Source organism: Rattus rattus, chromosome 6 (assembly GCF_011064425.1).
Source record: "Rattus rattus isolate New Zealand chromosome 6, Rrattus_CSIRO_v1, whole genome shotgun sequence".
NCBI lineage: Eukaryota > Metazoa > Chordata > Mammalia > Rodentia > Muridae > Rattus > Rattus rattus.
In genome coordinates this window covers 23,372,055-23,444,143 of record NC_046159.1, presented here as the reverse complement: position 1 = coordinate 23,444,143, position 72,089 = coordinate 23,372,055, and the positions used below count along the sequence as shown (strand labels likewise).

At 44.7% G+C, this 72,089-nt stretch overlaps 1 protein-coding gene across 4 annotated transcripts; it reads right to left on the bottom strand.

Moving 5' to 3' along the window:
- Positions 1-38,193: 38,193 nt before the first annotated feature.
- On the bottom strand, positions 38,194-63,887 carry Pex5 (peroxisomal biogenesis factor 5). 4 transcript variants are annotated; one of them, XM_032905715.1, is made up of 16 exons: positions 63,690-63,887; positions 62,994-63,156; positions 62,494-62,529; positions 62,047-62,179; positions 61,745-61,876; positions 47,924-48,029; positions 47,414-47,504; positions 46,916-47,026; positions 46,595-46,690; positions 46,117-46,236; positions 41,471-41,614; positions 41,248-41,318; positions 40,653-40,865; positions 40,177-40,342; positions 39,686-39,843; positions 38,194-39,549 (listed from the first exon to the last, which is right to left on the bottom strand). In XM_032905715.1, the coding sequence occupies exons 2-16, from the start codon at positions 63,138-63,140 to the stop codon at positions 39,348-39,350; spliced, it is 1,926 nt and encodes a 641-aa protein (XP_032761606.1). In that variant the 5' UTR covers positions 63,141-63,156; positions 63,690-63,887; the 3' UTR covers positions 38,194-39,347. The 4 variants fall into 4 exon arrangements, with proteins under 4 accessions (XP_032761606.1, XP_032761608.1, XP_032761607.1 ...); XM_032905717.1 differs by having other exon boundaries at positions 63,778-63,883; XM_032905716.1 differs by lacking the exon at positions 63,690-63,887 and adding an exon at positions 63,496-63,619.
- Between the last annotated feature and the right edge of the window lie 8,202 nt (positions 63,888-72,089).

The window sequence follows — 72,089 nt, the reverse complement described above, 5'->3', positions numbered from 1 at the left end:
CTCAGGAAACTGCTGACAAAGAAGTATGCTTCTGTTGCCATCTAGCTTATGAGGACACCTAACAAATCCTGACCTCCCATTAACCCACAGCGAGAACTTTAGTTTTCCCTAGGAAATCCTTGAATGGATGCATGTTAAGATATGGGCTCTACACCAGTGGAAGGGGAAGTCCTTGGTCCTGCCAAGACTGAACCCCCAGTGAACGTGATTGTTGGGGGGGAGGGCGGTAATGGGGGGGGGATGGGGAGGGGAAGCCCATATAGAAGGGGAGAGGACTGTTGGTCTGGAAACCTGGAAGGGGAATAACAATCAAAATGTAAATAAGAAATACTTAAGTTAATAAAGGTTAAAATAAAAAATATGGGCTCTAACTATGCTCACAAAGTCCATCTTCTGAAGGCTTATTTCTCTGATGCAGCAGCGTGTAGAGGGGAAGCAAATGAGTTATGACTGCTCCGATTCTACCAGTGAATTAATAAATACATTTACAGATTCTTAGCGATTTTGAAAGAAGGAACGGATTATAAACGTAACCTAAATATGCCTAGAAAGAGGGCTAAGTGCCCTATGCTCACACTTGGGTTCCACTGTCATGATAATAGCCCTTGGAATGTCCACCTTATCTAATTCACAGACATGGCATACAGGAAGAATTGCAAGCCCTGGAGACCCTTCACTTCTGTAGTCTCATCTCTAAGAAGACGACTGGGGTGAGAAATGCAGAAACTATATGGGCTTTTCCACCAGAATCAAAATAGGGCCATCTTGCATCTATACCTTGAGAAACTTGTATCACCGGTTTTCAGTGACTTTATGAGTGAACAAGTATTTGGCTATGTAAACCCTGTGATGTCTTCAAGTACTGACAATCCCAGATTTTGTAACTGAAGGCATTCTTGGTCATTGTTAGAAGTATCAGCTTCAGCATTTGAGGTATTATCTCCTTCAAATAAAGTGTTTGACAGATCCTATCTTTCAAAAAAAGATTTCATTGTCTCCTGCCCTTTAGTATTACTTTTTCCCCTCCAACCTGATACATTTGTTTGAGAAATACTGTCACATTATCTAGATACAAATACTTATCAGCTATGGATTTGGACCACAAGGCTGGCACAGAGGTGTAAGGACAAAAAGCAGAGTTTAAGTCATTCTTAAATAATCACCTCGGGGTTGGGGATTTGACTCAGTGGTAGAGCGCTTGCCTAGGAAGCGCGAGGTCCTGGGTTCAGTCCCCAGCCCCGAAAAAGAGAAAAAAAATAATCACCTCCCCAGAGCCACATCACCCCTCTTCCAGGGCTGAAGGTGTAGCTGCCTTCCCTTAAGTGCCTCCTGTACATGCAGCCACACCTGCCTCAAGAGCCATGTCCCCACATCCCAGTACATATTCAGACTAACTTTGACATCCCCCTGCTCCACATACTACCATGCCTCAGTCACTGAGCACCAAACAAGAAGCATTCCAAGGACAGACATGGGCATAGAAGTTCACATGTGTGAGTACTGGATAAGTCTCAGAGCAGAAACTCAGCCTGGAAATGTTTTCTTCCAGCAGAGAGGACTTGAGGTCCTCTGGGAGTCGTAGAAACGTCTCGAGATCGTCGACAAGAACTCTGAGATGGGACTTGGGATGTCATGTGCAGATACTGTGCACACACTAAGGAGCTCCTTCACATGATGAAGAAGAGAGAAACACACTAAAGAACCTTCTCCTGACTCAAATTCTTCCTCCTCCCGGTCTCATGGCCATCACGGACATCCTTGCTCGTAACCGCACGGAGAGAATATTCACATGTGATCATAATAAAGAGCTGAACGAGAAAAATGACGCCCTAAAAATGCCCTAGCATAGTCTCTCCGGAGCCCACGAGTCTACTCTCTGACCATCAGATCCCCACTCCCTTCACGCCTCTGGATAAGCCTAGAACTCCTCCCCCAGTCACAGTCGTAGCCTCTTTCCTGATCTCACGCTCTACTTTTAGAACTTCAGAAAAATATTATTTTGCCATGACACCATGTTTCTTGACACTACTAATCTAAAGTCACTGAGTTTAAGAATTTGGAGAACAAATGTCCTTGTTCGGGAAATTTAGGGAAGGTGGGGCACATCCGGGCAACCATTCTTCGCACCCACTGTCTACAAGCTCTCCGAATCCCAGGATCCTGCTGTGCTCTACCTTGGAACACTCTCCTCTTTCTGCACTGATGAATCACCAGGATAATGAGAAAAAGGAAAATGCAGTGTCCCATGATGAAGCCGAGGACAGTGGTCACAAAGAAGATTCCCGGATTGGGATTTGAGTGAGTCTCTGAAAAGAACATGTTGTGAGTAAGAGAAGAGCAGGCGGTAGGATACCTTACCTCCTGCTGGTGCTGGTAGACCAGCTCTGATGGTGAAGTCACTGCTTCGAGCACAATGGGAAATTGTGAGAGCCAGGCAGGGGCTAATTAGCCTCTAGGGGACCTCGGTCCATCCCATGCTAGCCCAGAGGTTAATCCAGAGGGTGCTTGTTGTGTTAGTTGTTCCACTTGCTGGGAGAAAACACCATAGCACTTTGGCTTATTGTTCATACTGGCAGGGGAGGCATAGCAGCACATAGCCAGCTCATGAAACAGAGATAACATCTCTACCTGTGTGGAGAAAACGGAGGGGAAACTGGAAGTAGGGTGAGGCTATAAGCGCCCCCCTCAGCCCCGGCTCGGCTCCGGGTTCTTTGTCACTCTCACTTTACCTCCGATGATAAGCTAGAGGTTGCCCGATATCGTGCCTTTAAAAGGCACCTGTGTACTCTCTTCTTTATCTCTTTCGACACCTCTCGTTTTCATTTCCTCGTACGAGCTGAAACATGTGACAATATGTTGATGGTTGAGGGTCTCAGATCCAAAAAGCAACAACCTCACTGAGGCCTTTCTGTCATCCATCTCCTACCTGCACTGGGCAGGAAGAGCGAATGGGATCACCTGGCAAGCACAAACTCATTCTGCCATTTCACCACAAGGACTGCGACTACATCTGGTTTCCCTGTGCTCCTCTTTCTTCATTTGAATTCCCGAGTTTCCCATTCATTCATGGATTTCCTGGATTCTGTAATACTCTGCATTCTGTTAGGTACTATTTTTTTTCATCTTGCATTTAAATTTTATGCAGATTTTTTCCATCTTGTCTGCTAATTCACGTCCATTCATCTGTTGTTCTCTGAACTCTGGCTGTTCGATTACTTTTATAGACTATGAGTAGTTCTTGTTGAGCTGTTTTATAATTTTCCATTAAAACTTAAGTTTAGGGTCTGGAAAGATGCTGTAGGTAGGAGTACTTACTGCTCCTTCAGAGGACCTGGGTTCACGTTCCAGTACCTACACGGGGGCTCACAATCATCTGCAAGTCTAGTTATAAAACACTCATGCATATGATTTTTTTAAATAAAATAAAAAATTTTAAAGCTTAAGTCATAAACTTAAATTACATTGAATAAGGTTTTCTTTTGTGGTTATGCAGTAATTATATCGTAATGCTCAGTGCTTATGATCACAAATCACATTTATCAATTTAAATATCATTCACTACCTTAACAGTCAGCAAAAATTTTTAAAAGATCTTTCAGCAGATTTTGTTCCTGTAGCCAGTCAGTAAGTACACATTCAGACCCTATTTGTAGCATTCCCAACATGTTCTCCACACGCTATGGCGAAGAGACACAACAGTCAAGCAACTCCTGACTACAACAAGAGAATGAATGAGATAGTCCAGGACAGTCAAGGGCTATCTCCTGGTAGATCTTGTGTGTGTGTGTGTGTGTCTGTGTGTGTGTGTGTGTGTGTGTGTGTGTGTGTGCATATGTGTGTGTGTGTGTTTGTGTGTGTGTGTGCATGTGTGTTTGTGTGTGTGTGCATGTGTGTGTGCATGTGTGTCTGTGTGTGCATGTGTGTGAGTGGGGGGGTGCATGTGTGTGTCTGTGTGTGCATGTGTATGTGTGTGTGGGGGTGTGTGCATGTGTGTGCATGTGTGTTTGTGTGCATGTGTGTGTTCGTGTGTGTGCATGTGTGTGTGTGTCTGTGTGTGCGCATGTGTGTGAGTGTGGGGGGTGCATGTGTGTGCATGTGTGCATGTGTGTGTGTGTGTGTGTCTGTGTGTGTGCTGTGTGTGTGCATGTGTGTGTGCATGTGTGTGTTCATGTGTGTGTTCATGTGTGTGTGCATGGGGGGGTGTGTGCATATACACACTTGTGTTTGATGTGGAAGTGTTGATAATGAAACTGATAAAGAATGTGCTCCAGTGAGTATTTGGCACTCAGCTTATCAAATAATTCAGACTTCTCCACCTCACGACCTCACAGAGTCCAGTACAAAGCAGACCCACCCACAGCACCACAGACCCAGCGCTTCTTCACTGTGCTCCTACAGGAATGAGACCCAAAATGTCCTCTGCTGCCCCCTGGCAAGTATTATAGACCCGAACACCAGAAGCTCCTAGAGCTACTCCTCTCCCACCATGCTAGGGGCCAGTTGTTGCTGCCTCCTCAGAAGACCCTCCAGCCCAGGAGAGGGGACGGCAAGTGCTCAGGGCATGGGGGTTTGATCCAAAGGTACCTGGGGCACGGGATGTCATGCCTTCTGGAACCCGGAAGAGGCTGACATGGTGTGTTAGCAGTTGGGCAGTGTCTCATCACTAGACGCAGCCACCCAGGGGAGCCTGAGTACGTTCCAGGAAGGGGAACCCTCTGGCAGAAAAGGTGCTGTGAGTCCTCCCTGTGTGACTGTGTTACAGCATTTGGGATGTAAATAAATAAAATAATTTACTAATAAAAATTTAATTAAAAAGAAATGCATTAGAACCAGATAGTTAACACAATTCAGATGCTGTCTGAACTATAACACCTCCAGCTTCAGAGATGGCCATTGTGTCTGATCTAGTGAACTCACAGTCCTCAGGATTCAGGACACACACGATCTGGGCTATCAAGCTCACCTGGGCTGATGACACTCTTAAGGACATGGGACCATTTTTGCCTCCTCAGGAACAGTTCGATTTCATCCCTGGTCCCTGGCATCTCCATCCTGGAATCTTCTGCAATTTAGAGCCCTTATCTTCCTCATCATCATCCGGGGGATTCAGTTGCACAACAGAAAACAGAAACAGTGCCAAGGCAGGCTAATGGTGCCAGTGACCTGGAAAGTTTTTAGGGAAAACATTGGATCTGTGACATTTATTTTGCATGTGTGTGTGTGTGTGTGTGTGTGTGAGTGTGTGCACGCGCACGCAGTGTGTGCTATGTGTGCATGTGGGTGTGTGTGTGGTGTGTGTGTGTGGATGTATGGGGGGGGGGGGTGTGGGTGTGTTTGGGTTGGTTGTGTGTGTGGTGTGTGTGTGTGTGTGTGTGTGTGTGTGTGGGATGTGTGTGTGTGGATGTGTGTGTGTGTGGTGGGGGGGTAGGGGTGTGTGTGTGGTGTGGTGTGTGTGTGTGTGTGTGGGGGGGGGGGGCATGTGTGGATGTGTATGTGTGGTGGGGGGATGTGGGGGGTTGTGAGTGTGTGGTGTGTGTATGTGTATGTGTGTGTGGTATATGTGTGTGTGGTATATGTGTTTGTGTGTGGATGTGTGTGTGGTGTGGGGGGTAGGGGGTGTGTGTGATTGTGGTGTGTATGTGTGTGTATGTGCATGTGCATGTGTGTGTATGTAGTATGCATGCACATGGGCATGTTTTCATGTGGGTGACAGAGTGGATACATGTGCATATGTACATGTGCATGTGAAGGTCAGAAGTTGACACTGGGCATAATCCTTGGTCATGCACCACTTCATTCATTGAAATAAGATCTTTTGCTGAACCCAGAACTTGCCAAATCTAAGTAGTCTAGCTAGTCAGCTTGCCCTGGGTTTACAGTTTCTGGGTATACAAGTGGCACCCACACTTGCCCAGCTTTGATGTGGGTTCTGAAGACTTGAGCTTACGTTCTCACACTTGGGCAGCAAGCACTTTATCCACTGAGCCACCCTACCCAAGCCCCCTGATAGTTTTAGTGCACACATTGGAATCTTTATTCTCATATTCAGGAAGCTTCTTTAATCTACTCACTATGGACTTCAATGTATAAAAGGCTTGAAGTTTTATTTGAGAATGATGATATGATCTCAGTTTATAATGCTTATAAACTTGGGAAGTGAAGGCAAGAAGGTCAGAAATTCAAGGTCATGCTTGACCACAAAGCAAGTTAGAGTGCCAGAGAAGTGAGAGATATGGTTCTCTGCCTTAGTGGCAGAAGGAGAAAGCCATACCTGGCAATTTGGTTGGTGTGGGTTGCTTCAGAAAGCAGGTAGGAGTTGGGTAGCTGAGCAAGCCGGAGGGGATTGTCCTGCCTAAAACTACAGTCAGCTGGGGTCCTAAGGAAAGATGGGCACGGTTGGATTTCCCCAATTAGTCATCGTCTTAGCCAGCGTTTCTATCCCTGCACAAAACATCATGACCAAGAAGCAAGTTGGGGAGGAAAGGGTTTATTCAGCTTACACTTCCACATTGTTGTCATCGCCAAAGGAAGTCAGGACTGGAATTCAGGTCAGGAAGCAGGAACTGATGCAGAGGCCATGGAGGGATGTTACTTACTGGCTCGCTTCCCCTGGCTTACTCAGCTTGCTCTCTTATAGAACCCAGGACCACCAGCCCAGGGATGGCACCAACCACAGTGGGCCCTCCCACCCTTGATCACTAATTGAGAAAATGCCTTAAACAGCTGGATCTCATGGAGGCATTTCCTGAAGAAGGGCTCCTTTTTCTGTGGTAACTCCAGCTTGTGTCAAGTTGACACGTAAAACCAGCCAGTACAGTCATAATTCTCTGGGCTTTACTTTGGCAGTTTCTCTAAGCACACTGTGAGGAATGAACTACCCTGATGGAGAAGATCTGGTTCTCTTCGTGAGGCATTAAAACTGAAAAGAAATGAAACCTGCCTTTTACCTGGGCTCACACTCTTAAAAGCAGCATCAAAAGAGAATTCATTTGCATTTAGTTTGCAAAGATTCATTTACTCCCAACAGTTTGGGAAAATAAGTGCATGGCCGACAATGGGAGAGCTTTGTTGACTGGTCTACATCTATACCACTCAGTGACTCCCCCTAGCTCCGCCCATCCATCAGACAGACAACTGGAAAGCAGTCCATCATGCTGGAATAGAAACCTAGAAGTCCAATGTACAGATCCAGGTTCATAATTAGAGCTGAGAAAATGAGAGACTGGAAACTTACAATCTCTGTACATTAGCCCATTCTAAAGTGCCAATCAAGAACATATAAGAATAAATTCCTCAAGCTTGTGCAAGAGACTGGCTGCTACGTCATGGGTCAAGGCCAAGAGGGCAGAGCAACCAAAGGGACCTGACTGACATCAAATGGAGACTTAATTTTGGCTTTTTATTGATGACGAGATTATTCATGAGTTCCTGAAAGTTAAAAACCTCATCAAACAGGATCCCATGTTGAACACTCAAAATTTGTGCAGCCTGCTTCTGATCTCCATGGTTTCCAGTGAGTTTTTCTAACTAGCTTAAAAGAATATTCTTCTTCATCGTCCATCTTCAGAAACCAGTTGCCTTTTATTGGCCCACACCCTTTCTCCTCTCCTTCTGCAACTATCATGTGACCCTTCTTTCCCTCACTTTGCTAATAAATGCCCAATCCCTGCAGCCCGAGAAGTGCCCATGGTGGCCACGGTTTCAGAATCTGAGTCACCCCACCAGATGGATCACCTTAACCAGCAGGGGCACTCACACAGTGTGAGGGTTAGGTGATGGAGCAGGCAAGGAATGAACAAAGGTTGTGAAGCCAAGCGCCAAATGCAAGCCTACAGCTTGTCCATTATAGCGAGACTTTCTCAGACCCGCCAGCCATATAAATAATGACACAGAGGTTTTTAATATTTTATAGCTTATGCCTTTTAGCTAGAGCAGTCTCCCAGTCGTCTATCTAGCTTAACCTGACCAATGCTAGCACTACATCCAACCTCGTGGCTAGATCTAACTATCTGCTCCACTCTGTATATCCATGTTCACCTCTGTGCCTTCTGGCAAATCTCCCAGGTCTCATTTCTTCTCCCAGCGTCCCTCTGTCTCTTAGAAGTTCTGCCTTCCACTTCCTGCCCAGCTTTTGGCCAGGCAATTCTAGATTGCCTCTAGGCTAGTAAGAAAGGATGATTACAAAATATGAGGCTGGGGCCCATGGAAATAAGAATACCAAGATCCTGCCAGCATTTAGCTATCTGCCTGAACAGGATTAACAATTGAATATACAGAGACACACCTTTACACAATGTATCCCAACATCCTGTTAATGCTTCTGTTGGAAATACTCGTTAATAAAGATGATGATGAAGAAGAAGAGGAAGAAGAAGAAGAAGAAGAAGAAGAAGAAGAAGAAGAAGAAGAAGAAGAAGAAGAAGAAGAAGAAGAAGAAGAAGAAGAAGAAGAAGAAGAAGAAGAAGAAGAAGAAGAAGAAGAAGAAGAAGAGGCCAGCATCATATCATTGAGGTGAAATTTTCTGGAAACTCTTTTGTGAGAGGACAAAGAGGCTGTGTTCCAGAGATAGCCAAGTTGTACCTTATGCTGTGGCTGGACTCAGTAGTGTGTAAGAGTCACCCAGGTGATTCTGGGTTTGAAGGCATGAAGGGGTCATGAAGAACAGCTGAGGCTGGGCACTGTGAGAGGCCATGGAAGGCCACTGGTGAAAATGCAGCCTCAATTGCAATTGATAGCCCAAGAATGAAGGAGTCATGCAAAGGAGTTGAGGCTTGGCATCATGAAGAAAGCCTATGGGAGCTACTGGTGAAGCCTAGTTGCAGCGGAAGATGGCGATATTTTGGAGATGCCAGTACCATGAGATGACCACCAAGAGCAGAAGAGCAGTGGAGTACAGGCAGCTGGAGCCTAGAGGACAAGCTGTGTGCTACAAAGGGCAGAGCTAGAGAAGTGACTCAAGTCCTTGAAGGAGCTCAGAAGGTTGTGAATGGATCCCAGTCAGAGTTTAATTTTGCTTTTGATTGTGAATGTGCCCTGATATTTTTCACTCTTGAAGGAAGAAAGTATTTTAGTGAAGCCCACAGTTAAGAGACTTTGGATTTTAAAAGAGATTGGATATTTTAAAGGGATTAAAATTTTAATATGTAAGAATCTGTAAAGACTGAGGCTCTTAAAGTTGTTTAGATTTTGGGGATGAGTAAGAAACTAAGAGTTGAGGCTTACTAGTGATGTATTTGTGTGCCAAGTTGACAAGGGGTCAATTGTACTGATTGGTTTTGTATGTCAACTTGACAGACACTGAAGTTATCACAGCTAAAGGAGCCTCCTTTGAGAAAATACCTCTATGAGATCCATTTGTAAGGCATTTTCTCAATTAGTGATCAAGTGGGGAGAGCCCCTTGTGGGTGGTGTCATCCCTGGGCTGGTGGTCTTGAGTTCTATAAAAAAGCAAGCTGAGCAAGCCAGGGGAAGCAAACCAGTAAGTAACATCCCTCCATGGCCTCTGCATCAGCTCCTGCTTCCTGACCTTCTTGAGTTCCAGTCCTGACTTCCTTTGGTGATGAACAACAATGTGGAAGTGTAAGCTGAATAAACCCTTTCATTCCCAAAAAAAGAAAAAGAAAATATATTAAAGACCTTTAGAATATGAACCTGCAGGTATGCAGTTTGGTTAAATATAGTTGACGAGGTTTCCTTACTGTGGCTGGGTTCATTTGGATATGTGTGTGTTATTAGACAGTTGGACAATTGGCTGATGGAAATATACATCCTTCCAGATGCCCGGAGTAACTTGGCTATGATCCCCTTGTCTTTTATAGCATTAGTTTTGTCATATTATAATGGGTGATAAAGTAAAGCAATTTAAACTAAAAAAAAAAAAAAAAGAAGCATGAAAACATCCAATAAGAATAAATTCCCTGAACTTAATAGATAATGTATACTTAAATCACAAAGGAAGCAAATCAGAGGAGGCTGTATTTAAACAGATACCCAAATGCCATAGGCAATGGTGGGTGGGTGTGCTTGGGACCATCCTTGTCTGATGGGTCTTTCTAACGTGGATGTAAAGGACCACAGAGGAGCCCTTGCTGTGACTGCATTTGGGTCCCTCTCATCCTCTGTCTAATCTGTCTCCCTGAGAGAGTACTCCTCAGTCAACTGCCTGTGCTCACGTCTCCACCTGGAGCCTGCTTCCTGGGAAACAGCTGTTTCTGTTAAAGTAATAAAAAAAAAATACCCAGTGGCTCTACTATTTGTGTCTCAAAATATTGGCTCTCAGCCTGCGTTCTGTTTGTGCAGGGTTCTGTGGGTATTGGTTTCTTTCTCATCCCAGTCACCAAACCCCTGACAAAGGAGCAGCTTTCGAGAAGTTTATAGTGGTTCACAGTTTAGAGGAACACAGTCGACCACGGTGAGGAAGATGTCAGAAGGAACGGCTTGGTCTGTAGTGAAAACCAGAACGCTGAGACGGGAAATAATCATACTAAGCCAGCCTTCTGCCTTTTCACTTTGTATTAAGTCTCAGGACTTCATACACTGCCCACATTCAGAATGAACCCATACACCTCAGTTATAGCTTTCTGAAAACACTCTCACCCTAACTATGAATTGCTGCAGATCCAAGTTTCCTGGTGCCAACTCTACAGGGGATAATAAAATAAAATAAAATAATTGAACATAATTCACTTAGATTATGTAGTTATGATGCTTCCAAGATTTATGTATTCGTGAAAATTTATGACTAAATGTGTGCCTTGTTTTTTGTACTTTCTGTCATTGTGTGTTTATTTCTACTCTAGCTATCTGAGGAGGCTGAGTCTACCTTGGTGATGAGAGCATTGACCTGGGAGGATTCAGTGAATTGTCAAGGAGTTCACTCAGCAGTCCTGAACTACCACCATGGTGAGACCAACCCTCAGGGTGAAGACGGTGCCAGAGTGAGGTGACCTGGTTAGTGGCGACATTGGGGCTAAGGACTGAAGCTCTGTACTGAGAATTACTCACTGGCAGCTCAAAAATGAAACTGTATTACATTTAATAGAGTGCTCCAGAAAATCTTTGTCATGTGGAACTACAGATTGTGGCCTCATTTGGAAATAGCATCTTAATAGATGTAAATGGTTAGGTCATAATGGATAAGGTGGAACATCATCCACTGAATCACAGACTTACGAAGGGAGGAGATTTAGACACAGACAGGTAGAGGAACAGTGTGAAGACAATTTCTGCACAAGGAAGACACTGTGTAAAGATGGACGCAGAAACAAGACGACGTTTCTACAAGCCAAAACTACCCTAGAGTTGCTGGGCTGCTCTGGAAGCTGGAAGAGGCAAGCAGTATTCTTCTCTAGATATCAAGACTAGTAACACCTTGATTCTAGACTCTGTGTGTGTGTGTGTGTGTGTGTGTGTGTGTGTGTGTGTGTGTGTGTGATGTGATGCATGGGACATGATTGTAGGTTTATAACTGCTGCTCCTTTGTGTACACATGTGGAAACCAGAGCAAAACGCCAAGGCTCCACCATTTTCTTTCTTATTGCCTCAACACAAGTTCTATCACTTAACTATGTCAGCCAGGTTGCCTGGTCAGCAAGCTTTCAGAATCTGTCTGTCCTTGCCTCCCAGTGTGAGGGCCACAGGAATGAGCAGCCATGTTAGCTCATTATGCGGGTCCTAGGAATTAGAAATCGGGTCTTCCTCAAGTTTGCAAAGCAAACACTTTTACCCACTGAGCCATCTCCTCAGCCCTTTTAGCCTTTTTAACTCTGAGAGAAAACACTTCTCTGGTAGCTTTTCTGTGATTTGTTTTGACAAACCTAATGTATGAGAGAAGTGCAAAAATGTCCCCTCAAAAATACTTACATGAAGTCAACATAGTCTGATAGTGGGTGAGATGGGAGCCTGAACTGCCGGGTGTGGTTAAACACCTAGGATGAACAACTTAAGAAAAGTCTGGGCTCATAGACTCCATGGCCAGCTGATATCACTGTGTTTATGCTGTGACAAGGCATAAAGAAGTATGGCAGCAGGGCGGGGCTCAGGAAAGCTGCTTGTCTCATGGTTACCAAGGAAACACAGAGAGAGAAGGGACCAGGGACCACTTCAGCCTTCCAAGGCCCAGTGACCTATTCCCTCCAAGGAGGCTACCAGCCTCTCACAATCTCCCATTGTGCCTGCAGCTGTGACTTCATCATCCTGAACACCCACAGGTATCATCAGTGGAGACAGGATCCCCCTTGTCATTTCCATATCCAAAATATGTTCCTTTCAGCAGTCCATTCAAACCCTGGGCCTGGGATCTTCTTTGTGGCAAGTGTCCTTGGTTTCAGCCTTGGACCTTGCTTCCTCATTTTTCTCCTTGTCCTGATGGTTCATCAATGCAGAAAGAAACCAAAATGCCAAGGTAGCTCTAGAAAACAGCAGGAGCCTGGAATGTCAAAAGCTGTGGGCCGTGGGTGGGAGGTGCCAATCTTTTGGGATACTGAGTCTACATCCTGTCCGCACTTGTATTTTCTAGATGACGTCACTTGTTCCCCAAGTTGATGTGACTTTGGGTTAGAAATATCAAGGAAACATGGTGTCATTTATGACAGTAGTAAGGTCAGTAGGGGTCACAGAGTCAGGACCTAAAGTAGATGAAGATTGAACCGAAGTTAATACTGAGCCAGGAATCTAGGGATACCCAGGGACCACTAAAATGGAGGGGATTTGGTTATCTGAGAGATTCAGGGGAGGGTCTATGTAAAGATGTGTCAGAATGTTCTTCACTCAGCCTTTCTCACAGTCATAAGGACACGTGAATATCATCCAGGGTAGCCAGGAGAGAAGGATGAGAAAGAACAGGGACCAGATGGAGGCCCTGCCCTCCTCGGCATGCTTGTTGCCTGTAATCCTCACCTAGAGAGTTCTCATGATTCCTGAGTCCCACTTCGGAACCTTGACGGTTTCCACACCCCGAACATGCCAGCTCCTCATGCAACCCAGGAGATGCTGCGTCTTTATAAGAGGGAAAATGTCAAGGTCAAGATTCTGCTCTGACCCTTATCTCTTCTTCACTATTCATGTCTGTCTTTAAGAATGCTCCTTTTCTGGCAGATGGCCAAGCAGTGTGCTGACAGTGTATTGGGAGTCCTCCTGTGAGGTGCAGAAAACAATCTGCTCTTGGGAACACACGTGAGAGAAGGCCGTTGCTTTGTATGGAAGAGAAACCAAGAGAATGGGGCTTTGAGAAACTGTGGTCTTAGACATCCGAGAGAGGTCCGGCCTTGGGGGCCCGTTCTGAAAGAAGTAGAGTGATAGGTTGCGTACTTTATACTCTACCTTCTCACTCTGACACTTGTGTGACACCCTCGGGATCCCTGTCCACACCTGTTCTAACAGTTTCAGATACCTGTTGAGGCTTAGATACTGTGACAGTATTTCTCAAACTGAAAAAATGCTGAAAAACTAAAAAGTAGCAAACAATGTCAAAATAATTCTTTCGCTGAAACATTGGCATCTGCTGAGTGTTTTGTTTGGAATAGATAATTTAATACAATTTTGAATTTGATACATTTAACAATTAACCTAGAATGCTTTCAAGTATAGGCTCTGGGGTTGTATTTGAAGAGACCATAGAGTTTGCACAGCCCCATAAAGGGAAAATTATTATTAGGAAAATTAATACATAATTTTCTCAAGGCTTTGGAATGGGCCCTATCCTGAATCGTAGGAACAAGTCTACTCCATCTCCTTGCTTCTCGCCTTGACTCTTGCTTCCTCTTAGTGGACGGAAAACCAATGGCCTAGCGTACATTTACAGAATGAAGGGGTTTTGTACATTACAGAAATGAAGAACTGAACCTATGGTTCTTGCAGGGCTTCATGCCTGTGGAGTGGATGGTCTGGGTATGCTCAAGGTTGCTGTCAAAGGAATGCGACTTAGTGGCTGAGTAGCACCCTGCTCCTGGATCAGTGCTCTGCAGTCACTGTGTTAAAAATATGAATTGTGTTTGAACAAGAGGCTCTCTTTTTTAATTTTTCCTTGGGTTTCCATATCCCAAAAAAAAACAAAAAAACAGGTAAACGTGAGGTCTGTCTCCAGTAGTGGCTTAGTACTTACTACTCATTCCTGTTACTCAGAAGATAGTGTTTGAGCAATTCAGTGCCAATCCTTCCTTTGAAGACAAAATTGGAGGAGGCTCATCACTTCCTGTTTTAAGCACAATGGCCTTCCCCTGTCACTGTTATTTCTGGGTGATATTGGAGAGGATGTGAAAACATTGGAGTCTGAGGTTCCCAGTTACAAAGGTCACGTGGATTATGAAAAAAAATATTTGGGCCTAATTCAGGATGAAGGAAGAACAAAATGAGAAATGCAGTTTGAAAACATCACTGATAGCAATCTGCTTAGAGCTTAATACTCTAGAGTTATAATGTATTAGGAATGCTCTGAGAAGTGTGGGGTCTCATGAAGCAGGCTTTGGAGTTAAGGAACCATTCTATAGTCCTTAAGATCCAAAGACGGCCTGGATACCTTACAGGTCCCCAAACAAAGGGGAAATGTGGGATCCCTTGTCCGTAGTTTATTACCATTCTGAAGGCAGATCTGGAATATTCCCTGTAACATGGGGTCCCTTTAAGTATAATTTGTGGTTTTTGTTTAATGTGTGTTTAACGGTATGTAGACCCTGGCCTAGTTGCCTAAGTGTGCTTTTTACCTTGCCCTCGATTCTCATGGCTCCCTGAGACTATCTGGCAGCTTGGTCTTATTAAGTAGAATGAGGCTCTAAATTTGCTACTTCTGGTTGTTTTTTGCCCTACTCAGAAGAAGAAGAAGAAGAGCCGGGAAATGTGACAGTCCTGCAGGAAGAGGAGCAGCCCTGTATTCGGATTGCTGAGTTCAGAGACTCTAGGATGTCAGTGAAGGAAGAATCCATAACCCTGTACTGAAACAAGCTATACTATGGTCCAGGCTAGAGGCTTAGAGACCGCCATAGTGGTACCCAGATAGGACCATGACACATTGTGTCCTCCTTTTACATAAGTTCTCCAATAATAAACACTTAGGTCCTACTCAAGAGGTCTCTGTCACTGAAACTCTTTGTGAGCAGCTAGAGAAATGATTTCACTGCACTGATAGTACAGCCACCAGGACTCGCCTTTATCCTCACTTCTCTCGGGTGAAACCCTGGTGAGTGACTTGTGTTCAGAGAGAAATGTTGGATCCAGACGAGTTCAACGTTAAGTCAGACAGGCGTGCCCAAAATGCACTGGGCTCTTATATGTAACATCTTTCATAGGATACTTTCCAATAACTTGTTTTGGTCATGTGTAAATAGATGAAGATGTGATAGAACCTCGTTGATAAAAATCAGATTAATCCAAAAGTTTGAAAAACTTCTGAGGGACATAATATAGATGGAGAAATCAGCTGGAAAGCACCTGCATATATGGTGCGGGGATCTGAACTCGAGACCTCAGGTTTACATTGCCAGGTCCTAGCGACCAATCTCCCGGGCACTCTCCGTACTGTTTGTAACCACTTTGGAGCATGTTTAAAGTAGCAGTTGGTGCGCTCTCTCATGAACCATTCTTTACGCCGCCCTACCCACTTCCGCCCTCCATCTTCACTCCGCTCCACTGTGTCTAACACGTAGACAGTTCACTGCTTCCTCCTTCTCCAAAGTATTAAACATTAAAGCTATCCTATGCAGTCCGAGCTCACTGATGTCGGCGCTAAGAGGGAAGTGATGGGGGGTGGGGGGATGCAGCCTAGGGAAGGATGTAAATAATAGCAAGCCTTATGACCCCACTGTCCCGGCCCCTCCTCCGCCAGACAGTTTCTTTGTGCTCCTTCTCATCTCACCCTGCAGCCACCACTTGGAGCACAGTCTCTAATAGTCTTTCCCCATCTTTTTGCCTTTTACACGGTTTGAAAGAATTTTCCTGTTGGCCTTCTTCAACTGACTTTCCTGTCAGGGATACACAGCCGCGACCAGGAGTAAGCCGGTGAAGCTCTGCCTTCCATAGAGGCAAAGTAGAAATTTGTCCTACTCCCAATCTTCTGCTTTGTCTACGGGTAGAAAGTCAGATAAAAATGTTGTGCCTTCTCTAGTGGCACTGACTAGCCAATAGTTCTCCTTGATTCTCATATCTTAAATACGTATCTCATTCTCAAGCTGACCCCACTATACACGGGGCCTGCGCACTCTGCCTGTTGGAGTCGAGCCTGAACTTCGCTCCAGCACGCACAGTCAAGCTTTCTGCAGAGCAACGGGCAGAGTTTTCACATATAAACAGAAGGCTTTGCAGTTCAGAACAGGAACCTGTCCACAGCTAGATTACTAATAGAATATAATCCAAACTCTAGTAATTAGGCATTGCCTGGCCTGCTACAACGCAGTAGTGTTGGGGCTAACTGCCACAGAGGCACCGTCTTTTCCTGAACGCAAAGGCAACGGCTGCCGTCTCTTTGGGTGTAGCCAGCGTTTCCTTCCTCTCACAAACCACAGCAGTTAAAGTGAAGACTGACTGTACCGAGGAGCAGGAAAGCACGCTGCTTCGTGGCTAGTGTCTGATAAGCACGTTGGAGGGGAAGGCCTTGTGATCTCCACTTGTCGGGGTGGGTGTGCTGTGTAATCTTTGATTTCTCTCAAAAATTTAGTATCTACAGAATTTCCTAAACTATCGGACTCACCAGTGGCCTGTTCAGAGGTGAAGGGGCACTGGAGGCTGGAAACTTCAACTGTGTATTAATAATGACATTTCACATAACAACTCAGAAGTGACTACAACTCGTCATGGTGGCCCAAACCTTTGATCCTAGTACAGGGAGGGAGAGGTAGGCAGATCACTATGAGTTCCAAACCAACCTGATCTACAGAGTAAGTTTCAGGCCAGTCAACACTACATAATGAGACCCTGTCTCAAAAAAAGCAAACAAAAATAGCTTCGTGTATTATATTCTCAAAATATGCCTTTCTAACAGGGGCAGTTTGCTTCCGAGGCCACGGTTCCCCCCTATTCCCACCAAAACAGCAAACTCTCCAGAGCCAAAATCAACCGTGAAGAAATAGGAGCAGCCAGGAAACGGACTGCACCCCCGGGAGTTCATTCCTGAAGGTGACTAGAGCCTCAGTAGACCTCAGTGGATGGCAAGAAGTAGGGCAGGGACTGGCAAAGGGCTTTGGCTTGGCAAGAGGCTATGGAGAGAAAAAGCAGAGGGTTGGACAGGGCCAAGATCTTTACCTCTCCCATTCATCCCACCATCTGGGGCTGCAGTTACAAAATGGATACCAGCCATCTAGGCTGCTTGCTCTATTCCTACGTATGGCAAGGCCAACACTACTGAGTGTCCTGGTGAACATTTTAAAAGTTGGGTGGATGTACGCTCTAGTCAATACGTACTCTCCTGCTGTGCTGTAATCTCACTGCCATGTTTAAATGAGCCAGTCACTTATAGCCGCGCCAGAAATTAGTGTGTAACCTAGCCTTCCCTATATAAACCCCCGAGTTTGGAAGCTCGGGGTCGATTCCTCTGTCTCCTGTGTGAGATACATGTCGACCCGGGATCCCGCTAAGACCCGGGATCTCGTTAATAAAGCTACCTCGTGCTTTTACATCAAAAAAAAAAAAAAAAAAGTTGGGTGGATATCATTGAAGAACAAGTGGTTTGGAATATGTTTGCTGGGAAGGTGAAGGGAAAGAATAAAAATAAATAAATGAATGAATGAATGAATGAATAAGACACATCACAAAAGAGTTGAAGGGCGTCCAGGTGCTTATCGCACCTTGGGAGACCAGCAAACAAAGGGTTCCAGGTAGTGGTGCTTACCTGATTTCCTTTCTATTCAGTCTGGGACTCCAGCATGGGGAGGGGTTCTGCTCACATTCAGGATGGGTTAAACCTCTCTGGAAACACCTTCATGGTCACCCAGAATTGTGACTCCTAGCTGAGTCCAAACCCAGTCAGGCTGAAACAAAGCTCATCTGGATAGAGAGCTATCAAGTTTTGATCAACAACAAACAACTTTCAAAAAAAAAGTTTCCTTTTCCCTACAGCTTTTCCAGTCTCTAGCTCTCTGTGCTATTATTTCTGTCTCTGTGGTAATTGTCTCTCTAATTCCTACTCACCTAAAACCTGAAGTAATACTGTTGCTCTGAGATTTTTCAGGGTTTTTAATGTACACATGAGTAGTCAAACGCCCTCTCAGCCCTGTTTGCATTTCATTCCGCAAGCTGTGGTATGCTGTGATTGCATTTGCACTGATCTCTGCCTTCCCTGATTTAACATCTAATTTGTTAGGCTCTGTTGTTTCTGAGTGTGCTGTTTAATTTCTACAACTCAGACCTCTGTTTCTGATTCCTAACTGTATCTCCCTGTGGTTGAAAACAGTCTCCCCGCCTGTACACAGGTGTGACGACCCTCGCAGATGCCTAAAACCGTGAACCGTACTGAACTCTGCAGAAATGGCATTTCTTTTCAAAGCTGCCAGGTTCTGAAATGTGCCTAGGGTTGATGTACACAGCTAAATTGTGCTTCTCTGTGTGGGGTCAGAAGACTTTGCTTGGCACCAGTGTTGGTTGTGAGGTTTAGGATAACTTGTTGCATCTGGTCTAGAGGTAGAAAAATGGGCCTATGTTTGTATCTGGGAAGCAAGAGCCAGGTTTATCTGCTTCTACTCCCATCTCAGAAGCAATGAACATTTGCCTGTGCCCAGAGTTGAAAGGCCGCTGTTCCACAGCTGATGGCTTGGGAGATGGACAAGCTCCAAATGCATACATTCACAAGGTATTCAAGTAATCCTAACCCACACAGGGGAAACTCACACGAAGCCAGCCCCTATGAGGACATTCTAATGAGATGCTACAGATCCGGGATGGCTTGTCAGTTTGGAAGAGCTGAGGTCCTCACACCTGGGGACTTCACACCCACTCACCATCTCATCTTCATGGGCTTCTTCTGGGTGCTTATTAGAGTCATTGAGGGTAGCACAGGAAACCACATAGAGTCCTCTGTGCCCCCAGAATCAAGCAGGGATCAGAAACTGCTCAGGGAGACACACACAGCCCTGTCTTCTCCTCAGTTTTGTAGTACAGCAAGAAAAGGGTGGGTGGAGGAACAACATTCATGAAATGCCTGTGGACCAATATTCTTAGCAATTTTACTTCATAGGATGGAATACTACCCAGAAATGAAAAGAATAACTGATACATATAAGAATCTGGATGGAGCTCAAGATTATTATGTTTAACAGAAAAAAAGGTCCACTCTGCTGCAGTCCCATTGACATCACAGTCTTGAGACAGCAACACCTGGGGGTGGGGATGGGTTTCAGCTGCAGGCGGCAGAGGCCGTTGGTACAGAGTAGGAGAATGGGTGTGAGTACAGAGTAGCTTTGCTTCTGTGGTGCTTATTTCTAAGTCTAGATTCAGATTGGTGGCTCAAAGAATCTCAATGGGAGATCAAACAGCCCACTGTGATGTGTGTGCATGTGTACACGGGCATACACAGACAAAGGCTGTTTAAACAAAAGTGGACCTGGTGTTAGGTCTGGGACTTAGTAACCAGTGACAGGCCAGTGCTAACTCCCTAACGGGCTATGTCACGGCTGTAGTCAGTGAAGCCCTGCAGGAGAAGCAGCATACACTTCGTTTTCACTATAACCCTATGAGCCTATAATTAAAATTAAAAGTTCTCTTACAAAAGCCACAGGCTGTCAGGTCTGATAACTCAAGGGTTATCCCAATTATAAGATTGACACTCTAAAGACACACATAGATTAGCAGACACCATCGTTCCCCCAGAGAGCTAATCACACAATGGTGTTATGTGAGACCCATCTTTACTAAAGCCGGGGGATGAACACAGAAAGACAATACACAGCCTAGGAACTTAGGCCAGAATATCACTTGAAGTTGGACATTAAAGAGACACAAGTAGGAAAAAATCAAATTGCTCCTATTTACAGGTCATATGTCATACATAAGAAACTCCAGAACAATTCACCAGAAAACCTCTAGAAATGACCAACAAAATTAACACAGAAAAATCAGCAGCCTCTCTAGATACCAACAACGAGCTGAGAAAGATTATGTTGAACAAACTCCATTAATATTCTCAAAAAGAATAGAAACTAACCACGCTCTATGCCCAGCTACATACCTGGGCCTGTGTTCTTAACCAGACCTTCAAACCAGAAGAATCTTTGGGAAACAAAGCAGAAACTAGACCGGGAGAAGGAAGCTGCCTAGTCTCTTAGTGGAGCCTTAGGTCCTTTGGCGCCATCTGCTGTTGATCTAGGGTTGTCGGCACCGAGCAGGGATCCTGCACTGACGTCTTTTCCTTCCTCTTATCACACACCTGTTTTCTACAATCCTGGTGGATAATTCTCAGAGAAAGTGAGATTATTCTCATTCACACTAAAACGTGATTCGAATTCGCTAATTAAGGTGATGAGAAGTGGACAATGATGAAAATGATGATTGATGACGGTGACGTCGATGACAACTTCCCCTGCCCCTTCTTCTCCCCTTTCCTCTCCCACAGCCAGCATTAACTTCTAATATCTCTGAGTGGAATATTATCAGCCCCTACACACTTTAATTTCTTTTCATCCAGTTAAAACGAAATGTCAACTTTAAAATTTTATTTGCAAAATTTTCTGGCTATTCAGGAAGGACTGGGAATTCTTATTCCGGGTTTGGGATTTCAGTCCCCAGATGTCTTGGCACACTTCTACTAGAATATAGGTCAGTGTAGAACAAATGCCGTGAGGCACCAGGAACCCGAGCTGCTTAGTTAGATGTGTTATCCTGAGACTATACAGGGGCTGTGGGATTTTTTTTCTGATTTCATTTTTACTTTTCCTCCTTTTTTTTTTCTTTAAAATACAAAAGGCTCCCTATAATGTCTAGTGTCCAAGATGATTTTTAAACTAAAAATTATAAACATTTCCAGAATATTAGCTGGATTCTGTAAAAAAAAATTCTTTGAAATTCTCAGAAATATGTATCATGGGGCTGGGAGATGATAGGCAGGCCACTCAGAGAGAAAATGCATAGTATCCCTGACTGCTCCTGCGTGCTACAATACCAACCTGCTAGGCGAGACGTGTACACTGGTACAACTGTAGCGTGGGGATTACCCATAATCCTCAAGGTTGCTTTGTGAAGCCTATTCCACAGGAAGGAATTCAAGTTTGGCCCTGCCAACCTGGTGAAGGTCCATGGGTCTGGAGGTCAGAGGACCTATAAAGATCTACTACAGCTGCTTTGTCGAAACATCTGTGCTCATGCTCACTGATCAGTGCTACCCTCTGCCCTTGGCCAGAGAAGCTGCCCTCTGCAGAGAGGTCAGCAGATAGAGCAGATACTCACGGTTGATCAAAGTGCTAAAAAAAACATGAGTGCTACTCAGGTGCTCAGCCCTCTATGGAACCATATGTATCGTCCCCACCCCTTAGGGCTTGGGGTTTGAAAGAGCACATCATGTCTTGGGGACATGCCATAGCTGTTGCACACGTGACCTCACTATGGCTATGGTCACCTGCACAAAAGCAAGTCGACCAGATCACTCTGGATCCTGACAGGCAGCGCTGACCGCACTCAGCAGGTTATTAACAAAGGAGGGGGAGGGCATGAAAGGGGCAGGGCAGCGTGTTAGGGGTAGCTGGGGTAGTAGGAGGGAGAAGCTAGGATTCCGGGGGCAGTAGTAGTAAGAGGGAGGAGTTAGGATTCTGGAGAGCAGTGGGAGGGGCATTGGGGTGTATATGACTAAGAGGTATTGTTTATATGAATGAAGACATCAGAAGAGATATCTATTTTTAAAACTGAATGTGAGATAACATTATTGTTAGTGTATATTTCACTTTCCAACCTATCAATACCCTGTTTTTAGATCTAACAAAGGAAGTCTAAATTGCTTCACAGAATAAAAGAAAAAAACAGAGCATAAAAATACATGACTGGAAACTCAAACAAACCCCAACCAAAAAATAGATTCTGCTAAGTCTGCCAGTCCCATTTTAAATAAATGACCTCTCAGGGGAACATAGTTCCGCCATCACAGCAAATTGGTGACTAACAGCGCCCGGAGCTCTGCTCATGAGGAAAAGCCTACTGTTCTTTAAGAAAGTGAGAAAAGTTGATTTCCAAGCAAGTGTGTTCACTCTGTTAGGTGTTAAAGCTCCTGTCCCTGAGTCTACTTCCCTGGGGAATCAGTGACTGCTCACTGAAAATCCCCCAACTTCCATATGTACCCCACGACATGCATACAGCTGCACTGTCTCCCACATGCACACACACACACACACACACACACACACACACATGCACACTCAAATGCACACTCGCACACGCACACACAATAACAAATAAATTAATTTTAAATTTATTTATAATGTTGATTTATTTTAAATTATTTTTGCCAACATGCATGCATGTATACCACGTGCATTCCTGGTGCCTAAGGAGGTCAGAAGAGGGCATCAGATCCTGTGGAACTGGAATTAGCAGTGGTTGTGTATCACTCCTTTTGGAGTAAGAAGTAAACCAGGGCCTTCTGCAAGAACAGTAAGCACTCTGTTTTGTATCATTTTGGTTTTGTTTTTTGAGACAATGTCTCACTACCCGGGACTCACTATGTAGCTGCACTTGCCTTGAACTCACAGAAATACCTTCTTCCTGCTGGGATTAAAGGCATACAACCCCATGCCCAGCCTGGTAAGCACTCAACCACTGAGCCATCTCTCCAGCCCCTAGAATAAATTTTTAAGTAATAAAAATAAAAATTTTACTTTGACCAATAAAAGACAGTGGAAGTAAGACTGGACGATCCAGAGACTGAGTCTTAGTAAGTTTTGTGGTCCTTGCTCTTTCCCACTTTGCAATATAAGACCATGATGCTGTAGAGAACAAGGCAACCCTGCCAGCAGCCAGTTCTGCTCCTGAAATCATCTTACAATTGCTCCTGACAGTCACACAGTTGGTGCCAGAATCATTTGAGTGGGGTAAATCCAGCATTGTTAGAGTAAGTGCCAATCCAACATTGTTTTAGACCAATAAGTATTACGATATGCTGTGCAACAAGAACAACACTTGTATGTTCTCAAGGAAATTTAAATTTGAGACCAAACACTGAGTGCCCTAGTCCTTCAAGAACAAAGCTCCTAATTTGGAATGTGAAGGTGTTATCTTAAGTGTCACCACTCCAATTTGCACAAATAGACCAGCTATATAACATCCTAAGAACTCACAACGGTAAATCATAAAATGATTCTTCCCTGCTAAGAAGAGAAAATTTCAAGTGAGACACTGAGTTACTTTGAAGCAAAAATTCTTTTGTTTACACAACAGCTGGGAAGCCCAAGGAACCCAGCACACTCCAGACCCATCACTCCCCAACCCCACCCCACCCCAAATTCCACTCCCCTTCTAGCCAGGGCAGATCACCACCAGTTTGTCTGCTCCTCTGAAGACCCCACAGCCTGAAGGCCTCACAGGAGGTCTGCTACAGCCAGGGACACAGGCCTCCCAGGAGGCCTGCAGCAACCCAGGACACAGGAGGTAGGCTTCAGAGAGAAACACCCAGACCAGCTAACACCAGGGATAACCTGATGGTGGGAGGCAAACACAAGATCATAATCAACAGAAGCCAGTATACTTGGGCATCATTAGAACCCAGTTCTTTCACCACAGCAAGCCCTGGATACACCAACTCATCTGAAAATCAGAGAGCTGACCTAAAATCCTATCTCATGAAGATAATGAAAGGAAAAAGTTTAAAATTGCCCCCTAGACAAAAGTTGAAGCCAAAAGCGGGCCCTGGAACTGCCTGTTCCAGGAACTAGTTGATCACAGAAAGAGTAATTGCACCAGCTGGTTCAGCCACTTTGTTCCAGAAACTAGCTAACCATAATAGCAGCTGACGATAATACCAGCTGACCATAGTAGTAGGAGCTGGTTAACCATAAAGTTAGATTAAAATCTTAAAGAACAATCATGAGAAACAGGAGGTTCTTCCTTGTGATTCGGTAACAATCATGAGAAACAGGAGGTTCTTCCTTGTGATTCGGTATGGTTTTTCCTTTAAATACCCCTTCTCCCAACCATTCGAGGTCGAACTCCTCTACCCCTATGTGGGATACAAGTCTCCACCCCAGTGCACTGGTTTCTGTCGTCCCTATCAATAAACCTCTTGTTGATTGCATCAAGATCGGTCTCTCATGAGTTCTTGGGTGGGGGTCGCGTCATCCCGAGATTTGAGTGAGGGTCTCCCTACTCTGGGAGTCTTTCATTTGGGGGCTCGTCTGGGATAGGCGACCACCCTTGTCTCCGGAGATCCACTTGGAGGTGAGATATTGTCTGTGTCTTTGTGTTTCTGTGCCAGCTGAACGCTGGGTCTGTATTTGCTCACAAGTTCAGGTTTTGCAGTCACTCGCAGTCTCAGGTAGCGGTAGAGACTTGCATCTCAGGTAGAATCGAGGAGTGTGAGTATTAGTAGACGTGCCAGGGGTTCACCAACTGCATCACCCTGGGAGACGTCCCGGGAGGTCTGTAGGGACCCCAGGGACGCCTGGGAGATTCCCATCTGGGTGCTGGTGAGGATTCGGTGATTCTCCTGGAGTTGGAGAAAAGACCCGCCCTCCCAGCCATCTGGGTGCTAGTGAAGACACAGTAGTTCTCCTGGACTGGAGAAGCAAAATGTCCTTCCAGCCATCTGTTTTTCCAGAGTGGTCTTGCCTGTCTAGGTGGAGATGGGCGTCTGTTAGTCTTTGTCTGTATGTCTTAAATCTCTGTTCTGTGTTACTTGTGACTTTGACGATGGGAGAGACTGTGAGGACTCCTCTGAGTTTGACTTTAGACCATTGGACTGAAGTTAAGGCTAGAGCACACAACTTGTCAGTTGAGATTTAAAAAGGACTGAGCAGACTTTTTGCTCCTCGGAGTGGCTGGCATTTGATGCCGGCAGGCCTCCAGAGGGCACCTTTGACTTAATCATTATTTTTTATCTGCTCTCCTTTATCTGTCTTTGGTGTCCCATTGGGAAGGAGGAGTGATGTGGAATCTGCTCCCCTTCAGCTATCTTTGGTGAGCTCCCGGAAGCTCCCATCTGAATCAGTTCAGCTTTGTGGTGATCTCACAGCAGCCGCTTGTTTTTCGTTTTTGTGCTCACTTCTGTTTTTATCTGTTAATCTTTTGATTGTCTTTCTGTGTGACTGAATGCTACTTGTCCTCTTTGGCGGACCTCTATGATTAGGGGAGATGGGACTCGGACCCCCTCCCCGAGCCTAGGGTAACCCTAAATGTGGAGGGGACCCCTATAGACTTTCTGGTGGATACCAGAGCAGAGTATTCAGCCCTAAAACAATCACTGGGAAAATTAAAAGACAAAAAGACCATAGTTGTGGGGACAACTGGGCAGAAACAATATTCTTGGACCACATCACAAACGGTTGACCTGGGAAAAGGATGGGTGTCCCATTCCTTTCTGGTTATTCCTGAATGTCCTGTGCCTTTGTTGGGAAGAGACTTGTTGACAAAGTTGAAGGCAAAGATTCACTTTACTCAGAAAGGACCCAAAGTAAAGTGGGGTACTCCCACTTCTATGATACTGACTTTCAAACTAAAGGACAAGAAGGCCCAGACATTAGCAAATGGCTAAAAAAATTTCCAAAAGCCTGAGCGAAGACTGGTGCCATGGGGATGGTGGAGAGGGTCCCTCCCATCGTGGTTGGACTGAAATCCAGTGCCTCCCCTATCCGGGTACGACAGTACCCAATGAGTTGTGAGACCAGAGAATGCCAGTACCATAAGAGCAGCAGCAGCAGTAGAGAACAGGCATCTGGATACTAGAGAGACTCTTATCAGGGCTGCTGCTGTTTTGATTGTGAAGATTCTGTGGTTTTGGTTAGCTGGAGCTGAGTCAGCTGTGATTAACAAGATACCAGAACTACTAAAGAGAACCTTTGCATTACTGGAACAATTGATGCTGGTCAGCTGGAGCTAAGAAATTAGTGGTGATTAAGAAGAGACCAGCATCATTGATGTGAAATTTTCTTGGGAGTGTTTTCTGAGAGCACATAAGAGGCTGTGTTCCAGAGAAAGCCAAGGTTGTGCCTGGTGCTGTGGCTGGACTTAAGTAGTGTATAAGAGTCACCCAGATGGTACTGGTTTTGAAGGCATGAAGGAGTCATGAAGAGCAGCTGAGGTTGGGCACTGTGAGATGCCATGGAAGGCCATTGGAGAAGGTGTACCCTCAGTTGTAATTGATGGCCCAGGACTGAAGGGGTCATGCAAAGGAGTTGAGGCTTGGCACCATGAAGAGAGCCTGTGAGAGGCTATTGGTGAAGCCTAGTTGCAGCGGAAGAGAGCAGCATTTTGGAGATGCCAGTACCATGAGATGACCAGCAAGAACAGCAGCAGCAGTGGAATACAGGCATCTGGAACCTAGAAGATAAGGCGTGTGCTACAAAGGGCAGAGCTGGAGAAGTGACCTAAGTCCTTGGAGGGGCCTAGTAGATTGTAAGTGGATCCCAGACATTGGACAACTAGAGTTTGATTTTGCTTTGGGTTGTACTGTGATGATTGTGGTTTTGGTTAACTGGACCGGTCTTTGGTCAAGGGTATACAAATAGCTGCACTCCCCTTCTAGAACCTCCAAACAAGCTCTCAAGGTCCATTGTAGGAATGTAGGGTAGTAAAGCTTATGGACTACCTGAAGAATTGTGGACCTTGGTGTGGGCCAGGTAACCCACTAGTTCATGGTCATCCCTCTCTGCCCCTATCACTTGCCATCATTTGGATGCCCTGATGCAGCCAGCAATTGTGAGTATTATTCATTGCCCAGGATATCAGGAGGGAAGAGATTCAGTGGCATGAGGTAATAACAAAGCAGATCAAGTGGCTCAAGAAATGGATATACAGGAGCCTATCCTGGTTGCAGGCCTGCAAGAGACAGCCACTGGGAACTGGGATTGGACTAAGGGATGGCCTCACTTAGAATGTACAACAGAAGAAAAGGCCCAAATTGCTTAGAAGAGGAAAGACAATGGCACACTTGAGGGGAAAACTATAATCCCCAGAGAATAAACAAAAGACTCAAATGGACTCATTTAGGGGGATAAGAAGCTTATACAAGTAGTTAAGGTATATGCAATAGATTTTAGGATTTTAGCCAGAGAGACAGTAGAAAAGTATAAGTGAATGCTTAGCAAGCAAACAGGACAAAGAGACCTAGGGAGTTTAGTGGGAAGTCAAAGTTAACTTCACTGAGATAAAACCAAGAGTGCTTGTAGATACCTATTTAGGAATAGATAGAAGCTTTCCTCACCAAATAAGAGATGGCCTCAGTAGTCATCAAGAAGATACTAGAAGAAATCTTCCCTCGGTTTGGAGTGCCCAATGTAATCGGGTCAGACAACGGCCGGGCTTTCGTTGCCAAGGTAAGCCAGGGTGTGGCCAGGTATTTAGAGGTCAATTGGAAATTATATTACAGACCTCAAAGCTCAGGACAGGTAGAGAGAATAAATAGAACTCTAAAAGAGACCCTGACCAAATTGACCATGGAGACTGGCGCAGACTGGGTGGCACTCCTTCCCTCTTGCTCTCATCAGAGCAAGAAATATCCCTTCCAGATTCAGCCTTATATGGGGCCTCAGCTCCTCTGACTGTATTAGATGATGTTACTAAACCAACATGTCATAGTAACAATGATTTGTATGCCAGGCTAAAAGACCTACAGGTGATACAGAAAGAAGTCTGGTCACAGCTGGCAATAGCCTATATCCTGGGGACCCCTGAGACATCTCACCAGTTCCAGGTTAGAGATTCCATCCACATATGACAACATCGGGTCCAGACACTTGAGCCTTGTTGGAGAGGACCATAACTGGTACTGCTGACCACCCTGACAGCCATCAAGTGTCAGCCCTCACCAGCCTCATACTAGCTGTTGGGGCTGGGAGACTGAGAAAAAGCTCCCTGGACCTGCATGTCAGATAAGTGAATACATCAGAGACGTGAGCTGTAAGGCTCACTTGAGGAGTGTGCTTTGAAAGCAAGAATTTCATGTTTGCCCTGAGTTCCATCAAGAAAGGTCCCCCAATCGCAGGTGTGGGGGTAGGCTTGATTTCTATTGCAAATTATGTAAAGCACTGCATATGTTAGTACTCCTAACACTTCTTGGGACTGTGCCTCAGGGATCACAACCTCTATATGTTTAGAAGTTCTAAAAGGCAGTCATGACTTTTGTGTGTAGGTTCAGATGGTGCCCAGATTGGAATCCTGATGCTAAAGACTTAGTAAAACACAAAGGAAATACTCTGAGGGCTGAGTTTAGGTGCTAAATTGGAAACAACTACTGATCCTCTTAAGTTGCATCTACGCCACAAGTGTCTTACCAATAGCAGATAAATATCTAAGCTCAAGGAATCCCTGACCTCCCTCTTGGAGGTGGTCTTACAAAACAGGAGGGGGCTAGATTTATTCTTCCTCAAAGATGAAGGGCTATGCGCTGCCTTAAGGGAGGAATGTTGGGGGGCTGGGGATTTAGCTCAGTGGTAGAGCGCTTACCTAGGAAGCGCAAGGCCCTGGGTTCGGTCCCCAGCTCCGAAAAAAAGAACCAAAAAAAAAAAAAAAAGAGAGGAATGTTGCTTTTAAGAGACAGATAGGAACAACAAAGAAGGATGGTTCAATAGATCTCCCTGGTTGATTACTTTAATCTCCTCATTAATAGGGTCTCTCTTAATTTTACTCTTGCTTCTTGCCATGTATCCTTAATAAGTTAACAACTTTGGTTAGAGAAAGAGTGAGTGCTGTACAGATTTTGATGTTATGCCAACAATATCATGCTTTAGGACAAAAAAAATCAATATTATAAAGATACTGAAGTTTAGTTCTATGATTAGAACTAGCCATTAGAAGAAGTGGGGAATGAAAGGAAAAGGTTTAAAATTGCCCCCTAGACAAAAGTTGAAGCCAAAAGCAGGCCCTGGAACTGCCTGTTCCAGAAACTAGCAGATCACAGAAAGAGTAATTGCACCAGCTGGTTCAGCCACTTTGTTCCAGAAACTAGCTAACCATAATGCAGCTGACCATAACAGCAGCTGACCATAGTAGCAGGAGCTGGTTAACCATAAAGTTAGATTAAAATCTTAAAGAACAATCATGAGAAACAGGAGGTTCTTCCTTGTGATTCGGTATGGTTTTTCCTTTAAATACCCCTTCTCCCAACCATTCGAGGTCAAACTCCTCTACCCCTGTGTGGGATACGAGTCTCAACCCCAGTGCACTGGTTTCTGTCATCCCTATCAATAAACCTCTTGTTGATTGCATCAAGATCGGTCTCTCATGAGTTCTTGGGGGGGGTCACATCATCCTGAGACTTGAGTGAGGGTCTCCCCGCTCTGGGGGTCTTTCAATAATAGAGTCCTTTGAGGAGGATATAAATAACTCAATGAAAGAACTACAGGTAAACAGATAGAAGCACTTAAAGAGGAAACAAATTAAGCCCTTAAAGAAATACAGGAAAACACAAAAACAGGTGAAGGAATTGAATAAAGCAGTCCAAGACCTAGAAGTAGAAGTGGAAACAATAAAGAAATCACAAATGGAGGCAACTGTAGAAATGGAAAACGTAGGAAAGAGGTCAGGAATTACAAGAGACAGAAGAGAGAATCTATCTCTTAGATACCTTAAAAGATATTGACACAATTGTCAAAGAAAATTCAAGACGTAAAAACTCTGAACCCAAAACATCCAGGATATAATGAAATGATCAAATCTAAGAATAATAGGAATGGAGGAAAGTGAAGATTCTCAGCTCAAAGGACCTGAAAACGACTTCAACAAAATCATAGAAGAAAACTTCCCCAACTTGAGAGAGAGAGAGAGAGAGAGAGAGAGAGAGAGAGAGAGAGAGAGCCATAAATGTATATAAGAAACCTATAGAACAACAAATAGATTGAACCAGAGAAGAAAATCCTCCCGTCACGTAATAGCAAAACACCAAATGCGCAAAATAAAGAAAGAATATTAAAAGCAGTAAGGGAAAAAGGTCAAGTAACATATAAAGGCAGACCAATCAGAATCACACCAGACTTCTCAACAGAGATCCTAAAAGCCAGAAGAGCCTGGACAGAGGTCATGCAGACCCTAAGAGAACCAAATGCCAGCCCAGATTACTATATCCAGCAAAACTCTCAATCAACATAGATGGAGAAACCAAAATATTCCAGGACAAAACCAAATTCAAACAATATCTATTGACCAATAAAGCCCTATAGAAGATTCTAGAAGGAAAACTCCAACACAAGAAGGGTACCTACACCAAAGAAAAAAACAAGATATTAATCATCTCACAACAAAATCAAAAGGAGAGAATCACATGCACATAATGCCACCTCCAAAAACAAATATAACAGAAACTGTCTTTAATATCCCTCAGTATCAATGACTCAATTCCCCAATAAAAAGGCATAAGCTAACAGACTGAATATGCAAGGATCCAGCATTATGCTGCATTCAAGAAACACACCTGAATGACAAAGACAGATGCTACCTCAGAGTAAACAGCTGGAAAAAAGTCTTCCAAGCACATGGTCCCAAAAAACAAGCTGGAGTTGCCATCCTAATATCCAATAAAGTATACACTTTCAACCAAAAGTTATCAAAAGAGATGGGGGACACTTCATATTCATCAAAAGAAAAATCTACCAAGAGAAAGTCTCAATTCTGAACATCTATGCTCCAAATGTAAGGGCACCCACATTCATAAAAGAAACTTTACTAAAGCTGAAAACACACACTGAACTTTACACAATAATATTGGAAGACTTCAACACCCCACTGTCATTAATGGACAGGTTCTTGAAACAGAAACTAAACAGAGACACAGTGAAATGAATGGAGGTTATGAACCATGGAGTTAACAGATATCTACAGAACATTTCACCCTAAAATAAAAGAATACACTTCTTCTCAGCACCTTATGGTACCTTCTCCAAAATCAACCATATAATTGGTCACAAAACAGGCCTCAAGATTGAAATAATCCCATGCATCCTATCAGATCACGAGGGCCTTCGATAACAACAAAAACAACACAAAAACCACATACCCATGGAAAGTAAACAATTCTCTACTCAATTATAACTTGGTAAGAAAAGAAATTAAAGACTTCCTGGAAATCAATGAAAATAATGACATGAAATACCCAAACTTAAGGGACACAATGAAAGCAGTGCTAAGAGGAAAAATCATAAGCACTAAGAGCCCCGGTAAAGAAATTGGAGAGATCCTAAACTAGCAACTTAACAGCACACCTGAGAACTCTAGAAAAAGAAGCAAACACACCCAAGAGGAGTAGAAGGCAGGAAATAGTCAAACTCAGGGCTGACATCAACCAAATAGAAACAAAGAGAACAATACAAAGGATCAACAAAATCAAAAGCTGGTTCTTTGAGAGAATCAACAAGATAGATAAACCCCTAGCCAAACTAACTAAAGAGCCCCGAGGCAGTAGCCAAATTAACAAACTCAGAAATGAAAGGGGAGGCATAACAACAGAAATGGGGGAAATTCAAAAACTCATCAGATCCTTCTACAAAAGCCTATACTTGGGCTGAAGAGATGGCTCAGCAGTTAAAAAATACTGACTGCTCTTCCAGAGGTCCTGAGTTCAATTCCCAGCAACCACATGGTGGCTCACAACCATCTGTAATGGGATCCAATACCTTCTGGTGTGTCTGAAGACAGCTACAGTGTATTCACATACATGAAATAAATGTTTTGTTTTGTTTTTTTTTTTTTTTTTTTTTTTTTTTTTTTTTTTTTTTTTTTTTTTTTTTTTTGATTTTTTTCTTTTGTTTTTTATTTGTTTGGGTGTTTTTTTTTGTTTTTTGATTTTTGTTTTTTTTTTTTTTTTTTTTTTTTTTTTTTTGTTTGTTTGTTTTTAAAAGCCTATACTGACAAAACTGGAAAATCTAGATGAAATGGATGGTTTTCTGAACAGATATCATATACCAATGTTAAATCAAAAGCAGGTACACTCTCTAAAGAGGCCCATATCCCCTAAAGAAATAGAATAGGTCATTAAAAGCCTCCCAACTGAAAAAAAAAAAAACCCAGGACCTGATGGCTTTAATACGGAATTCTACCAGACTTTCAAAGAAGAGCTAATACCAACACTCTTCAAACTGTTCCATAAAACAGAAACAGAAGGAACACTACCTAACCCATTCTATGACACCACAATTATGCTTATACCTAAGCCACACAAGGACCCTACAAAGAAAGAGAACTTCAGACCAATTTCCCTGATGAATATTGATGCAAAAATACTCAATAAAATTCTCGCAAACCAAACACAAGAACACATCAAAATAATCATTCACCACGATTAAATAGGCTTCATCCCAGGGAGGCAAGGCTGGTTCAATATACGGAAATCCATTAATGTAATCCACTATATAAACAAACTTAAAAAAAACACATGATCATCTCATTAGATGCTGAGAAAGCATTTGACAAAATACAATACCCCTTCATGGTGAAAGTATTAGAGAGATCAGGAATTCAAGGCTCATACTTAAACATAATAAAAACAATATACAGCAAACCAACAGCCAATATCAAATTAAATTGAGAGATACTTGAAGCAATCCCACTAAAATCAGGGACAAGACAAGGATGCCCACTCTCCCCATATCTGTTCAATATAGTACTTGAAGTTCTAGCTAGAGCAATAAGACAACAAAAGAGGATATAAATTGGCAAAGAAATCAAAATAGCACAACTTGCAGATGGTATGATAGTATACTTAAGTGACCCCAAAAGTTCTACCAGAGAACTTCTACAGCTGATAAACAACTTCAGCAAAGTGGCTGGATATAAAATTAACTCAAACAAATCAATAGCCTTCTTTTATACAAATGATGAGCAGGCTGAGAAAGAAAATAGGGAAATAACATTATTCACAATAGTCACAAATAATATAAAATACCCTGGGGTGACTCTAATCAAGCAAGTGAAAGATCTGTATGGCAAGAGCTTCAAGTCTCTGAAGAAAGAAATTGAAGATCTCAGAAGATGGAGAGTTCTCCCGTGGTCATGGGTTGGTAGAATTAGCATAGTAAGGATGGCCATCCTACCAGAAGCAATCGGCAAGTTCAATGCAGTCCCCATCAAAGGTCTAGCACGGTTCTTCAGAGACATGGAAAGAGCAATTCTCAAATTCATCTAGAAGGGTGGAAGCCCAAAAAATAGCAAAAACAACTCTTAACAATGAAAGACCTTCTGGTGGAATCGCCATCCCTGATCTCAATATACTACAGAGCAATGGTGACGGGAGCTGTATTGGTACAGACAGACAGGTTAATCAGTGGAGTCGAAGACCCAGAAATAAAACCACACACTCACAGACACTTGATCTTTGACAAAGAAGCCAAAATATACAGTGGAGAAAGGAGAGCACCTTCAAGGGGTGGTGCTGGTCCAGTTGGCAGTCTGGATGTAAAGAAATTAAAATAGACCCGTATTTGTCACCTTGGGCAAGGCTCTGATTCAGTTGGATCAGGGACCTCAACATAAAACCAGATGCACTGAGTCTAGTAGAAGAGAAGGTGAGAAGGAGCTTCGAACTCATTGGCATGGGGGAGATCTTCCTAAGCAGAACTCCAATAGCTCAGGCTCTGAGATCAAGAATTGATAAATGGAACCTCATGAAACTGAAAAGCTTCTGTGCAGCTAAAGATGTAGTCAATAGGCAACCTACGGATTGGGGAAAAACCTTCGCTAACCCCACATTTGATAGAGGGCTAGTATCAGGGTATATGAAGAACTCAGGAAACTAGCCACCAAATGGCCAAGCAACCCAATCAAGAAGTGGGGTATAGAGCTGAACAGAGAATTCACAACAGAGATTCGGAGAATCTCGAATGGCTGGGAAGCACTTGAGAAAATGTTCAAAGTCCTTAGTAGTCAGGGATATATAGATCAAGGCGACCCTGAGATTCCAACTTATACCAATCAGGATGGCAGAAATCAAAAACTCAGGTGACAGCAGATGCTGGAGAGGATGTGGAGAAAGAGGAACACTCCTCCGTTGCTGGTGGGATTGCAGGCTGGTGCAACCACTCTGGAAATCAGTCTGGAGGTTCCTCAGAAAATTGGAGGTAGAGCTACCTGAAGACCCAGCTGTGCCACTCTTGGGCATGTACCCAGAAGATGCCCCACCATGTCATGGGGGAACACATTCCACAATATTCATAGCAGCCTTATTTGTTATGACTGGAGGCTGGAGACAACCCAGATGTCCCACAGCAGAAGAATGGATACAGAAAATGTGGTTCATTTGCACAGTGGAATACTAGTCATCTATTAAGATCAAGGACATCATGAGTTATGCAAGCAAATGGATAGAATTAGAAACTATCCTGAGTGAGGTATCTCAGACCCAAAAGAACATGCATGGATGGTATGTACTCACTAATAAGTGGATATTAGCCCAAAACAATGTACAAAATACCCAGAACTCAAGAAGGTGACAGGCCAAAGGGCCCAAGTGAGGATGCATGAATCCCACTTGGGAGGGAGAAAAGAGCAATTGCAGATGGCAGAGGGAGGGAGGCACCTGGGTGAGAGGGAGGATGGGAAGGGAAAGGGGGGAACATGGTCGAGTATTGGGGGGAAGACAAGACTGAGACCCTGAGGGTCAGCAGAGGAAATGGTGACAGGCAGCATCGAGGGTGGGAGGTGGGGAGGAACCTCTAGAATGTGCCAGAGATCTGGAAGGTAGGAGACTCTCAGAACTCAAAGGGAGGGACTTTGCATGGGATGCCCTACAGAGGGAGCTTGTGGAATCTACCTCCAGTGGAGAGACAGGACGTCGAGTAGAGGGATGCAGTTGCCATCAGTCAAGGGCTGTGACCCAGGGCTGTTCCTGTCTGGAAGAACTGTGCGGTCAAAGCTGGGAGGGGGTAGCCTGAGGGAAGGGAGGTCCAGTGACAGGCCCAAGTTGAGATCTGGCTCAGGAGGCTCCAGGGCCTGACACTATTACTGATGCCATGGTGTGTTTGCAGACAGGATGGCTGCCCTCCAAAAGCCCAAGGAGCAGCTAAGTTAGGTGTGTTGATTAGATGGTTTGTTTTGGTTTAATTACTGTAGTTTCTTATGTATTCTTTGTTTTTAGTTCAAATATAGTAACGTCATTTCACCCTTTCCTCTTTTCAGCGTCTTATAACTCCCCTCCTGCCTCTCAAATCCATGGCCTCTTTTATTGGGAGGTGTGGAGGTGGTGGTGATAGTGGTGCTGCTGACGGTGGTGGTGGTGGTGGTGGTGGTGGTGGTGGTGGTGGTGGTGGTGGTGGTGGTGGTGGTGGTGGGTGGTGGTGGTGGTGGTGGTGGTGGTGTAGTCATCGTCCTTGTATACAAACTACTGTTTGTATATGCTTAGGCCAGGGAGTAATATTAGAGGGTGTGGGTATGTAACTGTGGGTGTGGACTTTAAGACTTTCATCCTAGCTGCCTGGAAGCTAGTATTCTGCTAGAAGCCTTCAGATGAAGATGTAGAACTCTCAGCTCCTCCTGCACCATGCCTGCCTGAATTCTGCCATGTTCCCGCCTTGATAATAATGGACTGAACCTCTAAGCCAGCCCCAATTAAATGTCCTTCTAAGAGTTGCCTGGGTCATGGTATCTATTCACAGCAGTAAAACTCTAAGACAGTGAGTGTGTACATAAATATGAAAACACAGCCTGCTGACTCTGTTTAGGATTTCTTGTGTGTACAGGATTCAGGGATGACTGCTTTGGTACTGTATAACCAACTAGGGCCTCGTGCCTGGGAATGACAAATTCTTCTTTCAGCACTCACTAGCTGTCTGTAGTTCTTTATCTAGGAGTGGGAGCCTCTCGAGATTTCCCTTTCCCTGTTAGCATGTGCATTGGTCTTAACCATTGTTTGCTTAGGAAGCCATATTGTTCTGCTATCACAGGAGACACCACCTTACGGCAGACTTCCTGGGCCTCTGTCTTTTACAATCTTTCCACAACTTCATTCATATTCCTTAAGCCTTAGGTGCCAGGGTCGTGTTTTAGATTTATCCATTGAAGCTGGCAGTCGTAATCAGTTATTCTCTGTATTGACCGGTTTTCTACAATAGTCTCCATCTTCCGTAAAGAGAAGTTTCTTGAGGAAGAGGAAGAGCTACACTTATCTGTGAGTGTAAGGATGAGAGTTTGGAGTGTAGATAGGAATTGTGCTGATTTGATAAAGGTGATAAAGGTGGTAGGAGGTTCTCCGCTAAACTCCGTGACCTCGCTAGCCCTGGGTAGTTGGGGAAATTTCCAGTAGTAGGCATGAGTCCATCCTGTTAAGCAGACTTTTAGTCCAATTAGACATCTGTTGGTTATCACCAAGACACAAGTGCCACCAAAGAACCTTTAGCGCTATCTTGCCATATCGATCATTGTTGTGGTTCAAAAGTGTCATGGGTAGATAGAACAGTCCACTGCTTCCTTTCCTTGGTGGCTTATAGCCCTTCTGGTACTACAAAAGCTGCTCCTAAGAGAAGAGGTATAGATCAGATCCAGTTTGAATCATCCAAGTCCTGTGTCTGAAGTTCAACCTCTGGGAGGTAACCAAGAGTAACAACAAGAGCCTATATTGTTTGGGAACTCTTTACTTTCCTGACCAACAACCCAAAATGACGTTTCTCATGCCTCGTGCTGGGCTTCTGTTAGATATTTTATGTATTGAGATACTAATCCCCTGATGCACAGATGACAAAGGTCATCTCCTGTACGTTTTCTCTTCAGATGGTCCCCTCCTTTGTTGGGCAGTTTTATTAATTACATACAACTCCATCCGTCAACATTTAGAATTATTTCCTATTTTCATTTTTATTTTTCTGCAACATTTGAAGAAAGCTCTTGCCTGTGTCTACATTTGGAAGTGTTTTATGTTTTCCTCTTGCAGCTTCAGAATGTCAGGTCTCCCTCTGAACTCCCATTTTTAATTCATTGTTGTGCAGAGTGAAAGATACAGATCTGGTCTTGGTGTTCCGTGTGGAAATTCAGTTTTCCTAAATCACTTGCTGAAGAGGCTTTCTCTCAATGTATGTTTTTTTGACACCTTTGTCAAGAAATTAGGTGGCCATGGCTCTATGATTCCTTTCTGGGTTCTTCGTTCACTTCCAAGGTTTTCATTTTAAAGGTCTTTTGCATCCCTGGTTAACCAAACAAACTTGGCTTTGTTTTCTAAGTACTGAGTGGTGTCTTTACACTTCTTTCACTCTTACTTGCTGAAAGGGTTTATGAGGTGTTTTCAGGTGGGACGGTGAGGGTCTTTTAAGTACAGGGTCATGGCATATACACATAGGGATAACTTGGGCTCCTCCTTCCCTGTTTGTCTTTTGTACTGAATAAGAGGAACACTTTCACGTTTCCATTTCATACACTGGCTATGACACACCCTTTGCTTTAGTAACTCCTATTCCTATCGTCTCCCAGGCTTTGTTCATGAGGGGTGCTGAACGCTGTCAGAGGCCTTTTCTGCCTCTGCTGAGATGGTTCTGTGATCTCTGTCTTCGAGACTATTTATGTGCTGGTCTATAAGATTGATTTGCATTCATTAGAGGATATCTAATTAGAGAATTCATTAGAGGATATCTCCTGCTAAGTCTTCCCTCAGGCAATCTGCCAATTAGCAGGCAGGCAAATGGACACGGAAAGGAGAACCAGGCAGAGACCTGGAAGTAAAAGTGGCTCCTGGGCAGGTCCACTGGCCACAGCCACACAGAATGCACAATGCACATTGCATCGACACCCACACAGGCTATGCTAATGTGGACATGGCAGAAGCATGTGCACCTGTACAACCAGGCAAGGTACAGCCTCGGATTAAATGCCAGTTAGGTCAAGTGCAGGAGCAAATCCATAGCACTGAAGAAAAAGATTCCAGATATATGTCACACGTATTTACCTTTGTAATAGTAACAGGAATGTTTTTAAAAGAGGAAGAGAGAGAGGAAGGGGGGAGAAAAAAGTGGGTGTCAAAACATGAATGGCAGCAGGTTGCTGGCACCCAGTAATGCTGGAGAGAGGGCAGAGTCACCCTAGGCCAGTGAGAAGCTAGACGACAAGAAGGGGAAACCTGATCATCAGTTTGCCACTGATCAGTCTCCCTCAACCCCAACTTCAACAGCGGAGCCATACCCACATCAGTCCAGTTTATTCTTCAAATATTTTACAGTTTTATTTTTAAATCATTTACACATATGCATACAAAGAAAAATAAATTTCAGGATGGAACTTTGGGACCATGGCAGTTTAAAAAAAAATTCTGATCATTAGCTACTGAAGACAAGGTAAGAGGCTTAGCAGTCATTTGTGGGAGTCTGCATGTCTCCCACACAGAAAACAGTGGAGACGTCTCCAGCCACTCCCTCAGTATCACTTCATCTTCACCTTGTGGAGGTAATGAATACAGGGGAAGGGGATTTTCAATGATATCCCCTATAAATGTTTCAAGAAGGCTTATGGTAACACTGAACCCTGGGGAATTTGGCAAGAATGCAACTTCTGAACCAGTTTGCTACAAGAGTTTGTTCAGTTCCCACTTCCAAGGCTCCCAAGAAGAAGAGAGGATTGCAGGACTGACCACACCACGACTGTCCCACCTGACTCTGGGCTCATTCCACAACTGAACGTCCCTCCCTCACAGGCCATGGCGCCTGCGTGACAAGCCCTGGCCCTGATGGCCCTGAGGATACTACAGTAACCACATTAGCATCACTGCTTCAGTGTCCACCCACAGAGGATCCAAGGTCACTCCCAGGAGTGACGGAACTGCGAGCAATTGTCCCAAGTCCGAACGTAAGCCGGATCACCATTTCAGTGAGCAGACCAACTCTAACATCTGTCCCAGCCGGCATCACACATGCTCAGGTGAACCTCTTACACACAACTGCCCAGGGAAGCTGGACTATTGCCAATTCCCAGAAAGAGTAGGGCAAGGAGAGACGTACAAATGTGGCAGACCCTATCAGAAATGGCGGCTGATGACAATTCCCCTATGTCAGTGGGTCCTACCCAAAAAGCAGCACCAAGAAAGGGCATGATGAACAGAAAAGGATCTGTAGCTGGATATACAGCCCTTGAATTACCAAGGACAGAGACAGCTCGTCCCTACAATTAAGTAGGACCTAAGACATAGCTATGCACCCCTACGCTGAGGCAGCTCCTGAGAGGTCGTACCGCTTATGGTCATCAGCCCACCCCCTTGGTAGGCCCATTTGAGGAGAGGGAATCACACCCTGAGCGCGGACCCCTCCAAGCAGACACTCACAGGGCAGCCCATCCCACTGTCACTGGGGCAGGCCAAACATAGTTAGAAGGGCAGGCAGGTCCCGAGCATCGGCTGCCCCATAGGCATCACTCTGGCCTAGCATGGACAACGCCAACCGCAGAGTACTCCAGATGTTCTCAGACATGGCGCCCCCCTCACCCCGAGGGCCCCGGCTCTTCCTCTGCATGTTCAGGGCCTCCAGAAAGTGTTCCACGGCCTCACTGTAGGGAAGAGGAAGGAGAGCTGGTGAGCAGAACAACTGGGGGAGGCTGAAGGGGGAGGGGGGGAGGATCGGAACACTGGAAACCAAGGCCAGGAAGGCAAGGCTCACCTGCTTACGGCAGAACCCATACTCACCGGTGAGCCCCAAGGTTGATGCAGCTGATGCCTAGGTTGTAGCGGGAGCGGATGTACCCGGGCTGTAGTTCAAGGGCTCTGCGGTAAGCAGCCACTGCTTCTTCACTCTGGTTCCCATTGGCCAGGGTGGCCCCAAGCTTGTTCCACAGCAAATAGTCCTAGGGCAGGGACAGGGAGTCTGGGAACATGAGCTAGGCTTGGACCAACTTCCGCTCAACCCTCCACCTACTTCACTACTGTTTGGTTAATGTAGTCACTACCCAACCCCCCCCCTCCCCCACCCCTCCCCCACCCCTCCCCGCAGCTCCCCGCAGCTCCCAGTGTGGTCACTGCGGTAACCCATGCAGACTCCCCTGTGTCCTCATGCCCCTGCTCTGCCCAGCACCCACCCCTGTCTTTTCCCAGTCTTCCCAAGGCTTTCATGGCATGCACGCTGGAGTGCAATCTCCCGCGTGCAAATGACTCTTCAACCTTCTTTCCCCAAGGCTCACATTGGGGCGGACACTGAGGGCAGCCGTGAAACAGTCCACAGCCTTGTCGTACTCCCCACTCAGGTTGAAGAGGACTCCCAGGCCACACTGCACGTCAGGGTCAATGGATGTAGGGTCCAGACGCACAGCTGCCAGGAAGAGTTCTTTTACTTCAAGAAACAGGGAGCTGAGTGAGAAGAGAAAAGAGCGCAGAAGTAGGTAAATGGCTCTATCTGCATTCCCAGCCTCCAAACAAACTCTCAAGTCGACCATGTTCCCAGGAGTCACTGGTGTTTCAGTCATCCCCTTTACCCACATCCGGTTTACAGCCCACTTCGTTTCATCACAGCACTGCGTGCAGAATGCTGACCCCTTTCGCACTGACCCTGAGTAACTCCTACACTCTTGGACCTCAGCATAACCTCCTGTCAAATCAAGGCCGCGTTCTCACTAGGACTCGCATTACTGGCCTCGGCCCAGGAATGCCCCACACTCACTCAGACAACAGAGATCCCAAGACGCGCTTGCTGGGACCCAGTCCTGCCCCACTAGCCCCTTCTTCACCAGGAGCCACCAGGTGAGCGTAGGCCGGTGAGTAGCGCAGCCAGTCCCGCAGCGTCTCGCAGGCTTGCCGCTGCAGGGACTCATTGGTGAAGCTTACAGCCAGCGCCATCAGTGCTGTCCGGTTATCTGGCTTTAGCTCCAGACACCTGATGGGACAGAGGAGCAGACTGAGAATCTGTAAATGACACCAGCAGCCCTCAGCCCAGGGGCGCACAGCCAAGCTTTAAAGCACAGTCATGGAGACCTTACTTCTGCCCTCTCAGCTAACAGAGGGAAGAGCCCTCTGGTCTTTGAGTTAATTCCAATCTGAGATGGGCAAAGTTTCAGCAGCCAAAGACCAACCAGGATCCCACAGATAAAACCCAAGCAGATGACAGGGCCAGAATCAAGCCTCACTCACTCCTACTGAGCCGTGATGACTCGGGACCACCTCATAGGCGCATCTGTGCGCTAGTGGCCAGGGAGAAGGACACAGGCCTGGCTCTGTCAGGCGTCTACCTGCCCCGCCCGCACAGCGAGCGCACTCACCTGCGCAGGGCACTGATGGCCAAGAGCTCTTGCTCGTTCTCAGCCTGAGTGGTGCCCAGGTACTGCCAGGCCTGGAGGGAGTAAACAGTTCCATCACCGAGCTGCACCCGCTCCTCCACTGGCTCCCCAAACCCCACACCCTGGAGGCCACCACAGCCCATCTGCAAGCCTCTCTGGGCCCCCACAAAACTGGGAGACGCCATCAGAGCAAGGCCCCGCTCACCTCCATGTGCTTAGGATCCTGCTGCACCGCGGCCTCGAAGAGCAGCACAGCGTTGGGCAGGTCTCCCTCCTCAAGGCGACGCAGCCCTTCCTCAAAAGGCTGAGGGTGGTCACGCAAGGGGTTCTCCTCCTCAAACTGGTAGCCCTAGAAGGAAGAAAAGTGAGGGGGGACTCCGAGGAGAGAATCCGACAGCCAGGACAGCAGGGCTGGGAGAACAGCGAGCAAGACAGGTGCAGAAGGTGAAGGGTCCTTCCACACAGGCACAGCAAATTCTCCACATTACAAAGATCATCCACGGCAAAGCAAATCGAGTGTCAACTCAGCTGCCATCTTAGAGCTGAGAAGCTGGGTGGGTGTACACAGAGGCTTGTGAGCCTCTGTGCTGGGATTATAAAGTCATTTTAGGAAGTCCTAACGTATCCTCAGCTTCTCCCCTTGGACAGGGCTCGCCTCTCAACAGCCTGCTGAGCACAGTGGGAGCTCTCCTGAGAATCCTCACTGCTAGTGTAGCTCTCGTCCTCTAACAGTGTGATGATGTATGAGGAAGTGAGGCGTGAGGCAGGGGCCTGACTTTGAGGCAAGGCTGTCCCACCTCGGGGGCTGTGTGAACCAATGGGTAATGTCAGAAATGCTTAATGTGCCCCAATTACCAAGTTCTTTTGTTTCTTTTGACTTTTAGGCAGGATCTTGCTATGTAGCCAAGACTGGCCTCAAACTCACACCTCAGCTTCCCTAGTGCTGACGTTACAGACATGAGCCACCATACTGGGCTCCTTTTAAGTAAAACTTGAACCCCAACATCTGAAGGCAGACACTGCTCTCTCCTAGCTGGGGAATTCTCAACTGAAAAAGTTGCAATATCACATAAGCAGCTTTGCCAACTGGCATTTGACATGAAGCAGGGATATGACAAGGCAAGGTCAAAGTCACTGTCAGCCTCATGGCATTGGACAAATAAAGGACTCCTTTTGGGGAAGTAAACAGCATCACAACAAAGAATAAGAACCATGAGGGGCCTCAGACAGTTTGGTGAACATGGCTTCAAACCTAGCACAGACATGGAGAACTTGGCATTAAACTGTACAGAATACAGACAAGATGACCGTTTGGTTACTACTGTGAAACAAGGGGAAATCAGCAGCATTGTTTTAAACCACAAGTTGTCACGGCAAGAGTAATTAACGACATCAGTGGGGGTTCAAGGCATAAGACAGAGGATTGGAGGTGGATGAGGGAAGTGTGCCACAAGTAGAGTCAAGAAATATTAAAAATTCAGAAAGCAGGCTGGAGAGATGGCTCAGTGGTTAAGAGCACTGACTGCTCTTCCAGAGGTCCTGAGTTCAAACCCCAGCAACCACATGGTGACTCACAATCGTCTGTAATGAGATCTGATGCCCTCTTCTGGTGTGTCTGAAGACAGCAGCAGTGTACTTATATATAATAAATAAATCTTAAAAAAAAAAAAATTCAGCAAGCAGCCAGGCAGTGGTGGCACATGCCTTTGATCCCAGCACTTGGGAGGCAGAGGCGCCAGGCAGGTTGGAGCCAGCCTGGTCTACAGAGTGAGTTCCAGGACAACCAGAGCTACACAGAGAAACCCTGTCTCTTAAAAAAAAAAAAAAACAGAAGGCAGAAAAAGAAGCTTCTATACGGGATTCCTTGGTTTCTCAGTGAATGCCCAGACAATAAATACTTCACATCTTGCAGGTCCTACTGCAACTACTCAATTCCACCACAGGAGAACAAGGGCAATGGGCGTGGCTAGGTCACTGTCATATTTTACTCATAGACACTGAAATTTAGATTTTAATTTCTAGGTATTACAAGTTATATTACTCTTTTGATTTCTTTCAGTCACTTAAAACTGCTAACCATTATCAGCCACTGAACCATTTAAACAAGAGGCAAGTTCATTTATTCACAGACCACTCCTGCCCTGGATAATCTGAATTCAAGAGAATAAACATTTTTACACTCAACCTTAACTGCTATCCATCATAAATCCATGCTTTGAGCCACTCTGTGGGAAACAGGAAAGGTTACACATATAATGTAATTTCCTAACGGGTATAATTTATGCCTCAAAGCTACTGAGAGCCTTACTAAGAAGCTTCAAACAGTGTTCACTAATGGTGGCTGCAGCTACCTCCTTAAGGCACACTGCTGTGTGTAGCAGTTGGCAGTGATGAATGTTCTTCCCATGTAGTCAGCAGACAATGCAACAAACAACTGTCACTGTCCGTCTCCTCTAGTCACGGTTACCTGTGGTCTTTAAGGTCTCATCAAGTGCTGCTCAAAGGGCAATTAAACAGCACTCTACCATCAAAGCTAAAGTATTCACACAGACGCAAAGTCCTACTCTGAAGGAGCTGTTCAATGGCTACACAATGCAGAGTGAGCTGAGCATCTCTTCACATCCTCAGAGCTCAAACCCAGCCAGCCATCTTGAGCTCCACTGCCCTGAGCTACTTCGAAATCTTATAGATCACACTGTAGAAAGAGCACTACGTCAAACTCTCTCCCATCACAGAAACACTTTGGATAATGGTTTACAATGTCTTTTTAAGCCATAGGGATATATAGCCTCTGAAAAATCTAAAAGTTATCAATAAAAAAAATTTAATTAAAAAAAAAAGGATATGAGGGAAGAGGAGAAGGCTCAGTGGATAAAGCACTTGCCAGGCAAGCATGAGAACCAGAGGTTAGATCCCCAACACCCAAAATAAAACCCAGGCAGGCATGGCAATCCAGTTGGAAAGGGGACCCCAGGGCAGGCTGGTCAGCTAGACGACAGCATGTGCCAGTGAGCTCTGGGTTCAGTGAGAGATTCTCCCCCAGAAAGGAAAGTAGAAAGGAATTAAGGAAGATACGCATGTCAACTCTGACCTCAGGCACACATGCACCCCACAGACAAATGCAAACATAAACAGAACAAAACCCATGACTTTACCTGAGAATTAACTCATTAAATCTCATACACTCCAGTACCAGTTAGCTCAAGGCCAGTGAGAGCTTAATTCTTCACTGCTAGTGACGAATGAAACAGAACATCTCTGAGAAGCATCAATGCACGTGCTTCTCAGCCAACTGCACAATATTTCAAGGTATCGATGACTTAAATAAGGCTCGTGGATCTAATAACTTAATTACAGTTTTTGTTTTGAAACACAATCCACAGGGGTTGGGGATTTAGCTCAGCGGTAGAGCGCTCGCCTAGCAAGCGCAAGGCCCTGGGTTCGGACCCCAGCTCCGAAAAAAAAAAAAGAAGGAAAAAAAAAAAAAGAGAGAGAAACACAATCCACTAACCCAACTACAATCCTCCTGCCTCCCAAGTGCTAGGGTTATAGCTGTGCACCATCATGCCTAGCTTCCTCCTTACATTTCTAAGTTTCTGATTTAAAGGTGTATGTGGCCCAACATGTCCTAAATATGAGAATAATATGTGCTAAATTAAGCTTCTCACATAAGAAGTTACTCTGCATAGCATGTCATAAATATGGGACTAATAAACACTAACAAAATACTGCCCACATGAAAATAGTATTTTCATCTCCGTTTATTTAATATATGGAAATACTAATTATAAATGAACAACTAATGTAGAATAACGAAGTGCTATTAGAGGAACCATACTGGAGCGAAATACAAGGCAAGGTCCCAAGACGTTCACAGCCCCTCAGCAGACCACACAAGACCATTCTCAGACAAGCCCAGATCTGAAAAATCAACACTTGAACTTTCTCTTGTACTAGGTTTTTCTTGAGGCTCTCGAGCCCTAACCTCTTTACAGTCCCCTGAACTTCATTCTCCTGTCTCCACACCGCTCCTGGTGTCTACATCCACCTCCACCGCCCAGCTCGCCTCTCAGAATCTGATTCTTCTTCCCTCACATCTGAACCAAGAAAACTGTTAGAACTGTCAGTTCCTAGTCTGTCTTCCTAAAAACCAAGCAATTCTTTTCCTTCCCTCTCATTCTTCAACTCAGAAATTCACCAATCGTCAGCCACATCCTCAGCAACCCCGCAGTCCTCAGAAGATTTACTCAGAGAGACCACTAAAAGTCACGGCATCTAAGTCAAAGCGCACCGTCCGCAAACTCCAACCGCCTCCCACCAAAGACGACTGGCAAGCTTTCCTACTGAAGTTACTTAATGTAGTTCTTTGAAATACTGAATTGAGACAAGAGCCTGATTGCTACAAAAAGAGATCAGAACTTATGTGAGAGCTGGGGTAGAGCTCAGTGAGGTAGTCCTTCTTAGCAGACGCCAGCACTGGTTTGACCCCCATGATTAAGCGAGGGGTTTGGACTCATGAGCTAAACCAAAAAGAGATACATTACACAGTGAGGACAGAGGATGATCCATCAGCTACCACTGTCCAGCAGGAGCCAGCAACAGACAGGCTGCCCCAGTGCAACCTCCAAAGAGGAGCGGCCCATTGATCTTAGTGTGTCGTGTGTAAGCCTCCCCTGCGTGCAATGTCACTGTGTGATCTAACAAAGGTATCCTTACTAAGTTTTTATCTCAAGAACGTAGTACGCTCAGCTACCGCACAGCAGGCATCAGCCAGACTTCTCTTCATTTGAAGAGGCTCAAAAACAGTAAGGCTCTCAGTGTGGAAATGTCCAGCTCTCCAGGGCCTCCTACCTTGTCATAGGAAGCGGACGTGAGGTCGTCATAGTCAGAAAGCCAGGGGTGCGCCTCAGCATCCCGTTTTGCCATCTCCTCCAACTCTGCCTGCAACTTGTCCCAGAAATCGACATCTGACTGTAAAGAAAGGAAGGTGAATAAAGGAAATGCTTCATCACTACCTACACCACGACGCCCCACCCTCACTTTAGTGGGATATAATTGCTAGAACAATGAGTTGCAAACTTCAGTGTATTTCACAATCAGAGATTTGCAAAATGCAAATTCCCTGATCCTACCCCAGATTCTGATGCAGGAATCTGGAAAAGTGTCCAAGAGTTTGCATTTTTAGGACAGCATTTGTCCCACACCTATGCAATTCCAGCAGATGAGCCAGCACGCTATGCAGCAATGCCCATCACCGTGGACACTAATAAAGCCATACTCCCCACGGCAGGACATGGTAGAGGACCCCACCCATGCCAGCTCTTCTCACCTCTATAGCTGACTTGGCTCGTTCAAATTCCACCTGAAGAGCAGCCAGTTTGTTTCCTGGTCTTGTGAACTGATCAACCCAGGCCTCCGATGTGCCCTGTGACAAACCATGATCAGTGCCCCCTCCACCACCTTCCTTCCCATTAACACAGACTGACTGAAACCCGTTGTTAACCACCACCAGCCTAGGTGCTCTCAGACTCTTTCCCACCCTCTCAGGGCCTAGGTGCTACAAGCAAACTGTCAGTGAAATCCCTTCCCACTGCACTGACCCGGCCTCTGGCGGCAGTCTGGAGCGGGCTGGGGAATGGCAGTATCCTACCTGCTGCTGTATAAACTCTGCTGCCCACTGTTCTGCCTGAGCTCGGCCCGACCCTGCAGCGGACTCCAGGGACACCTGCCCCTCGCCAATCTGCCGCACGAATTTCAGGAACTGGGGCACAGAGACACACATAGGCACCTTGGGACAGGACTTCCAGGTGTGCACTCTCAACTATGCCCAAGGAGACCCTGCACTCTCCCCTCCCTATGAACATCTCTAACTGCATCAAGATAATGCTAAAGGCCCTGAAAAAAAAAAATGCAGAATCAAACACAAGAGGATTTCTGCCTCTACAGAGTTGAGAAGGCACAGAAAAGACAAAGGGTTAGCAGATAAAGAAATAGGGGAAACAGTAGGAAGATGCAGCCGGATCCATTCTCCATTCTGCAGAGATGCAGTTCTAGAATCACAGCCCATCTTTACAGCACAGCATTGTGAGGGAAGGAGAGCTTCCACCTTCAATCCCCGCTCTGCTGAGCACAGCAGGCGGCGACTCACCTCAGAGTTAGCCAATTTGGGGTCGTCCACCTTGGACACAAAGTCACTGGCTGTGTGCTGCAGATCCTCCTCAGGATGGTATTCATCGTACCTGTGGCAAGGAAGAAAGACCAAGTCACCCACCCCACTGCCCATGCTCTTCCCCAATCCTGTCCCATGGCAAACGTAATTCTTACAGGGGTGGGGCAATAATGCTGCCCCACTACCGTGAGGCCCTACGAGCTCCAAGTTACATTAAAGAAGGGTATCTTTGTGACAGTGGGACAGTCTTGTTACTTTTCCTTCCCCAAGCATAGCTCTGCAGGGTGGGAAAAGAAAAATATCTCAAGGAGACAGGGTTTCCTCAGGGGGGATGGTTAAGATCATTACTCAGAGGTGAAATACCAATAACAAAAGTGGAAATGTTAATAAATGGAGTAGAACAAAGACTATCTGCAAGCTAGTGAGGATGTGGATGGAGGAGGTGGGCAAAAGTCCAAAACTGAACTCTTCCCATAGCACTGGACTCACCATCGGTCAGTGGTAGAGGTTCCTTCTGGATCTCCCAACCACAGCTTCTCCTCAGACTGTTCCAGATACTCCTCAGCCCATCGGGCTGGGGACACAGACAGAGGGTCTGTAAAGAGCAATTGTGGAACTCACCAAGGTTTCAGTGTAAGATTAGAGAAAGTAATAAAGACCCACTGACCCACTGACCCACTTAACCAAACCAAAGCAAAAAGAACCCTATAGAGTCCCTGAGAGTGCCTCCTTGAAAGAGAATTCTAATGAATTCCCAATATCCTCTTCAGTGACTCGGCTGCTCCCAAAGAGCTGGGACAAAGTTTATGGAGAGCTGAAGACCGGAGACCTACCAAGGAGGCTCAGGAAAGAACTCAGTTAGCACTCCCAAGGCTGAAACAGAAGGCTTGAAAGTTGAAGGCTATAAAAAAAGAGCCTATCTCTAAAAGGGAGTAGAGTCAGGAGACAGCTTAGTAGTTATTAGCACTGGCTGTTCTTCCAGAGGACCAGGGTTCAATTCCCAGCACCCACACTGTAGTGCACAAGTGACTGTAATTTTAGTTCCAGGAGACTCAATATCCTCTTCAGACCTTGAAGGCACCAAGCACACAAGTAGTGCACAGACACACACAGGGGGGGGAAATACACATAAAATAAGTTTTCTTTTTAATCTTTATTAGGGTATATTTGTTGTACAAAGAGGCTTCGGCTGGTTTCTGCCAGAACTGAACTGAACTGAACCAGTCACACAGCTCCCTACACCCAAATCCTGTGGAGGAGAGAGCTGGACCCTCAGAAGGCAGACAATCCTGAGAACTCAGAGGAGATAACTACTTTCGGATCTCATTCCTGACTCAAGAGGAAATTGCCTAGTGCCATCTGTGCCCTCTGTGCACAGGTACCTAGAAGCAGTCAGGGGCAGGACCCTTCAGGTTTCTGCCTGCCCTGAGAGCTGAAAGCCAGTCGCCAGGAGCACCCATACACCTGAGAGCAGACGTAAGACCAACTCTTCTGTGCCAAGCAACCGCCTGGAGGCTTCAGGTCACAAAACCCAGGAGCAACTCTCTGCTCCCAGAGCCAACTGAAAGAAGACAGGTCTACAGGAGTCTGACACACAGGCCTACAGGAATGTCAAGCCACTGTCAGAGACAGCAGGACAAGATAACACCAGAGACAACCTGATGGCAAGAGGTAGGCACAGGAAGCTAAGCAACAGAAACCGAGATGACTTAGCATCATGAGAACCCAGTTCTCCCACCAAGGCAAACACTGGATAACAAAACACACTGGAAAAGCAAGATTTGGATTTAAAAATCACATTTTATGATGATGATGGAGGACTTTAAGAAGGAAATAAATAACTCCCTTAAAGAAATACAGGACAACAGAAGTAAACAAGTAGAAGCCCTTAAGGAGCAAACACAAAAATCCCTTAAAGAATTACAGGAAAACACAACCAAACAGGTGAAAGAATTGAACAAAACCATCCAGGGTTTAAAAATGGAAATAGAAACAATAAAGAAAGCACAAAGGGAGACAACCCTGGAGATAGAAAACCTAGGGAAGAGATCAGGAGTCACAGATGTAAGCATCGCCAACAGAATACAGGAGATAGAAGAGAGAATCTCAGGGGCAGCAGATACCATAGAAAACATCGACATAATCATCAAAGATAATGTAAAACGCAAAAAGCTCCTAGGACAGGAAATTCCAGAAATCCAGGACACAACGAGAAGATCAAACCTAAGGATAACAGGTATAGAAGAGAGTGAAGACTCCCAACTTAAAGGGCCAGTAAATATCTTCAACAAAATCATAGAAGAAAACTTACCTAACCTAAAGAAAGAGATGCCCATAAACATACAAGAAGCCTACAGAATTCTGAATAGATTGGACCAGAAAAGAAATTCCTCCCGTCTTCAAACAGTCAAAACACCAAATGCACAAAACAAAGAATATTAAAAGCAGTAAGGGAAAAAGGTCAAGTAACATATGAAGACAGACCTATCAGAATCACACCAGACTTCTCACCAGAGACTATGAAAGCCAGAAGATCCTGGACAGATGTCATACAGACCCTAAGAGAACACAAATGCCAGCCCAGGTTACTGTATCCAGCAAAACTCTCAATTAACATAGATAGAGAAACCAAGATATTCCATGACAAAACCAAACTCATACAATATCTTTCTCCTACAAAGGATAATAGATGGAAAACTCCAACACAAGGAGGGAAATTACACCCTAGAAAAAGCAAGAAAGTAATCTCCTTGCAACAACCAAAAGAAGAGAGACACACAAACATAATTCCAGCTCTAACAACAAAAATAACAGGAAGCAACACTCACTATTCTTTAATATCTCTCAACATTAACAGACTCAATTCCCCAATAAAAAGACATAGACTAACAGACTGGATACATAAAGAAGACCCAGCATTTTGCTGCATGCAGGAAACACACCTCAGAGACAAAGATAGACACTAATTCAGAGTAAATGGCTGGAAAACAACTTTCCAAGCAAATGGCCCGAAGAAACAAGCTGGAGTAGCCATTCTAATATCGAATAAAATGGACTTTCAACTAAAAGTTATCAAAAAATATAAGGAAGGACACTTCATATTCATCAAAGGAAAAGTCCACCAAGATGAACTCTCAATCCTAAATATCTATGATCCAAATGCAAGGGCACCTACATTCATAAAAGAAACCTTACTAAAACTCAAAGCACACATTGCACCTCACACAATAATAGTGGGAGATTTCAACACCCCATTCTCATCAATGGACAGATCATGAAAACAGAAATTAAACAGAGACATAAAGAAACTAACAGAAATTATTAACCAAATGGACTTAACAGATATTTATAGAACATTTCATCCTAAAACAAAAGAATATACCTTCTCAGCACCTCATAGTACCTTCTCCAAAATTGATCATATAATCAGTCACAAAACAGGCCTCAACCAATACAAGAAGACTGAAGTAATCCCATGCATCCTATCAGATCACCACGGACTAAGGCTGGTCTTCAATAACAACAAAATGACAGAAGCCCACATATACATGGAAGTTGAACAATGCTCCACTCAATTATGACTTAGTCAAAAAAGAAAGAAAGAAATCAAAGACTTTTTAGAATCTAATGAAAATGAAGGCACAACATACCCAAACTTATGAGACACAATGAAAGCAGTGCTGAGGAAAACTCATAGCTCTGAGTGCCTCCAAAAAGAAACTGGAGACAGCATACATTAGCAGCTTGACAGCACACCTAAAAGCTCTAGAACAAAAAGAAGCAAATACACCCAAGAGGAGTAGATGGCAGGAAATAAACAAACTCAGGGCTGAAATCAACCACGCAGAAACAAAAAGGACTATACAAAGAATCAACAAAACCAGGAGCTGGTTCTTTGAATAAAAAAACAAGATAGTTAAACCCTTAGCCATTCTAACCAGAGGTCACAGAGAGTGTGTCCAAATTAACAAAATTCGAAATGAAAAGGGAGACATAATGACAGAATCTGAGGAAATTCAAAAAGTCATCAGATCCTACTAATAAAGCATATATTCAACGAAACCAGAAAACATGAAGGAAATGGACAATTTTCTAGACAGATACCAGGTACCAAAGTTAAGTCAGGAACAAATGAACCATCTAAACAACCCCATAACTCCTAAAGAAATAGAAGCAGTTATTAAAGTCTCCCAACCAAAAAAGGTCCAAGACCAGATGGGTTTAGTGCAGAATTCTATTAGACCTTCATAGAAGACCTCACACCAATATTGTCCAAACTATTCCACAAAATAGAAACAGAAGGAACACTACCCAAATCCTTCTATGAAGCCACAATTACCCTTATACCTAAACCACACAAAGAACCAACAAAGAAAGAGAACTTTAGACCAATCTCCCTTCTGAATATCAACACAAAAATATTCCAGAAGATTCTCCCAAACCGAATCCAAGAACACATCAAAACAATCATCCATCATGATCAAGTAGGCTTCATCCCAGTGATGCAGGGATGGTCAAAATACGGAAATTCATCAATGTAATCCACTAGGTAAACAAACTCAAAGAAAAAAACCCCATGACCATTAGATGCTGAGAAAGCATTTGATAAAATTCAACACCCCACACCTAAAACTCAAGGGCCCACACCTAAACATACTAACAGCAATATACAGCAAACCAGTAGCCAACATCAAGTTAAATAGGGAAAAACTTGAAGCAATCCCAATAAAAGCAGGGACTAGACAAGGCTGTCCACTCTCTTCCTAATTATTCAGTATAGAACTCAAAATCCTAGCCAGAGGAATCAGACAATGAAAGGAAGTCAAAGGGATACGAATTGGAAGGGAAGAAATCAAAACATCACTATTTGCAGATGATATGATAGTGTACTTAAGCAATTCCTAAAATTTCACCAGAGAACTACTAAACCTGATAAACAACTTCAGTAAAGTATCTGGGTATAAAATTAACTCAAACAAATCAGTAGCCTTCCTCTACTCAAAGGATAAACAGGATGAGAAAGAAATTAGGGAAAGGACACCCTTCACAATAGTCCCAAATAACATAAATTACCTCAATGTGACTCTAGCCCAGCAAGTGAAAGATCTTTATGCCAAGAACTTCAAGTATTTGAAGAAAGAAAATGAAGATCTCAGAAGATGGAAAAACCCCCTATGCTCATGGATTGGCGGGATTAATATAGTAAAATTGGACATTTTGCCTAAAGCAATCTACAGATTCAATGCAATCCCCATATAAATTCCAACTCAACTCTTCATAGCGTTAAAAAGAGCAATTTGCAAATTTATTTGGAATAACAAAAAACCCAGGATAGTGAAAAATATATTCAACAATAAAAGAACTTCTGGGGGAATCACCATCCCTGACCTCAAGCAGTATAACAGAGCAATAGTGATTACAACCTGTATGGTATTGGTACAGAGACAGGAAGGTAGATCAATGGAATAGACTTCAAGACTCAAATGTGAACCCACACACCTATGGTCACTTGATCTTTGAAAAAGGCGCTAAAACCATCCAGTGGGAAAAAAAGACAGCATTTTCAACAAATGGTGCTGGTTCAACTGGAGGTCAGCATGTAGAAGAATGCAAATTGATCCATTCTTATCACCCTATACAAAGTTTAAGTCCAAGTGGATCAAGGACCTCCACATCAAACCAGACACACTCAAACTAATAGAAGAAAAAGTGGGGAAGCATCTGGAACACATGGGCACTGGAAAAAATTTCCTGAACAAAACACCAATGGCTTAGGCTCTAAGATCAAGAATCGACAAATGGGATCTCATAAAACTGCAAAGCTTCTGTAAGGCAAAAGACATTGTCATTAGGACAAAACGGCAACCAACAGATTGGGAAAAGATCCTTACCAATCCCACATCTGATAAAGGGCTAATATCCAAAATATACAAAGAACTTAAGAAGTTAGACTCCAGAGAGCCAAATAACCCTATTAAAAATGGGGTACAGAGCTAAACAAAGAATTCTCAGCTAAGGAGTATCAAATGTCTGAGAAGTATCTAAAGAAATGTTCAACATCCTTAGACATCAGGGAAATGCAAATCAAAACAACCCTGTGATTCCACCTCACACCAGTCAGAATGACTAAGATCAAAAACTCCGGAGACAGCAGATGCTGGTGAGGATGTGGAGAAAGAGGAACACTCCTCCATTGTTGGTGGGATTGCAGACTGGTACAACCATTCTGGAAATCAGTCTGGAGGGTCCTCAGATAACTGGACAGTGCACTACCTGAGGACCCAGCTATACCTCTCTTGGGCATATACCCAAAAGATGCCCCAACATATAACAAAGACACATGCTCCACTATGTTCATAGCAGCCTTATTTATAATAGCCAGAAGCTGGAGATGCCCTTCAACAGAGGAATGGATACAGAAAATGCAGTACATCTACACAGTGGAATACTGCTCAGCTATCAAAAACAACTTCATGAAATTCATAGGCAAATAACTAGATAATATCATCCTAAGTAAGGTAACCCAATCACAGAAAAACACACATGATATGCACTCACTGATAAGTGAATATTAACCCAAAAGCTCGAATTACTGAAGATACAATCCACAGACCGCATGAAGCTCAAGAAGGAGGATGACCAAATTGTTGATGCTTCACTCCTTCTTAAAAGGGGGAACAAAAATATTCATAGGGGTGGATATGGAGGCAAAGTTTGGAGCAGAGAATGAAGGATCGCCCATTCAGAGCCTACCCCACATGAGTATACAACCCATATAAATACAGCCACCAAAACTAGATAAGATTGATGAAACTAAGTAGTGCATGCTGACAGGAGCTGGATATAGCTGTCTCCTGAGAGGCATCACCAGAGCATGTCAAATACAGAGGTGAATGCTAGCAACAAACATTGAACTGAGAACAGGATCCCCGTTGGAGGAAATTGATTGAATAGATAGAGAAAGGATTGAAAGACCTGAAGAGGTTTGCAACCCCATAAAAGAACAATACCAACCAACCAGAGCTCCCAGAGACTAAATCACTACCCAAAAACTATACATGGACAGACCCATGGCTCCAGCTGCATATGTAGCAGAGGATGGCCTTGTTGGGCACCAATGGAAGGAGAAGCCCTTGGTCCTGCCAAGGCTGGACTCCCCAGTGTAGGGGAATGTCGGGGCAGGGGGCTGGAGTGAGGAAGGAGGTGGTTGGAGAGGGGAACACCCTTATAGAAGAAGGGGAGGAGATTGGGATAGGGAACTCATGTCTGGGAAACCGGGAAAGGGAATAACATTTGAAATGTAAATAAAATAATATCCAATAAAAGAAAAAATATGAGAAAAAAAAGGGGTTTAACACGTCATTTCCACATATCCATATGAGTTTTGACCATATTAATTCCCTCTTCCTTTTTTGACAGGAGACAGGGGTGTTGAGATGTCTCACTATATAGTCCTGGCTGTTCTGGAACTCACTATATAGACCAGGCTGGCCTCAAATTCAGAGACCCTCCTGCCTCTAGCTGGGATAAAAGGCATGAGTCACCACACCTGGCCACACACCCCTTGTTTGCCTACTTTCCCTCCTCTTCCTTCCTTTCCCCTTTCCCATCCTTCATTCTTCTAGATCCCTTTTTCTTTCGTTTCTTCTTCCTTCCTTTCTTTCTTTTTAAGTGTACAATCTCAGTAAGAAGCAGGGAGCACTGGGGCTTCCTCACAAGAACCATGCATGAAGTATATGAAGTGTAAGTATGGCCAAACCTGGGCACAGGGCTCACATCCCCACCCGGGCAAAGTCAGGGATGCGTCCTCCCAGGCGCCCTCAGGCCTCACGCAGAGGTAAGCACTAAGCTGGCTTTCAACACTGTGTCATTGGTGTCTGGGGTTTCTTAAGACAGGGCCTCAGTACACGGCCCAAGCTGGCCTTGAACTCAGGCTCTTCTTGCATAGCGTCCCAAGTGCTGAGCTACTAAGCTGGAGCCACAGCCCCTGACTGTTTCATGCTTTGATTCATTTTCAGGGTCATGTTTTTCAGTCAAATTCTAAACATATCTTCAGAGCTGCAGTGATAAAGGGCACGGGATCAAACTCCAGACAAGGGCACTGAACTGTTTCTCAACCTCTGAGACTTTGTCCTCCAAGCAGTGAGCAGATTAGTGTTGCCAAGATAGCAGAAGGCACAGCCCAGGTCTCTCCGACTGTGTCCCCATCTTTACATCCCAGATGTTAACACAGTCATCCAATCCCCAGCTGGAAGGTCCGACTGTCACATCCCTAACACTGAGAAGACATTGCTCTCCCCTTACTATTAACAGACACTCTGCTGTTCCCAACACTCGACCTGAGTAATTTCAACAAAGAAATCTCAAAATCTGAGAAAATGTCAAAATCTGAAAAAAAAAAAACCAAGAAACAAGAACCAAGGGTCTCAGAACACGCACACCTAATTATGAATAAGTAATGTATAGTTAATGTAAAGTAAGTAATGTATAGTTAGCATACTAGAAAAAGTAAAGTTGGCAACTGTTTGGGTTTGCAAACCCTGTGCTTTCATTTCAGGGACGCTCAGCTACAAGCTCTGCCCTCAGGTCCTGCAGGCAACACTGATCTCCCCTTACCCTAACCAGACTGTGGCCCACATGTGAAGGCTGAAAAACAAACGTTTAATATCAAAATTGATTTCGGTAACATCTCCTGGCTCCTTAGTCCAGATCTGTTGAAGAATAACCAGCCAGTCATTTCTACTTCCCCTCTACTTCCCCCTCACTATAATTCTGGCATGACGAGCCTGAGGCCACAAAGACACAAACAGTGTCCTCGTCAACACCAAAAAAAGAAAAAAAGAAAAAAAAAAGAAAAAAATAACAAAGTTGCTTCACTTTACCACATATACACCATTACCACACACACACACACACACACACACATACACACACACCATTTCCATGTACACACCATTACCACACACATACACCATTACCATAGACACACCATTACCACAGACACACCATTACCACACACACACCATTACCATAGACACACCATTACCACACACACACACACCTTATATACACTGGGAGGAAAGGCACACAGATGAGAAGCGTCATCCTTAAACTGCTATAATTCAGGGCTAGGAATCTCTGCTTCACAAGGACAAGGATATGAATTCGATCCCCGGTACCTCAAAACAGTAATAGCAACAACAACCTAACACGGTTTGTCTCCGGCTCTCACCACCCTACATTTTCTGACACTGGGAATCTGCCTCAACAAGGGAATTGATAAAAGAACCTGGTGAACCTCTGGCTTCACATATTTTTTGAGAAATCCTTCCAGAAAACCAGACCCATCTAGACACACCTGAAACTGAAGCAATAAAGGCCAGAGGCGATCAAGCCACTGTCTTAGGTCACTGTCTTAGGTCACGTACAACAAACAGTTAGCCGAAGTTTACATCACACCACTTCACACTGTGTCCGTGGCGTGTGACCATCTACTACAAGCTCAACTGTCGAACACTCAGAACTCCCCACCCTAAGCAGTGAGAGTTCTGTGGGACGGATGAAGGTTCAAGTGTGAGCCCAGAGCCACCCACATTCAAACCCCAACTCACACACCATTCACTGTGGATTTCATAGTTACTTTAACCTGGGATTTTCCACTGCTTTATCTGCAAAGCAGACCATAGCAGACAGCTCATAGGGCTTCTGCAAAAATAAGACATAGCAACAAAAAGGAACCACTGCCACCCTATCTACAGAACAGAGGGCAAACCTGCCAGGACATCTCAGGGAGACTGGTACTCCCTGCAATCATCCGCACCTCTTCCTCCTCTAGTCGTGAAGGCGCCAGCACCACTCACCTTCCGGTGCTGCTTCCTACAACTTTCCTGGTAACACAAGTTTGTATTTCATAGCTGCCTATGAACTTCACACACTGATGCAATTCCTGCTTGTCAACCTGACTGTATTCGAAATTAACTAAAACCCAAGCAGCTACCTACACCTAAGAGGCTTTTTTCTTAATTAAATCATATGAAGTGGGAAGACCCACTTTTAATCTGGATCTTTTAAGGTGGGAAGATCCATCTTTAATCTGGGCCACATCTTCTGCTGGTGGCCTATGTATTATGACTAGCTGCCAGTCTATTCCAAACATGGGAGATGCCTGTTTGCGCTCTCTCGCGCTCTCTCTCTCTCTCTCTCTCTCTCTCTCTCTCTCTCTCTCTCTCTCTCTCTCTCTCTCTGGCAAGTTCATCCTTCACTGGGATTAGAGAGCCTACTTCTTCAGGATTCTGTCACATTGAAGAGCAGCTGAGACATCTAGCCTCATGAACTAAACAACCACTGGATTCTTGGATCTCCTATTGGGAGACAGCCAATGTTGGAGTAGCTGGACCACAGCCTGTAAGCCACTCTACAAAATCCTCACTTCCTCTCCCTGTCTGTCTCTGTCTGTCTCTGTCTCTCTGTCTCTCTCTCTCTCTCTCTCTCTCTCTCTCTGTCTCTGTGTGTCTCTCTCTGTGTCTCTCTGTCTCTTTCTCTACGCCACATGCCTCTTTCCTCTCTCCCCTCTCTCTCTCTCTCTCTCTCTCTCTGTGTCTCTCTCTGTGTCTCTGTGTCTCTCTCTCTTTCTCTAAGACACATGCATATTCTCTCTCTCTCTTTCTCTAAGACACATGCATATTCTCTCTCTCTCTCTCTCTCTCTCTCTCTCTCTCTCTCTCTCTCTCTCTCTCTCTCTCTCTCTCTCGTCAACTGAGTCTGTCTAAACTCAGGCCACCTGAGGGCTGAATTCCATTTCCAGATCTGAGTAAACACACGATGCAGACTAGGCAGAAATCATGACAGATGGCTCTATCAGAGGGAGGACAGACCAAAAAGTGGGGACGGTCTTGTAGGGTGATGGAGTAGTTCTTGCGATGATGCTTTCTACATATCAGATAAAGTGCATAAAACTGTTCTCACACCAGCTCTGTAGACTGCGCCAAAGTGAATCTCCTCATCACCAGGGGGAGAGTCTGGGAGACAACAGCACAGAACTCTCCTGTAGGTTTTCCTTTTATTTATTTTTTCACACTTACCAGTAAGACTATAAATTTTTCCATATAAAAAAAAAAACTTAAATAAAAGATGAGCTTCAAGGCTCCTTTTGAATAATTCTAGAATATTAAACATGGGAAATTAAAAAATAAAATGAAATAAATCTACAAAGCATGCCTATACTCCCAGCACTTGGAATACAGAGGCAGGACTATGAGTTCAAAGCCAGCCCAGGCTATATAGTAAGACCTCCCCAACTCCAAAAAAAAAAAAAAAAAAAAAAAGATGTTAGGATTCATGCCAATAATCCCAACATTCAGCAAAAACATCCACAAATTCAAACCAGCCTTGCACACAAAGAAAGCTGGAGGTATAACAGAGCCACAGTGAGATCTCACAAACACCAAAATTTAATTAATTAATCAATCAATTAATTAATAAGACCTTTAAAATTTTGTCTCAAATCTACTTATCCACTAAAAAACGGTTAATTTATATCACTGACATGTCAGACACAAACACTATAGAAATCCACTTTTAAAACATGAATTCTGGGACTACAGAGATGGTTCAGTGGTTAGGGGCACTGGGTTCTGCCAGGTGTCCTGGGTTCAATTCCAAGACCCCATTTGGCAGCTAACAACAGTCTCAACCTTGACACCCTTTTCTTCTGCAAGTAATGCATACATGAGATACAGAGACACACATGCAGGCAAAAGACCAATACACTTAAAATAAAAATAAACTCTTTAAATAAATAAAACAAAGATTTCTGGAAAATCTATTTCTTTGAGCTTTTTCCCCGAATCTCAATGCATTCTTTCATTCACCACCAAAGGCCTACTGCAACAGAACGATTTTACAGAGCCCAGTTTCACACAACTGAGCACCAGGTACCCACATCCTAGCCTCTGTGAAGCAGGCTCAGATGAAAAGCAATGTGCTCTCCGAAGACAGCCCGACAGGTGAGGCAGGTCCAACATGTTTTTCTAAGGCTATATTTATTCATTGGTAAGTTAGAGAAGATTTCATCAGCAGGAAACAATTATAATAAAATCTGGCCCTCACATTGTGCTTAGCTGTATAAATGACTTGGGTTTTTATCTATTAGCTTTAAATTATGGAAAATGACTAAGGCCCACCCAGTCCAACAGAAGTCTCTCTGCACTAAGATGTATCACTAAGGTTTGTGTGGAAACCTGAAAGGTTCTGTCCAGCGGATGGATAGCTCAGATTTGGGCATAAGACAACTCCACTGGGAGGACTTGAGAGTTTAGAATTAGTTTGAAGAGCTCGTGGGTACACACAAGCATGAGTTTTGGACATCATGTCTCCTCCTGACGCTTTGTAGAAGGTGTATCACCTCATGCAAAGCGCAGCCCAGCAGAAAGTGCTCAGCACTAAGAGCAAACCCAAGAGCACAACTCCCATCTCACTTCAGGAAAGGGCATCTGTGTGAAGTCACCTAGATCGGCTTATACTACGCTGCTGGAATCTAGGAGTTCCTCCTTCAGGAGAGTAAGAAATGCTGAGAGGAGAAACCAACTAAGTCCATTATCTCAAAACTAAGCCAGTCAGAATGCATCTAGAATTTTTGTAACTTTCTCACTTGTGTCTCTTCTCACACTTGGATTTCTTACTGTGGCAAAGGGCAAACAATGCTTCTTTCTCTGTGTGAACAATCAGAAGAGGAAGGCTGACTTGGTCCTTCCCTTTTACCCTAATCAGATAGGCTCAAAGGGAGGCAGTAGGTGAGGATGACCCCAAAGACACAGATTGAGCTGAGACTCTTAAGCCTGTAGCCACGAAAGAGCCTAAAGCAGAGGCCTGGCAGGACGGAGTCACAGCTCGATCCAGAGTCAAATCCCAGCAACACCTAGGGAGAGACCTAGATTGTATATTGTCACACTGGACACTGTGCTCCTAGCCATAGATCAGTGCTGCCCTCAACCCTGGCCAGAGAAGCTTCTCTGCAGTGGTCAGCAGGTAAGGCAGAGGCTCATGCCTGGCAGAGTGCCAAGGCCAAGTGACCATTGAGCACTAGGCACTAAAGGGACATCTATCTCACCCCCCCCCACCAAGGGGACGTCTCAGAAGAGGGGGTGGAAAGAATGTATGAACCAGAGGCTAGAATGGGTGCTATGAGATTTGCTGTTAACATGTTTAAAAATGTCTAAATAAGAGATATTCTACTTAAAAAAAAAAAAAAAAACAAAAAACTAAGCCACCCACAAGGCTGCTTTACTTTAAGCGAGTCACTTTACCTCAAAAACTCAGTATTCTTATCTATAAAATGGTCCTAAAAACAACAGCTAGAACTTGGGATCTCTCAGAGATAAACAAACAACACATTCACTGCACTTAACACAGTGAGCACAGAGATGCTGATATCCTTTCTCCCATCCCAGATGGTCTTCAGTCCAGCCTTAATATACAAAAGGAAATCAGTTCCTAAAACTCATACAAAGTTCTAAAGACTGAAGTCTCTTACATGCAATGATATATTTGCACGTAACTCACACACATCCTCCCATTATTTTGGCATCTCTAGATGACTTATAACACCCAATATAATGTAAATATTGTAGATACAGTAATTTTATCAATTAGGAAATAATGAAAACACATGCAGGCACACAGACGCACGCACGCACAGCCAGGCAGTGGCTCATACCTGTAGTCCCAGAGCTCAGGAGGCTAAGGCAGGAAGATCTCAGTTACATAGGGATTTAGAGGACAGCCTGGACTACAGAGATGCTGTCTAGAAACTCAAAAAGTGTGTATACTTTTAGTACAGACAAAAATTTTCCAAACATTTTCTATCCACAGTTGGTTCAATCTACAGATGAGAAGCCCACACACACTCAGGTGGCCTAGCCAGACTTCAGGGCTCTGGACTCCACAATCTATTTCCCCAGACCCCAATTCTACTCAAGACGGCTGAATGCCAGAGTCCTAGATGCTGTGGTAACTATTTCTCTCTTCCTGGGCCACCCATCCAACCTCTAGCTCCTCTCTACTCAACTTAAGTTACTGATAAGGAGGCAGCTCTAAGCTCTCGCTCATTCTCTCCTCCCCGCTTCCTCTCTCTTTTTATCTCCACCCAAACCCACATTTCTCTTTATTATGTTTTGATTACCTGCAATTGCTCTAAGAGGTCACATCTAACATCCTACAGAAATGAACCAAGAACCTGTAAGTCATTAGCAGTCGAACCCTCCCAAGAGGAATGAGGACGCCGCACAGACCGGATCTCCCCAGCAGCCTCACCCGTGACTTCGGCGATGAATTCTTGGGACCAGTCGGTCTCGTTATAATCCTGAGCTACATCCACAGCATCTCCAGCGGCGAGAAACTCTTGGGCCCAATTCTCAGACAAAGCCAAGTCTGCCACGCCAGGGGCTTAAGAGAGACAAGAGAAGACTGAGAAACAAAGAAAGCAGGTTCCTATCATTCCTTCACACTCACTCCTGGACCACACTTCCCTTGTCTCCTCTGCACCTCAGTTCCCCCGACACCAGCAAAATCAAACTCTTCTGGCCTCTTCCCTTCTCACCAGGCCCTGAACCCACCTCTCTGAGGAGCCTGGCGAAAGTTTGACTGTTCAATCTCCTGCATCTCCGCCAAGAGGTCATCCATCTTGAAGGTCTGAGGGGCTCGGGATACAAGAGTTGCATTCTGGTCCTGCAGGAATTCTGCCACCAACTGTTACAGAGAGACGGTCAGATGAACTATTAGGATCAGAGGGGCCTCAGCCAGGGGCAGGGCCACTGACGTCGGACAGAAAAACAAAAACTGCAGATAAATAAAGAAAAAAAATTCTATCCGTAAATTAGGAAAACAGAAAAATACCCCAAAAAAGTAGATGGGAACACTGGCAAATAAATCTCATTCGGTAAAGAGAGTTAAGTATGCATAGACTGTTTATAAAGGTAGAAAGAAAGAGAGAGAGAGAGAAAAGAAAAGATCACCATGAGTCAAAAAAAGAAAAAGACAGGAAATAACCTTGTTCTATTTACCTCATCTTCAGTGCCTACTCCCAAAGGCTTGGAAACCTAAGACAGGAAGGAAAGAGGCAATACACAGAGTGAGAAGGCCAGAGGCTACAACCCAACTTTAACTCTACTGCTTAGGTGACCTGAGGCAAGTCAAGAAAGAGTCTTCACAAAGACTCAGCTTCTTTTATTTTTTTTAAGATTTATTTATTTCTATAAGTACACTGTAGCTGTCTTCAGACACACCAGAAGAGGGCATCAGATCCCATTACAGATGGTTGAGTCACCATATGGTTGCTGGGAATTGAACTCAGGACCTGTGGAAGAGCAGTCAGTGCTCCTAACCACTGAGCCATCTCTCCAGCCCAAGCCTCCGCTTCTTTGTCTATAAAATACTAGTCCTCGTCTGTGTAAAGATGCACAATGCTCACTCCAGTGTTACTGAGTGGCGACTATTGCTTTAACAACAGAGAAAGCAGCTATCCAGGCTGAAGGAATGGACTCTCCTGCTCCAGAACACTCACCGTTTCCGCCGCTGAGGCTCCTGGAGGCCAGGGGCCAGGCCTCAGTCCCTCCTGCCGAAGGGCCTTGTCCTGGGTGAAGTGGGTGGCCAGCTTCATCAGCGGGTTGGCACCCCCACATTCGCCCTCCACCAGCTCCCGCATTGCCATGGTGACCACCAGCTCCCTGATGGACAGAAGATTAGAACTGTGGTCCCGGAGCCAGACTTTCCCAAAGCAAGCCAACAGCCCCTATCTAGAGCAGGTGGGCCCACGACGGTTCCACAAGGGCCAGGCCTCCAGGGCCACCCCCTGGATGGACCCCATCCAGCTGGGTCTGGCGTCCAAGAGGAGGCTGTGTCCTCCTGTCTTCCCACTCCAAGCCGTGGCTTTCAGGGCTTGGGCTACCCCTGCAGCCGTCAGGACGGCATCTCAGACACCACCCGCCAGCAGCAGCTCTACAAACGGGCCTGGACCCCTGGGGAGCACGGGTAACGCATCGTAAACACTAGACACCGACTCTAACCGGACAAGGGAGAGCGGGAACGCCTCCGACCGCACACCGGAACCCGCACCCCCGGTCAGGCTGGCGCTGCGGGTCTCGATCCTAGCTCGTGTCACCTGAGCCCCCTCCCCCGCCGCGCCTGTCCACGCCCCGTGCCCCGCGCCCCGCGCCCCCAGCCCGGTCACCCCAGCCCCGACCCCGCCCCACGAGGCTACCGCAGCGGCGGGGACTTGCCCGGACCCCGCGCCCCCTAGGCTCCAAAGATCACCGCCGCTGGTCGCACCGTCCGGCCGGCCGGAGTACCTGGGGTGGGCTGGGGGAGGGGAGGGGGCGGGAGCAAGGGGGAGGGACTCGGCCTTAAAGGGGCCTGGACCGCGGCGCTGCGGCCCAGCTCAACGGAAACGGGCGAAGGGGCGGGGCCTCAAACCTGCGCAGCGTGATGGGCGGAGCCGAGAGCCTTAAAGGGGAAGTCCTAGGCAGTTGGTTTGGGGAGCCCTCCAGTAGTCCTTAGAATGCTGGGATTTATTTAGTGGAAAACTCAAAGGAATGGAGCTAGGAGAGGCTTCTCTGGTTTTGGAGGAAAACCAAGGTTTTCCACGGTTCAGCTCTCTCTCCTGGGTCTCCTCCTCCTCTAAATCCGGGGGATTTCGGAGGTCAAATCGTGACCTGCTTCGGCCTCCTAGGCCTGACCCCCTTCCAACATGCTCCTTCAAGACAGCGTCACAGCCTCCAAGGAGACAGGGGCCTGCCTCTACCATTTTTGCGTAAAGAAGAAAATAGCGCCGGATGATGACAAATTCTGGTGACTAAAATAGGGTCCAACGTATTTTGAGACCTCAAGCCGGTAATGGATGGGGAGAGTGAAGTGAGTCACTCCTCTCTCCTCTTTCCTACTGGTCAAGGTCGTGGTGGCCTGATTACCCGCAGCTCCGAGTTGGGAAAACGTGGCAAGGAATACCTTTGATCAGGGAATATAAACCTAAGCCTCAGGCTTCACCATCTGCCAGAGAACTGGCGCCGGTGCCAAACCTCAAGGTCACTGGAAAACAAACCTTGATATATCACCTAGGTCCAACGGACCTCTTGACGTCCTGGGAAGGAAGGGGACAGGTTCAGAATGCTGGTAGGTGGGCTAGGAGGAAACTGGTTCTAGAAAGACAGGACGGTCCCCGCCGGGGTAGCGGGAGAAGAAGCAGGTAGGTGGCGCCCTCCGGAAAGCTTGGTTCTTTGCTGCCCTGAAGATTTCAAAGGTAGCCCTCCTCGGGGAACACAGTCTATGTAAATTCATCCCTGGGAAGATAGAAATTGCCCTTATAACTACAATGGTTGAACAAGGCAGAATATTGTGCAATGTTTCTGTCTTTAGTACACTGTCAATATCTTTCAGCGGCCCTAACACACACCCCCATTCTCCTTGACCACAAATTCCAGACCTGTCCACTGTTTCCAGGCTGCCATTGTAAGAAAAAAAACCTAGCAACCAATAAACTGAACCACACCAAGGAGGAGAGGATGCCTTCTTGGAAGAGAAGTACTTTAAACAGGAGACTCTCTGGAGAAATCAGTGTTTAAGGAAAGCATATGATGGTTTGAATTTCTGAACATCGGGGAAGCATCTCCCAGAAGCACTCAAAGTCCATCACACACATAACCTCCTACTCTGCTAGGAGGTTAGTAACTGGTTAGCAGAGATTTACTGGGCCACGATCTTGGGAGAGTAATTGTGATAATAACCGATGCTTATGAAATGCATGCTAACCCCCAGGTGTTGCTTTAAGCACTTGGTGAGCATTCACGCTTTTAATCATCATAATCTTCATAATGCTCCTATGAGAAAGATATTACCAACCTCCTTTTACAAATAAGACTTGCACAAAAATCAAATATCTAGGAAGTCAGAATCAATGCAAGCAGTTGGCAACAGGGCTCAGCCAATAGAGAGGCGTTTATATAAAGGCCTAAGTTTAGTCCCCTGGGCCCACAAAGTAGCAGAGAAAATTATTTCCCCTGAGAGATGTGTACATTCTCGGGTACACACACACACACCACATACAATACACATATATTGCATACCTCACACATCTTAATCAGTGAGAGCATAATTTCAGACACCTACCCATTATACACTCCTGCCTCCCAGACTTGGAGAAGTCTTCCTTGTAGACCCTAAAGACCTTTGACATAAGCCAAAGACTTCTTCACAGAACCTGGCCCACAGTCCCAGCTAGGTATACAGGGAAAAGACTAATGTTGCTGCTTATTTATAATTAGCTCATTAAGGTTCTGAATATAAAACCCTATCTTCATCTAAGTTCAAATTTACAATCATATCTTGTCCATAAAATAAAAAATTATAAAAGGAAACATTCCTTAATATTTAGCCAACTCAAGAGGAACAGGCTGAAATCCTCTCATTTTCAGACATAAATTACATTCACCACAGACTTGATTTAGACACTCTTCAAATACTGATTTGTATAACCCACTTCATAACTGTGAGCGTCCAGCCATCCCCATTTAACAGGTGAGAGAACTGAGACTCAAATTGTCGGTCTTGCCCAGGATTGTGATAAGGGTTTTAAAGGCTGGGATTTGCACCTAGGCCAATAGTATCAAGCTTTGTAAAGGCCCAAACAGTGAACACATTTGGATCTCCACAGTCTGTCCCTGCTTCTCTGTCATTCCGCAACAGGGCCGTGGAACAAGCGCAGCTGTGCTCCAGTCAAAGTTCTTGTAAGCCAGGAAGATACTGTTTCTTATAATGTCCACAATGTACCGTTCTATTGACTTTACTTCAGTCCCTTTAAAAGAAAACAAAAAACCAACCCACGTGCTTCGCTTTCAGACTACAAAAACAAGGCACAGGCCAGGCCATGCCTGGTTGACCTCTGACCTAGATAGTCCAGTTCCACTATCTGTACCCTAGGACTAGGATATACTATCCTTTGCTTTTTTGTTAGTTTTGTTTCTGTTTTTGTAACAAGGTCTGTGTAGCCCAAGCCAGCCTCAAACTGGCTGTCATCCTCCAGCCTCAGCGTCCTGTATGCTAGGATCATGGGCATGAGCTGCTTTGTCTGGCTTTAATGGAGGGGGGTGGGGCATGATGATGGTTCTCATGTAGCCCAGACTGGCCTTGAATTCCCCATCCTGTTTCTCCATTCTTAGTGCTGGGATTACACGCGTGTGACACCACCATTCCCCCTTGCCCAGATAAGCTCTGTCCCTGCCAGGATCCCTAGGCTGCTTTCCTAACCAATAATGAAATCCAGCTTGTAGCTTGCAACTTATAGCCTTGTTAAGTCCAGCATCCAGCAAGGCATAGTACTGCGCAACTTGAATCCCAGCACTTGGGAGGCAAAGGCAGGCAGATCTCTGAGTTCAAAGCCAGCCTGGTCTACACAGTTAGTACCAAGACATCCAGGGCTATGTAAAGAGACCCTGTCTCAAAAGAAGAAAAAAAAAATCCAACCCCCCCCTCCCTGGGGTTGCTATACAGAAATTGCAAACCAAGGTCCAGTCTTCACACCAGCGCATTTGGAAGGGTCTGTTGTTTACCGCCCCATCAGTCCTTTCAGCCTTAGTCATCATCACTAACAGACGCAATGAACCATGGGAGAAGGTCGCATATGTAGTGAGGTGCAGCCATTCCCAAGGCCAGTCCCCTCTGGACAGACCTGGGCAAATTGAAGTCTGCTTTAGTGATTCAAAGTAGCGATGTGTAGAAATGCCCAGGCATGTCTAGCACTACACACCTACATTTGGATTCAAAGTTCTTACCTCCTCCGCCCCCATCAGTCCATCAGGGAATCCCCGAAGGAGAGGAAGGCAGTTCACACACCTGTTACCTGTGTCTTAGTCCATCCCACCTGCTGGAATAAAGCATCTAGACTGGATGACGTGTACACAAGATCAGAGCTCCAGCAGATTCGGTGTCTGACAAAATTCTTATCCCCTCATGACACCTTGCCTCTGCATCCCACAAAAATAAGAGCCTAACTGCCTCTGTGGGGTCTAAACCATCCCTAAACCCAGTCATGATGGAGAGTGCTTATAACCTCCTCACTTCTCAGACTCTCTTCTATTTCCATCAGCCTTGGGAGTGGGTTTTGGTTTCTGAATTATGGAGGACACAAACTGCTATGTCTTGAATGTGGCTGAATGTGTCCTCCAATGGATCGTGTGTTGGCAGTTTGTCCCCAGCTTGACAGGAAGAAGCTTCAACAATGGAGCAAACTGAATGGTTCTGTGAATAGAAGGAAGAAAAAAGGAAATAGGAGATTGTTGCTTGAGACTGTTTCCCCAGAATAACTGGTTTTACACCCTTTTCAGGATTAACCAAATATCTTTAGCGTGCACAGACAAGTTGTGTGTGTATGTGTGTGTATGTGTGCGTGTGCGCTGGTGCACACGTGTGCACACACATGCGCACTTGCATGCATGTATGAATGTATATTCGTATGCATGTGTCTGGAAATTAATGTTTGGGAGGCTTCTGCTTCATAGAGAATGGAGTAAGCATACTTTGCTCTGTTCCTTCTGTTACATACAGCTGAAATCTTTGTACAAGTATAAAACAAATGTAAGAAGACTCTGGAAGGTGACTAAGTGAATAGGCAAACCAAGGACCACAGAACCCCAGGAAAAAAATAGTGATTTCTTTTTGCCTAATATTTCCCAAGATTGGGCTAAAAAAAAAGTCACCAACCCAGAAAAACCAACATAGACAGGTAAAATTAAACACACACACACACACACACACACACACACACACACACACACACACACAGATTAAAAGCTGTTGCTTTCCACTCTGGGACAGGATCCTTCCAGTTTCCATCTGGACCTGCAGCTGACCCTATGCCACAGTTCTCTGTGCCCAGAGCCAACTAGGAGAGAGCTGGCCTCCCAGTAGTGCTGACACACAGACTTACAGGAGGGTCAAGCCACTGTCAGAGACAGCAAGACCAGATAACACCAGAGATAACCAGATTGGCAAGAGGCAAGTGTAAGAAACTAAGCAAGAGAAACCAGAGCCATTTGGCATCTTCAGAACCCAGTTCTCCTACCATAGCAAGTCTTGTATAACGCAAAACACCAGAAAAGCAAGATTCTGATTTAAAATCACATCTCATAATGATGTTAGAGGACTTTAAGAAGGACATAAATAACTTGCTTAAAGAAATACAGGACAACATAGGTAAACAAGTAGAAGACATTAAAGAGAAAACGCAAAAATCCCCTAAAGAATTACAGGAAAACACAAACAGGTGAAGGAATTGAGCAAAACCATCCAGGAATTAAAAATGGAAATAGAAACAATAAAGAAATCACAAAGGGGGTTGGGGATTTAGCTCAGTGGTAGAGCGCTTGTCTAGGAAGCACAAAGGCCCTGGGTTCGGTCCCCAGCTCGAAAAAAGAACAAAAAAAAAAAAAAAAAAAAAAGAAGTCTCTAAAAGAAATCACAAAGGGAGTCAACCCTGAAGATAGAAAACCTAGAAAAGAGATCAGGAGTCATAGACACAAGCATCACCAACAGAATACAAGAGATAGAAGAATCTCAGGGGCAGAAGATACTATAGAAAACATTAACACAACCATCAAAGATAATGCAAAATGCAAAAAGTTCCTCACCCAAAACATCCAGGAAATCCAGGACACAATGTGAAGATCAAACCTAAGGGTATTAGGTATAGAAGAGAGTGAAGATTTCCAACTTAAAGGGCCAGTAAATAACTTCAACAAAATTTTAGAAGAAAACTTACCTAACCTAAAGGAAGAGATGCCCACAAACATTCAAGAAGTCTACAGAACTACAGATTGGACCAGAAAAGAAATTCTTCCCATCACATAACCAAATGCACAAAACAAAATATTAAAAGCAGTAAGGAAAAAAGGTCAAGTAACATATAAAGGCAGACCTTTCAGAATTACATCAGACTTCTCAACAAAGACTATATAAGCCAGAATATCCTGGGCAGATAGATGTCATACAGACCCTAAGAGAACACAAATACCAGCTCAGGCTACTATATCTAGCAAAACTCTGTTTTGGTAAAAATTAAAAAGGATCATTTGCTATCAGTTCTGGTGAGCTTTGCTACTCTGCCACGGATCCAAAAACTGCCCTCTCCTGGCTGTCTCCCTTTTAGCTGCTCTCTCCTTGAGATACCCTAGGCAGCACGCGCGCACACACACACACACACACACACACACACACACACACACACGCCCCTCATTCTGTGGGCAAGGGCAACAGAACCAGATCCCCACGCTCCAACTGCCTCTGAGCCATTTCTTTCACACTCTGTCCTCTTCAGTCCAGTAGAATCAAAGTTCCAGAAACTTGTAACTTAGCAATTAGATTTACATGTTAAAAATCTCAATCCACAATTCATTCACACAATAAATTCATTGCCAATTAATAGAGATATAAACTGCCCACCTAGACAAGATAAAATTGATCTAGTTAACCTAAATCTGAACCATCCTCCTCCACAGACTCGATCTTGATATCTCTCCTTCCTCCTCTCTCCTGCCTTACAAAAACTTTGTCCCCACCCCACATTCTACTGTCCAATCATTTATTGCCTTGACATCAATCTACACATCATCCTTTCTGTTTAATTTTTTAAAAAAAAACTTTTCTCACAAATGTAAGCTGTGCACAACTATTACCATTTGAAAATAATCTAAATGACTATAAAGTTAATTAGCTTGAGTAGGCTATGAGACTAAATTAGTCTTCAACTCTATCAGAAATCTGAGAACGACTAATATTACCTGAAATTATGAGAAGCATAAAGCATAGCTTCTAAAACTTAGCCAATTTATAGAGACCACTGATCACCTGGACAGTCCCTCATTCCTCAAAATGTTGGCACATCAGTCTTCAGCTTTCTGGCCCAGGATCATCTGACAGGCCTTTGTAATGCAGAATTTTGAAGGGCTGATAATTCTGGCTCAGCAAAGATTATCCATTGACTATTCTGCATAATGTGTCCCTTTCTGGACAGTCTTTGTCTGTAGATGAATTGAGGCGATTCTTGCCCAGTGGCTGTCTCGCCACAATTGGAGCAACTCTTAGAATCCATGAAGGGATTCTGTCAGGAGCAGACAGGTCTCTGGTCAAATGATCTTTAATAAGGAAATATCCATAAACGTCATATTCTGTAGACTTCTGACACCTTGAAGACCATCATTCTACGCAAAGCATTTCTGAACTGTTAGCCATTTCTAATTGAACTACCTCAAAAACACCCTTTTAATTAATTACACAGAACCATGAGTTTGTTATCTTGATGTTAATTGTATTGCCAATCATCTAAAAACAGTTTATAACATAGTTACAGGACTGTCTCTAAGCCTTGAACATTAAAAATGTTGTAAAAAAAATAAGTTCTATACCAAAGTAAAGATATGAATTAGCTTAGTTACCAAATGAGATTATGGCAATGTAGGTTGATGTCATTATGCAGGTGAGAACTGGCACAAGTTAGATCAAGGCCATGGTTGGACAGTAAAAGAATTAGGCAAGGACAAAGCTTTTGAAGGGAGGGAGAGAAGGAGAAGCAGGGACAATCAAAATGGAGACTGAAAAAAGATGACTGGAATCTGGGTGGTCCTGAGTTGTCAAGGTAGCTGGGATCGATTTCTGTAGGCAAATTTATTTTATCTAGGTGGACAGTTTATATCCTTATCAATTGGTTATAAGCTTGTTGTATGGATATATTGTGGATTGAAATTTAACATATGAATCTGATTATTGGGGAATACTTTATTGAGTCATGATTTCATTGGGTTGTTGGGGGTATGAGCAGAGTCCGTGACAGGAAGCCATGCTAGGCTATAGAATGCTTGAGGCTAGCATGGCTTGGGGCTACACTGGCATGGCCTGTGGAACTTGATGAGTGTGTCAGGTGTAGTAACAACAGAGCAGAGTTCCAACAGAGTGGGAACTCACAGGAACCATTTCTGTTGCACTTTTAAATTATACCACAACAACTCTCCTTTACTATAGATGAAGAAACCAAGATGTTTCATGAAAAAAATTTACTTGATATATTTCCACAAATCTAACCCTACGAAGGATAACAGATGGAAAACTCCAACACAAGGAGAAAAATTATACCCTAGAAAAAGCAAGAAAGTAACCCAAAAAGAAGAGAGCCACATAAACATAATTCCACCTCAAACAACAAAAATAATAGGAAACAATCATTGGTCCCTAATATCTCTCAACATCAATGGACTCAATTCCCCAATAAAAAGACATAGACTAACAGACTGGATATAAAAACAGGACCCAGCACTTTGCTGTATACAGAAAACACCCCTCAGTGACAAAGATAGACACTACTCAGATTAAAAGGCTGGGAAATAATTTTCCAAGCAAATGGTCCCAAGAAACAAGCTGGAGTAGCCATTCTAATATGGAATAAAATAGATTTTCAACCAAAAGTTATCAAAAAAAGATAAGACAGGACACTTCATACTGGGTAAAGGAAAAAAATCCACCAAGATGAACTCTCAATTGTGAATATCTATGCTCCAAATGCAAAGGTATCCACGTTCATAAAAGAAACTTTACTAAAACTCAAAGCACACATTGCACCTCA

Coding starts and splice junctions, on each gene's coding strand:
- Pex5 (XM_032905715.1), bottom strand. CDS start 63,140: ATGGCAATGCGGGAGCTGGTGGAGGGCGAATGTGGGGGTGCCAACCCG. Junction 46,237..46,594: donor GAGCCAAGTCAGCTATAGAG/GTGAGAAGAGCT, acceptor CTTTCTTTACAG/TCAGATGTCGATTTCTGGGA. Junction 39,550..39,685: donor ATCAACCTTGGGGCTCACCG/GTGAGTATGGGT, acceptor TCTTCCCTACAG/TGAGGCCGTGGAACACTTTC.